General features: G+C 51.1%; 2 protein-coding genes and 1 long non-coding RNA gene across 7 annotated transcripts in view; 2 read left to right on the top strand and 1 right to left on the bottom strand.

Annotated features, from left to right (window-relative positions):
- Window positions 1-1,268: 1,268 nt before the first annotated feature.
- Window positions 1,269-3,845, bottom strand: LOC140498837 (uncharacterized). Its single transcript, XR_011965188.1, has 3 exons — window positions 3,773-3,845; window positions 2,279-2,344; window positions 1,269-1,895 (listed from the first exon to the last, which is right to left on the bottom strand). It is a non-coding gene; the product is annotated as an uncharacterized lncRNA (long non-coding RNA).
- SPECC1L (sperm antigen with calponin homology and coiled-coil domains 1 like) lies at window positions 3,405-40,092 on the top strand. Of its 5 annotated transcripts, none has more exons than XM_072599618.1 (17): window positions 3,405-3,492; window positions 9,640-9,796; window positions 11,313-11,460; window positions 12,998-14,655; window positions 16,487-16,694; window positions 24,896-24,969; window positions 25,126-25,301; window positions 26,750-26,913; window positions 27,165-27,259; window positions 28,125-28,215; window positions 28,921-29,004; window positions 29,557-29,698; window positions 29,993-30,095; window positions 38,074-38,190; window positions 38,297-38,356; window positions 38,916-38,968; window positions 39,494-40,092. In XM_072599618.1, the coding sequence occupies exons 2-17, from the start codon at window positions 9,677-9,679 to the stop codon at window positions 39,702-39,704; spliced, it is 3,504 nt and encodes a 1,167-aa protein (XP_072455719.1). In that variant the 5' UTR covers window positions 3,405-3,492; window positions 9,640-9,676; the 3' UTR covers window positions 39,705-40,092. The 5 variants fall into 5 exon arrangements, with proteins under 5 accessions (XP_072455719.1, XP_072455722.1, XP_072455721.1 ...); XM_072599621.1 differs by lacking the exon at window positions 3,405-3,492 and adding an exon at window positions 3,979-4,171; XM_072599617.1 differs by lacking the exon at window positions 3,405-3,492 and adding an exon at window positions 7,707-7,801.
- A 26,751-nt stretch (window positions 40,093-66,843) lies between these two features.
- Window positions 66,844-69,322, top strand: part of ADORA2A (adenosine A2a receptor) — a 15,349-nt gene continuing 12,870 nt past the window's right edge. The window contains exon 1 of the mRNA XM_072606745.1: window positions 66,844-66,957. The gene's annotated coding sequence lies outside the window, so the exon portion shown is untranslated. The remainder of the gene's footprint in view (window positions 66,958-69,322) is intronic.

The following is a 69,322-nucleotide window of genomic DNA, read 5'->3' on the forward strand; positions in this document are numbered from 1 at the left end:
CCCTCAAGGACTGGCATTCCTACCCTGGGGCAGAGTCTCTGGTGTCCAAAAGTTGGACCTGACACTGGACACACTCACTCCTCAGGTCTCTATCTGAGCTGGGTTTCCATCAGGTCCTGGGCAGCCAGAGAGGCCTGGGGTCCCAGATCAGCTGGTGGAAGGAGCTGGGAAAAGGGAGCACTAAAGAGACTCCACTGGGTTTCCCTTTGTGTACAGTACAGGTCCTATCTCTGACATACAGCAGTAATGGTTTAGTTGTATGGTTCCTGCCTGGAGAGTACGGAGGAAGGACAGGCATGTCAGTCAGTAAAGGAACATTAAGCGCTTCCCGTCTCTTCTCCAGCAGATCACTCTGTCACCCCCTCGCCCCATTCATCTTCAGACTCTCCCTCTCTGCCGGCTCCTTCCTTCTTCCCTGCAGACACGCCCATGTCTCTTCCATCACTCTTTGTGGTCAAATTCCTTGAAGAGCCACCTACAGTCTCTGCCTCTGCTCTAGCCTTTCCCTCTCTTCTTACGGTCTGACTGCCTGAGCTCCTCCTTGCCCTGAAGCTGCTGTCTCCAAAGACGCCAGTGGTCCTTCAGTGGCCAAACCCAACGGCCTCTTCTCAACCCTCATTCTTCGACTCCCCTTGCCTCTTATACTGTCTGTGTAATAATGATAATAAACCATAACAATGGTGATAGTAGCTAGCATTTCTGTAACACCTGCCATGTGTCAGGCACTGTCACAACTTTGGGAGGGAGGCACTGTTATTTCCCCATTTTACAACTGGCCTTTCAGACATGTCTAATAGATATCTTAACTCAGTGTGTCCCAAACAGAACTTACCTTTCTCCGTAAACCTTCCCTATTACGATAGAGGGCACCTCCATCCTCCCAGTCCCCCAGGCTCACACCTTTGGCCTCATCCTGGCCTCCCTACTTTTTACCCACCTGTACAAAAATATTTACAGCAGCTCCCTCTGTGGTGGCCAAGGACTGGAAATCAAGGGGATGCCCATTCACTGGGGAATGACTGAACAAGTTGTGGTAGATGAATGTAATGGAATACTATTGTGCTATGAGAAATGATGAACAGGAGGACCTCAGAAAAACCTGGAAAGACTTATGTGAACTTATGGGAAACAAAAGGAGTTCTGTTTCCACATGATTAAAACTCCTCCAAGCAGAGTGATAGCAGCTAATCAGAGCTGTGACCTAGCATGGTCAGGTAAAAGGTCAGAAACTTGGGCAGGTTTGACAAGCTGTTTTGGGGTGGGGGGGCTATCGGAGAAGAGAACGTGAAGTGACGTGGTCAGGAGGCCTCACCTAGCCAATAGATGGGAAGTGGGAGACTCCAATCTGGAACAGTGTAAAGTGGTTTGCATTAGTCTGAATAATTGTAGCACTCCCCTAGGAGCTACTGGTCTGGATGGAAAAATGAATAAAAGCTTTCCTGATTTCACAACAAGTACCGTTCTCTGAGGGAAGCACGTCTGGCAGCTGGGGGCCTCGTTTCTCACAATCTGATGCTGAGTGAGGGGAGTCCAACCAGGAGAACTTTGTATACGGTAACAGCCACATTGTAACAGTAATAGCAACATTGTAACAGTAACAGCCCCATTGTCCAATGACTGACTTAGCTAGATGAGGTCTTCTCAGCCACACAAGGATCTAGGACAGCTCCACAAGACTAAAGATGGAAAATGCAGTCCACACCAGAGAAAGGGCTCTGGAGTCCGAAGGCAGATGAAAGCAGATGACTTGCTCTCATTTTCTTTTGTTGTTTTACTTTGTTTCTTCTTTCTCATGGTTCCTCCCATTGCTTCTAAGTTTTCTTTACATCAGGACTAATGTGAAAATATGTTTAATATGAATGTATAAGTAGAGCCTATATCAGATTGCACACCGTCTTGGGGAAGGAGAGGGGAGGGAGGGAGAGAAAATTTAAAACTCAAAATCTTATGGAAGTGAGTGTTGAAAACTAAAAATAAATGAATCAAAAAAAAAAATCTCACTTTCTCCCCAACTCCTCCTAATTCTAGGCCCTTCCTTTTCTTCTGTAACAATTGAAAATTAAGGTAAATTGACAGTTTCCTCCCTTTCCCTTCCCTCATCTTCTCTTTCTCATCCTCTCCCTTTCCCTCCCCCCTTCCCCTCTCCTCCAATCCCCTCCCCTCTCTGCTCTGTTGCGGGATGCCCCTGTGATTGAGATAGCCTAGGTCTCCTACGTACCCCTGAAGTAGGACCCAGATGCCCTTCCCTTGTGGAGACCCAGTCTCTTGTCCTACATACCTTCCTCAGGGTGCTCCCTGCCACCAGCCTCTGCCTTCAGGACCTTCCTTTACCTTTAGAAGAGTCCTAAGGAGCAAAGGAGGAAACTGAGACTGGGAGGAGGGGGATGCTGTGGTGCCTTCAAGGGCCAGGGCTGAGCCTTGAATGGGGGGGGGGGGCCTGCTACTGGGGATGGCCCAGTGTGCCCAGGCCTCAGATGGTCGTCCCCAGACTAGTGTGGGCAGCTAGCAGCTGTTACATCTCCTGCTCGGCTTGCTGGGAGGGGCCCATGCCAAGTTGTCACACACAGATGTCTCAGAACACTTGCTGGCCGGTGAAACTTGGCCTCTTTCCCTTCTTCTAAATTTCCCTGGCTGTCCCAGGATAGCAAGCAGCTGGGACAAGGCCTGGGAGACACATGTATTTAATGCTGGTGGGGCGGGCTGTAGGCAGCTGGGAGGAGGCAGTGGGAAAGCCAGCTCAGCCTGACCACCTTGCCTTGGTCATCGGGCCTGACCCTTCGCCCCCGGGACTCTGCCTGACAATCAGCCCTGGAATCCATGGCCAGATCTTGCTGCCAGGTAAGGCCCAGGGTCCCTCTGGTAAGTCCGTAACTACACATTGTGTGTGCTCTTTTCCCCTCTGGGGGAATCACTTCCAGAAAGGCAGGGAGCTGCTCCTCCCTGGTTCTGGACCTCAGTGCCCACCACCCCACACTCCTGCAAGCTAGGTGGTCTGGGGCCTTGGGCCTGTGCTCAGGCCTAGCCTGGGGCTGCCTGGATGGAAAAGGAGCCTGGGGCCATGGAGACCCATTGTGATGGTGATGCGGTGCAGACTCTTGTAACCTTCTGGAATTCTTGAATCTCCCCACTTAATCTGTTGCCCTTGGCCTAGCCTGGCCTTCCCTAGTCTGTTACCTCTGGATGGCCCCAGTTTCACCCAGATCCCAGACCACTAGAGCACCTCTAGATCTTTCCCACAGCCCATCGGCCTCCAGGAAGGCGCCCTGACTCTGTCTAGCTGAGTCAATACCAGCCTTACAAATGCTTAGGCTCCTTCAGAGTCAACCCAATATGGCGGATCTTTAATAAACTTTGTTTTTCTCTGAGAAGGCGCGAGTCGAATTTGAGCAGGACCTGGAGTGCTGGTATTTCCAGGTCCCCCAGCGCCCCTGAACCTCAACAATGGCAGGCTGGATCAGGATGACCCGGGATTCATTGGTCCTGTTACTACAGGTGAGGTGCCCTGGGTCTCATGGGGTGGGGGTGGCAGATTTGGTGGGGAAGGGCTGCCAATGAGGGGGTGGGGAGGGGATGGCAGCACTGGCGACTGGTGGGCGATCAGACTGGAGAAAGAGCGGGGATCTGGCCTGGGGGGATGGGAGCGGGAGGGAAGGAGGGGATAAGGGAGGGGTCGGTCTCCTCCCCCGACTCCCCAGGCCATACGTTGGAATCATTGCAAGGATGAGTTCCCAGCCCTGCTCTCAGGACCAGCCCCAAAGACCCACATGCGTACCAGCAGGCTCCCCTCTCCACGGGTCGGGGAGGTGAGGCGCATGCGTATCAGAGCGGCTCCGTCAGGAAGGACCTGAGGCGCATGCGTACTGTTTAGGCCCCGCCCTCCTCGCTACGAGGCTGGGGGCCGCTGTGCGGCGGTGGCAGCCCTAGCACGTCACCTCGCGCATGCGCGCCCCCTGAGGCGCGTCCCCGCGTCCCCGCGCCTGCGCCCTGGCGTCCTCGCGGGCCCGGCGCGCGCCCCTCGCCTCGCGCCCTCCTTGGCCCGTGGCGTCGCGGGGTCCTGTCCCGGTCCGGGTCCAAGGGGAGGCCGCCGCCTGCGCCGCACCCCGACCCCGTGCCCTCTGCGGCGGCGGCCTGGAGGAGGAGGAAGAGGAGGAGGAGGAGGAGGAGGCCTGAGGTAAGGAGGAGCCTGGGGCGGCAATCCTGAGGGGAGGGGGAGGGGCCCCTCTCTGGCCGCCGCGCCTTTGCCCGAGGCCCCCTTGCCAGACCTTGCTGCCCGGAGCCCCCCACCCCCCTTCTTTCTTCTGGCCTTGGCGTTCAGTGCCCACTGCCCCCACCCTCGGGGCCCCCGGGGAAGAGCCAGGGCTGGGGCGAAGTCTGCGCCTTTGGCCTCTGGGGGGATCCGGCGCTTCCTCCAGACCACAGGACAGACAGTGGGGACGGACAGATGGACAGTGGGGACAGAGGGCAGGACAGAAGGACAGACAGTGAGAATGGACAGATGGACAGTGAGGACAGATGGATGGATAGTGAAGACAGAAGGACAGACAGTGAGAATGGACAGATGGGCAGTGAGAACAGAAGGACGAACGGATAGGCAATGAGGATGGACAGATGTGCAGTGAAGACAGACAGATGGACAGTGAGGACAGATGGATGGATAGTGAAGACAGAAGGACAGACAGTGGGGACGGACAGATGGACAGTGGGGACAGAGGGCAGGACAGAAGGACAGACAGTGAGAATGGACAGATGGACAGTGAGGACAGAAGGACGAATGTATAGGCAATGAGGATGGACAGATGGGCAGTGAAGACAGACAGATGGACAGTGAGGACAGATGGATGGATAGTGAAGACAGAAGGACAGACAGTGGGGACGGACAGATGGACAGTGGGGACAGAGGGCAGGACAGAAGGACAGACAGTGAGAATGGACAGATGGACAGTGAGGACAGAAGGACGAATGTATAGGCAATGAGGATGGACAGATGGGCAGTGAAGACAGACAGATGGACAGTGAGGACAGATGGATGGATAGTGAAGACAGAAGGACAGACAGTGAGAATGGACGGATGGGCAGTGAAGACAGGAGGAATCGATAGACAATGAGGATGACAGTGAGGATGGACAGATGAACAGTGAGGATGGACAGACGGAGAGTGAAGACAGACGGATAGTGAAGACAGATGGACAGATAGTGAAGATAGACCGTCAGGACAGAAGGATGGACAGTGAAGACGGAATATGGACAATAAGGATGGATGGATGGACAGTAAGGACGGACAGACAGAGAGGACTGCCCAGGAAGGGCATAGCCCCAGAAGGAGAATGGTCACTCAGAAGCAGTCATTGTCTTCTGAGGACCACACAGGTGGCCTTGGGGAACAGCCCCACCCTGCAGGGCAGTGGGGAGGTGGCGTCTACCTTGGATCCAATTTGGGGCAAGTGCCTTTTTCCTACAGTTTTTGCTGCCGATTGGGCGTGATGTGGCGTTGCCCAATTGATGCCCACCTGAGGCTCAAGGCCACCCCAGGCTTCTCTCGCTCTCACTGGTGGCACACCCTCTCCAGAGGCAGGGATCATGGGTAGCCCTCAGGAGGCTGCTGGGTCTGGGGAAGCTTAAGGATCGATCCTTGTGGAGCTTCTTGGCATTGGGATGACCTCCCCTAGAACTGGGCCCTTTTCTGACCTTCTTGGTTTGTGCTGAGGCCCCCCTGGGGGGTCTGGAGGTCCTCACCTCCCCCTGGGTGGGGGGCTCTCCCTTCTCTGGTCCTAGGCTTGATCACCTGCACTGACTCCTACTCATGGCCCTCTCCCCACATCCCTCTCTTGATTGTGATCAGTGGGGGCTGGATCCCTCCCTCTGTGGCCTGGTATGCACGTGACCACTCACTGGCCTTCTGGCCAGACTGACAGAGGCATGGGACGGGGGCTGTGCAGGAGAGTTCTGCACTTCGCCTTCCCTCCCTCCCTTCCTCTATTGCCCCGTGTAGGGGAGAGGATCGCTGTCCAGGCAGAAGCATGAGAAAGTGCTTGAGGCTAGGCTGGACCAGTAGTGGTAGTGGTGGTGCTGCTGCATGGGCACCCTCCCTCCTCCCTCCTTCTTGGTTGATGGGGTTGGGTTGGAGGGGATTGCGGAGGGGCCCATGAAGCGCTTCCTGCACACTTCTTGTGCCATGGATTGAGGATAGCTTATTACACATATGAGTTTGGGAGTGCATGTGTGTGTGTGTGTGTGTGTGTGTGGGGAGGGGTGGTGGTATGTGTGGTGTGTGTGGTGTGTGTGTGTGTGTCCTGTGATTTGTGGGAACTGGGTTCCTCTGCCCAGGGACCCAGAGCATCTGAGGGTTCTGCTTCAAGATTCCCCATTGGCAGTTCCCTGACTGCGTTGGATGTGTTTGCATAAAACCTTTTGACTTACACTTTTCCCTCTGAGGTGCACCTGTCTGTCCATGGATGGGCCAGGCCGTTTCATCCTTGACCTTTACTGTCCAGGTCCAGTGTTTCTCTGGATTGTTTGTGTGTGTGTGTGTGTGTGTGTGTGTGCGTGTGTGTGTGTGTGTGTGCGTGTGTGTGTGTGTGTGTGTGTGTGTGTGTGTGTGGAACCTCTCCTGCCATTTGGTGGCAGTTTTTGTCCAACACTGAGCCTTCCCCCATGGCTGGCATCCTGAGGCTTTGGCGGTCATATGTCATGTAGCTCATGTGCCCCTGACTGACCTGCTTGGTTGACCGTGGTTGTCTAGGCTACATGTCAGTGACCCTGCCCCTCGCTGCCTTCTTTCCCTAGGATGGGTTTCTTTTGTAATCTGTGTGTTCTGAGCCTGCTCTGAGATCTGGGCCTGCCTCTTTTGGTCAGGATTTCCCTCATGGTTCTTGTCTCTTTGGTTCCTGGAGAAGTCTCCTGTTAATGTTCTCAGCTCTAAAATGTGATTCTCTTGAATATAAGAGCCAAGAAATGAGGAGGTGGTTTTTGGAGGGGGCAGAAAATAGACCAAAAAGGAAACAAACAATGAGGACTTTTCCAAAATTGAGGCCTGGTGGGTGGCACTGGTGTGTGGTCTGTCCCTGCAGTGAGGGAGGGGCAGAGGCACAGGGGCTGTCTGCCCAGGGGCACACCTAGATTTAGTGCCATGGGTCTTTTGGATGGGTGCTTGCTGTGAGGCAGCCCATCAGGTGATGGCATGTTCAGTAAGAAAGGGCCTACTGTGTGCCCAGGAAGGTGTGCCCTGTGTAGACAGTGTGGGCAGCAGCCATGCTCCCAGAGCTGGGGGAACAGAGAAAGGCAGAACACAGTCCAACCCCATCTCTGGCCTCATGTTCTGCTCGCTGCCAGAAGGCAAAGGGTTTTTAAAATTTTCAGTTTAATTGTCCACATATTTGAGTTTAAAAAGCAGATCTTCCCAGCCTGCAGGTAAGCCCTTGAGCCTGTGCCTCTGATTGGCCGCAGGAGGTTGTGCTTCTAAACACAAAATAAGTGACCGTTGAGCAGGCCAGCTCAGGGATAAAAAAACAACAGGCTTGCGAAATGGCCTTTGAAAACCTTGGCAAAGGGTCCCTGCATTTTTTGATTGTATTTGAAATCCAATCATGAGCATTTTGGAGACTGATTTTTTTGGCAGCCTGGGCCTAGAGCAAGGGAGTTGGGGGGGAGCTGAGCGAAGGGGAAAGCCACTCCTCTGAGGCTGAAAGGGCTTCATGAGTCCAGGCTGACTTGGGGAGATTGGGAAGCTGGGCCACTGGATGAGCGGAGGGCCTCATAGAAGGGGTGTCCAAGTCCCCCAGCTCCGATGTCTGAGGGGACCCAGGTGAGGAGACCGAAGGTCTCACAGGGCCCTGGGGGGAGGTGATCAAGGGGTGTTGGCTTGTGTGAGGTTTAGCCTTCCTTCTCAGAGATGATTCCATGACTTGCTGTAGATTTTGATTTGAGGGAGGGAGGGCTGTGCAAGGTCACCAGCCTCACTTTCTCGTCCTGAGCCATCTGGAGCCAGTGGCCAGATATTGATCAGGATGACTGGAGATGGCCTAGGATGCATTGGGAGGCCCTGGCCCTTTTAGGCTAAGGTCTTTTCAGGTTCTCACTTTGAGTGAGATGCACCCAATTCAATGAATATCTTTATGTAGTTACTCAGAGGATGTCCCCTTTTAATAAAAAAAAAATATCCCATTGGGAGGGGAAGACTCTCAGGGCTTCTGCCCAAGGAGAAACAGTTACTATTGACATTCACTCTGAGCCTGGAGGGCCCAAAAAACTGTCCAGTCCAAGACCTCCAAGGGAATTGGGTTTAAGGCTTGGTCTCTGAAAAAGAGATCTGGCCAGTAAAGCCCAGGACAACTAGCTGGACCTTCCTTGGGCAGAGGGAGGAGCGCAGCAAGAAACTCTCTGGCACTTGCTGGTCCTCAGTCAGTAAGCATTTATGAAGCACCAACTGTGTGCCAGGCGTTGGGGATACAGAGAAAGAAAAGACAGGCCCTGTTCTTGCCATGGGCTGAACCTCAGATGCCACCCAGGGGGACAGCAGGAGCTGGGGTCACTGACCTCACAGGGCTTGGGACAGGGCTGTCGCCGCCTTCAGGCCCTGCAGGGGCCCCTTCTCACAACCACTCAGCAGGTGCTCTCTAGGCAGGCCCACATCAGGTGCTCTAATCAGTGCTAGGGGGTGAGCATCTCAAGCCTATGCTTTTCTGTCCCAGGGAGGGCATCTTTTGCCCCCTGTCCTTGGAACCTTCCTGACTAGAGCAGGTGGGCCCTACTCCTGACCTCTCCAGGCTGGGAGGGCCACCTTGGACTGGGGGGTGTCCTTCCAAGGTGACATTGGCACCATCTTGACTCTCCTGCCTTTGGCCTGTGGTTTCCAGAGCTGTTCTTCCCAGACTGAAAAGACCTCTACCCATTGGATTCATGCTGGGTAGACTGAATAAGGTACCCTTTGAACACATGCCTTCTGGAGATGTACCAGGAGGCCTCAGCGATGCCTTAATTGGGCCAGACCCAAAAGGACCCAGATCCTGCCCGTGACTGTGTGGCCTGATGTGTTGAGACCCTCCAGAGGGGGCACCCTTGAGAACCACTCATCAGGGGCTTGGACCTCTGCCATGCCTACCTCCAACAGTCCAACTAGTTGGTGATACCTGGACCACCAGATAACTAGGGGATGTTGGGCATGTGGCCCTGCAGAAAATAGAGACCAGGGTTTCCTTGGCTGACTTAGCCTTTCTTAAAATCAGTTGGTGAGTCAGGAACCCGTGCCAGGTGCTTACCCTGAAGGTGAAGCCTTTAGCATGTGCCAAGCTCTGTGCTAGGGCCAGGAGTGGGAGGGCCTCTCTAGGGATACTGAGTTGAGAAGAGAAGGCTTTACTGCTCCTCCTGGGGAGCCAGACGCTGTGTCAGGCCAGCCGCAGTGAAGAGACTTGCCCAGGAGGGTTTGTTGGGGTTGTCTCTGGGGAGTGGGGGTGGATCTGGGGCATCGTGAGCCTGCATTTCTAGTTAGTGATGCCCAGAGAATAGCTGGACATGGGTTTCTCATGGGAAACATTCCCCCATGTTTTCTGGGAGAAGCCTTTCCTGACGTCACAGGAAGCATCTAGTGAAGCTGTCGCCAGGGCCCCTCTTGTGGCATCCTATAACTGCTGCTTCTCCCCTCAGGTTTGCCCTTCCATGCATTGCCCCGAGGCAGCCCAGAATGAAGAAAGCGAGTAGGACCACGGTGTCAGCGCCCAGACCGCCGGGGACAGTTAAGAGCAAGCCGGACGGTCAGACAGGAGGCAAGCTTTCTAAACCCAGCACGGCCTTGTTAACCAAGGTACCAGGGTGTGGGGGGTGGGATTGGTGATGGGGGAGGACATGGTGGAGGTCTGACCTTGGACACTCACTGCATGTCCTTGCTGCTGCCTGCCTCAGTTTCCAAATAAGATCCTATTTGCCAAGTGCTTTACAGACTTTAAACTGCTGTAGAAGTGTTACCTGTTATTTTTGGTGTCTGAGTCTTTGGGTCTCATTTCCCTCATCTATAAAGTGGGTACCCTGTGGGCCAGGCCAGATGCTGGGCTTAGTGGTAGGGATGCACTGGTGAGGGGCTTATGGCCTGGGAAGGGACTGGAGCGCATTTAGGGTTAGGGAGGGCCTGGGAGGACTTCTTTGATGTCCAGCCTCTACCTTTTCCAGGCAGAGGGCCTAGGGGTCGGGGGGGGGGGTGTGAGGGGCAGCCAAGAGTCACTGGGTCCCCAAAAGGCTGAGGAGAGGACTCTGGGAGCTTTTTAGGTCCTGTCCTCAGTATCACAGCGTTGGCGGTGTTTTCATGGGGACTTCCTGGGCCCTCATTTCAGGGGCCACACCATCAGGGGTTAGCAGTTTTGTTTCTTTGAAAAAATTAAGTCAGAACAGCCCCTGGAACAGATGCTGAGGCACGCAAACCGCAGACCCTGTCCAGAAAGGACTGTCTTCCTCTGGCCTCTCCCAGAAGCCCGTCCCCTGGCCTCCCGTGTCCCTGCTCCATCGCCCTCCAGGACCAGACTCAATTAGCTGGGGCCACTATGCCCTTGGGCTCCCCAGAACCAGCCACTGGCGCCACCTCCCTGGAGCTTCCCTTCTGCCCTCCCCAGACTCCCTCTTCTCTTCCCCAGGGTGCCCCTCCTCTGCCTTTCTCATTCCCCTCAGGACGTTCCAAGGCTGTCTGTGCTCGCTGAGGCTCCTTCTGCCTCTCTAGCCTTCCATTTGCTTGGACACCTTGTGGCTGGTTCTGTTCCTGTGTATGTGACTGGTCCCCCTCATGCCTTCATGAATGAATGGGGGAAGCATTTATTCCGTCTTCTGTAGGCTGAGCCCTGTGCTTCCATCAGTGGGGTCTTCTGGGTGATGGCCTTTCTTCTCCCCTCCCTTAACTGTGGCCTTGACCAGAGCTGCTGTGGTGGTGGCTGCTGTTTTCTTGGGTACTGGGGCTTGTGTTGTTTCAGAATCTCAGGGACAGCCCTTAGTCAGATGGTTGCCCCTGGGCTGAGCTTGGCTCTGGCCTCAGGCCAAGCAGTGGGTCTGTGGGCCTGCTGTCCTCTGGTCTGGCCCCATCTGGAGCCCAGGCCCCACAGCCAGAGCCAGGGAACCTGCCCAGCACCCAGACCTTCCTGGCTGTGTGGCCTACAGCTGGGAGGCCCTGTTCTTGCTTGGGAGATTGGGTTATGGGGTGTTAGGGCTGGTTTCCAGATGTGGAAGTAGAGGTTGAGCAGCTGCAGGACTTGCCCCCTCACCCTGCATTGGCGCCACATGCCAAGGAGGGGCCTCTCCATGCCCACACATCACTGTTATTTGTTTGTTTTCTCTCACAGGCCAAAAGCAATGATGACCTCTTGGCCGGTGTGGCTGGAGGGGCCCCAGGGACGAACAACATGAAAGGGAAGAAGACGTGCCCGGCAGCCTCGGCCTCCAGCGTACTTGCTGTGAGCACCGGGGAGAGCAAGGCCAAGCCCAGCACAGGTCCTGAACGCATCTGCCCCTTCCCATCTTATGGCCTGTCCCTCTTCTTCCTTTGGCCCTGCTGGTGAAGGTGCCTGGTGTGTGGCCAATGGTGGGCTTCTCTGTCTACAGCTAGGCTTTGGTGGGGGGCACACAGAAGAGGAGTTCAGCCTTTGTCTTGGTGCTTGGAGAGGCAGGCCTACCCCCCACCCCCGCCAGAGCTTGGGCCCCCAGCCCACCCTTTTCAGCTGGCCACCTCGGCCTGTCTTATCTTCCTATTCAGGCCCTTGGCCCCACTGATATCCCTCTTGCATCTTTTACTCCCCCTCTAGTGCCTACCCTTCTGTTCAGTATCACAGCCTGCCTAAGCTGTGCCTTCCCCTGACTCCCAAGTGCCTTTGAGTTTACTTGTCTGGGGAAGCTTCTACCCCAAACACTGGGCTCCCCTGGCTTTTGTCTTTGCCTCCTTATCCATGGGCACTGAATGGGTGCTTAGTGAGTACTGACCAGAGCCTGCCCTGTGCCCCAGCTTGTGCTCTAGAAAGTTGTGGCATCCTCTGTCACCTGAGCCAGGCCCCAGGGGCTTGCTGCGACCCAGCACTCTCTGAGTCTTCCCATCTTCCCCTTGTTCCCTGGCCACTTGCCTGCTCTTCTCAGGCGAGGTGAGGACCCCCAGGAGGGGTCTGACCCTGGAGCCCCTGCCTGGGTCTCTACACTTCCCCCCCACCTCCACCCTGACACACCGAGGCCTCTTGTCTCAGGTTCCATCCTCTGCCTGCTTTGCACCCCTTCTTTATCCCTGGGGATTTATCCTTGTCGGCCGGTTCTGCCCTTTCTCCATGAAGGATGCTGGCCTTGTGACCTTCCTGGGGGCTTGGCAGAACCTGATGGATCTTTGGTCTGTAGTGGAGATGCAACTGTCTGTACTTTTAGAACCCTTGGTCCCTAGCCTCAGCACAGACAGCTGCATGCATTTTTGGATGTCTCTGATTATGGAATTCATTCTTTTGTCCAGCTCAGCTGAGAGTCTTCCTCTTCGTAGTCAGCAAGGCTACTTCAAGGCCCATTGACAACGTGCCCCTCCCCCAGCCCCAGCCCCAGAAGTGACCTTGAACTCTGTTGATGTAGAGACCTCTCTTGGAGGGTGTCTGTGGAGCCCAGAACTCCTCCCCTGCTCCAGGTGGGCTTGGGGTCTGGCTCCTTTTAAGGACCCTCTGGTAGGGAGTTCAGAGTTCATCTTGCCCAGTCCCTAACCCTAATTAGGGAGGAGGGAACCAAGCCTTGCCTGTGACTGTTCCTGGTACCCTGCGGCCTCCTCCCTGAAAGGTCCTCTGAGGCCAGGCTGTGCTCACCCCAGACCCACGAGTGCCCTTAAAGCCCAGCTTTGGAGGCTGCGTGACACAACAGATGAATTCCTTCTCCCTTTAGGGCTTTCTTAGTTTCCCCTATTGTCCTGTGGGGGAACAAGTCACACCCCAAAGGCCACATCAGTCCTTTGAGTTAGGGGACATCTGTACCATGACATGGGGTGAAGGCTTGTTTCTTCTGTATCCCATAGGGACAAGCTCCAAAAGAAACACATCTGCTGGGAGCAAAGAGTCCAGCTCTGCCCGTGAACGGCTGCGGGAGCGATCCCGTCTGAGCCTGAGCAAGAGGGTGCCCACCACCGGTCAGGGCCCCAGTGACCTGACACTGGCACCAACCAAGCGCTCCCGTAGCCGCGGAAGCGCTGAGACTGATGTGCGCATGAGCAAGTCCAAGTCAGACAACCAGATCAGTGACAAGGCAGCCCTGGAGGCCAAGGTACAGGACCTCCTGGGGCTGGCCAAAGCCAAGGACATGGAGATCCTCCGCCTGCAGAGTGAGCTGCGGGACATGCGGGGGCAGCTAGGACTGCGGGAGGAACCCCTGGAGGGTGCAGCCCATGTAGAGTCTACCTTACTGCAGCTCCAGGATCAGAATGCCACTGTCCACCAGAAACTTAACCAGCTGAAGAATGAAAACCGGATGCTTAAGGACCGCTTGAATGCCCTGGGCTTCTCATTGGAGCAGGGGCTCGACCAGCCCGAGAAGCTGTTTGGGGACCAGTCTTTGAGCCCTGACATGATGGTGCCAGCGGCAATGGCACCAGTGACCATGGCAAGCGGCAGCCCCAGTGATGGCGGCGGGGGCACGCTGGCATCATCGGCCGAGGGATCAGCCCAGGGCTCCCTGGAGGACCTGCTGAGCCCAGAGGAGCCGGTGTCCATGGGCCGCCCACAGAGCTCATCCCTGGACAATCTGGATAGCGAGTGCAGTGAGGTATACCAGCCGCTGACATCGAGCGATGATGCCTTGGATGTGCGAGGCTCCTCGCGCTCCCCATCAGCCTCATCCTCATGCTCAGAGGCTGAGGGTCTGCGGGGCCGTGGGCGGCAGCGGCGGGGAACACGGGAGCAGGGTGAGGCAGCTTCAGTGGCATGCCTTACAGAGCGTCTGCAGCAGATGGAGGAGAACCAGCACAGCACGTCTGAGGAGCTGCAGGCCACACTGCAGGAGCTGGCTGACCTGCAGCAGATCTCACAGGAGCTGGGTGGTGAGAATGAGCGCCTGGGTGAGGAGCGGCTGCTGCTGTTGCAGTCACTGTGCCAGCAAAGCGAGCGCCTTGAGCTCCTGGGCCGCCAGCTTGAGTACCTACGCTCGCTGCTTGATGAGCACCACATCGCCTATGTGCTTGACGAGGATGTTAAAAGCGGCCGCTACCTGGAGCTTGAGCAGCGTTTCCTTGAGCTGGCAGAGAGTGCACGCTTTGAGCGCGAGCAGTTGCTGGGTGTGCAGCAGCACCTCAGTGCTGCCCTGCAGATGGCAGAGCAGGACAACAAGGATGCGCAGGGGCTCATTGGTGCCCTCAAGGAGCGCAACCTCCACATGGAGCGTGCTCTGGAGGCCGAGCAGAAGAACAGCGCTTCTCTGGCCACTGCCCTTGAGCAGCACCAGACCACTGTGGCTGGAGACCAGGTGGAGCTGGGCCGCCTGCGTGCCCAGCTTGAGAGTGAAAAGCAGCGTGTGGCTGAGCTCTACTCCCTGCACAGCGCAGGGGACAAGTCGGACATCCACGACCTCCTGGATGGTGTGCGCCTGGAAAAGGACAAGGCTGAGGCCCTAGCTAGCAGCCTGCAGGAAGACCTGAATCATGCCCGGGCCGACGTCGCCCGTCTGCAGGATGCCATTGCCAAGGTAGGCAGCAGCCCAAGAGGAGATGGGACACAGGCGCAGTGACCAACCCACAAGATGGCCAAAGGGGGAAATAGTAATGATGGCAGAAGGGATTGAGCACCTACTGTATACCAGGCCCTTTGCTAGGAGCCCGGAATACAGAAGGAGGTAAAAGACAAACTAACTGTCTGATGTGGGAGACCATATGCAGAAAAATAGTTATGAAATGAGCTTTATATGGGATAAAGAAGAAATAATTAATGGAGGAAAGGCCCCAGCATTAAGAGGGATCGGGGTGGGGGGGAGGACTTCCTGTAAAAGGTGGGGTTTTAGTTGGGACTTAAAGGAAGCCAAGGTGGTCAGTCAGTAGTCAGAGTTGAGGAGGGAGAGTGTTCCGGGTGGAGGGACTGCCACATAGCACGCCTGGAACTGACAAATAGCATTTTGTATTTGATCCTGGAGATGATAGGGAGCCACTGGAGTTTATTGACTTACATGGTCAGATCTATGCTTTAGGGAGACCATTTTGGAGGCTGAATAGAGGATGGACTGGAGAGGGGTAGAGATTTGAGGCAAGCAGACACCACCACCCCCTAGCAGATTTTCGGCAGAGCAGGTGTGAGGTGATAAGAATCTGTACCAGGGTAGGGGCAGTGTCAGAGAAGAGAAAGGGATATATTGAGAAGATACTGCAGAGGTGGAGGTGAAATGGACCAGAGATGGGGCAGAGGTGAAGTGGACCAGAGATGGGACAGAGGCGAAATGGACCAGAGGCAGGGCAGAGGTGAAATGGACCAGAGGGCAGAGGTGAAATGGGCCCGAGGTGGGGCAGAGGTGAAATGGACCAGAGATGGGGCAGAGGTGAAATGGACCAGAGATGGGGCAGAGGTGAAATGGACCAGAGATGGGCAGAGGTGAAATGGACCAGAGATGGGGCAGAGGTGAAATGGACCAGAGATGGGCAGAGGTGAAATGGACCAGAGGTGGGGCAGAGGTGAAATGGACCAGAGATGGGCAGAGGTGAAATGGACCAGAGGCGGGGCAGAGGTGAAATGGACCAGAGGCGGGGCAGAGGTGAAATGGGCCCGAGGTGGGGCAGAGGTCCACAAGCGAAGTAGTAAAGAGAGAAGAGAGGAGGGCCCAGGATAGAACTCTGAGGGATGTCTATGGTTGGAGGGCATGGTCTGGGGTCTGGAACCTGCAGAGTCTTGGTGGTCTTCTGAACTCCTTATCTCTCCAGTGGTCTGGCAATCTTGCTGAGCTGATGATCGTTCTGCCCTGCCCCCACAGATCTCAGGCTGAGTGCTCAGCTCCCTCTTGGGCTTGGCAGTGCTCCCCAGGTGGACCTGTGGGGGTAGTGATGCTCTGCTCATGACTTTTCTGTCATCCTCATTTCCTGGCCCCTCAGAACTCTGCTTGCACACAGTGGTTGGGTGTAGAGTAACCTGCTGGAGGGTCTGCTGAGACCGCTAGGCTGCTCCAGCCAAGAGAGTTGCCAGCGCACCTTCTTTATGAGAGGGCAGGGCTGTAGGGGTGGGGCCTGCTGCTTAGCCCCACCTAGTGATCTCTTCACTTAATGATAAAGGTGGTAGGAATGGTCTGCTTTGGCAGGTGTGTCTCCTCTCTTGAAGGGCCTTCTTTCCAGCCTGATGAGCAGATCACTGGTGTCCAGACTTTCCTCTCCTGACACCTGTTTGTTCCCTTCAGGCTGCAACCTTGGGCTCTCATTAGCCTGTGGCCCTCTGGCCCTCAGAGTAGGGATGCCAGAAAGGAATCCCCTAGATCCTCCTTCTGCAGAGGGGTTGCTCTTATGGGCCTCAGGCCTCTTCCTCCCTGCTCTTCTTCATTGTAGGTCCAGGAGGAGTATGGAGGTTTCCAAGAAGAGGCCCAGAAGAAAATGGGAGAGCTGAACATGACCTTAGAGAAGCTGCGTGCGGAGCTGGAAGAGAAGGAGACGGAGCGAGGAGACATGAAGGAGACCATCTTTGAGCTGGAGGACGAGGTGGAGCAGCACAGGGCCGTGAAACTCCATGACAACCTTGTCATCTCCGACTTGGAAAGTGAGTACTCACATGCTTGCGGGAGTCCCAGAGGTTTGGTGGTCATGGAGATCATGGGAGTCACAGAGATCATAGGGTCATGTGGGTCATGGGGATCATAGGGTTGTGGGGTCATGGAGTCATAAGGATCATTCATAGGGTCACAGGCATTGTGGGGATTGCAGGGGTCATGGGCATCATAGAAATTATGGGGTTGTGGGGGTCATGGGGATTGTGAGAATCATGGGAGTCTTGGGGCAGGAGGGAACCTTGCCTGCTGCCTTGGCCCACCTTCCTCCTCCTCCTCCTCCTCCTTCTCCTCTTTCTCCTCCTCCTTGAGGGTTGGGGGCCAGCATTTGGAGAGTCTTGGGGATCCCCATTCCCAAGGGCCCAGCCCTGGAGTGTCAGCTTGGGTAGACTGAGAATGCATGCTGGTCTCCCCAGAAAACTCCAAAAATAATTGCAGCAACACCAGTAGTAGTAGCGGCAGCAGCATTTATTGAGCACCTACTGTGTGCCAGTTACTAGGCTAAGCACTCTATCATTATTATCTCTTGGATCTCCCAACACCCTTAGGAAGACTGCTGTTATTATATTCCCCCATTTTACAATTCAAGAAACTGAGGCACACTGTTTAAGTGACTTACCCAGGGTCACCCAGCCAGGATTTGAGCCCTGACCCAGTCATCTATGTCCTCTGGTGCCCCTTATGCCCTTCCTGCCTTTGGGGCCAGCACTGTGTACTCCTTGTGGCCCCAGGGATTGAGAGGGCCTTGAGAAATTGTGCTTGTCCTTGACTCCCTCCCCTGGGATGCAGGTGTCATCAGATGTCTGCCTCCACATTGCTTGTTAAGGCTGAGAGGGTGGACCTGAAGTGAAGAAACAGCCAGCCAGGTTGCATCTGGCTTGTGGGCATCGCATGGTGCTGTGGGAGGCTGGGAAGCTGGGCCCGTGTGCATGAGGCCTCAGGACCCCTAATGTTTGGTAGTAAATAAACATTAAAAGTGGGCTCTGTCGGTGCATGGACCAAACCCAGCTTAAGAAGGAAGTTGGGCCTTCTATGTTTAACCTTACTGTGACGCTTGGTTGGACTGCCTGAGTTCAGAGCGCCAGACTTTGGACTTTGGGCTAGCCCCAAACTGCTTCCTCCCTTGTTCTCTGGTACCATCTGTGCCACACTCACAGTCCATCCAAACTGATCTTGCTTTTCCTTCCCTGGGACACTCCATCTCTCATTTCCACGCTTTCCTAATGAGTTGTGAACATACTGTCACCTGCTTGACAGAAGGGAGCGCTTTCTTCTTTTGTTGTTTTTCTGTGTTGGCGCTTGATGAATGCTTGATTGATTGAGAGTTTACTTACACTAGGATGGGGAGGCCTGGTCCTCATTCTGGGTCCTGTGAACTTCGAAAAAACATTTTTATAACTGTATTTCCACATAATTAATTTTCTAAATATTCCTTTATTATCATATACATTTGATAACATTCTTAGAAAGGGCCTATAGTATTCTGTAGTCAGCAGGATTCGTGACACCCGAAAAGGCTAACACCCTCTAAGCGTTTCGTCAAGTATCTAGTATTGTTCTTCCATGGAAAGGATGGAGAGAGTCCAGTCAGATGGTTTTTGTACTATTTGGAGGTCTCCACTGGAGTGCCACAGGATCTGCTCAGCTATTTTGAGTCAGCTGTGGGATGATGGAGTGGAAAAAGGCTGATGTGATCTTTGGCTGTGTGAACCAGTGACTGAGCTTCTAGGATTTGGAAGATCTGGAATGTTGGGCCCTAAGGCTCTAGGAAGACCCCACAGCTTAGGAAGAACCTGGATATGCTGAGACTGCCTTGAGGAGAACAGCGGGGGCAGGTAAAAGAAGTGGTGATGTTAACCTGGAAGAGAGAAGACCCTCTCCCTGGGAGGCCTGAATGGAGGCTTGAAGCCAGGCAGAGGCTGCTCATGAGGAGCATTGTCTCTGAACTTGGAGCCCCTCTAGCGTAGGCTGGGGGTGTTGCAAACGCTTGGTATGGCTCCTGAGGTACAAATGGCCTAGGAATGTGCACCTTCGCTCCAGGCTCTCCAGCTGCTCTGAGGGCACCTGAGGGAGACCACAGCCCCACTGTTGTCTCAGCAGCCAGTGAATGACCCCTCGTGGGAGAAGGGCTGGGGGCTGGAGAGCACAGCTTGGGCCTGGGCCCAACTGATGGGGTGCAGTAACTGGGGTGACCAAACCCTGGTGTATGTGATGCCCATGGGGTACATGGGCAGTAGGGCCCAAGACAGGCCATCAGAGGGAGCACTGCTGGCAGCCTATGGAGAAAGGAGACTGGTGGGCAGGAGTACCAGGAAGCCATGGAGGGGCTTCAGAAGACAAGTGTCCTGGTCAGATTCCCAGGACTGTTCCTTTGGCTGTGTCAGCAGGAGGGGTAGGTGATGAGAAGAGTACAGGTGATGCTGTGGGGGTGAGAGCCTGGCATGGGAGCTGCCTCCCTGGGCAATTCTGAGCCAAGCACTGGCCAGGGCCTCAGAGGCCTTGTGAACATGCAGTAAGCTTCTATGAGCAAGGGAAGCTCTCACAGGGTAAGCCAGGAGAAGGAAGGCATCTGGCATCAAGGCGGGGTGGGAAAGGCTTCCCAGAGAAGGGGGGACTTTAGCTGACACTTGGTGGTGCAGGTGAGGAACAGCCAGGGCAAAGGCCCAGAGTTGGGAGATGGAGGGCTGCAGGGGAGGAACAATCAGGAGACTAGTGTCACTGACTTATGGATGTGGAGAGGGTGATATAAAGTGTTGGAAGACTGGGGGGGTGGAGGCTGTGGGGGCAGAGAACATGCATCGTTTTAGATGCCGTCTCAGGCTCCCTGCCCTGTCTTCCTGTGGAGCCACAGAGGCATGGCTGGCTCCCTGGGCACTGGGGGGTGGACAAGGCCAACAGGGGGCAGCTTTTCCCTCCGTTTGGGGGAATAGAAGGCCCTGCCCCCAAGACCAGGAGGAAGAAAAAGGCCTGCCCAGACACTCCTCTGGGCCTCGGTGATGTTGGGAGTGGTCCGAGCAATGACAGTCATGATGGCTGATGATTTCAGGATGCTCCCAGGCTCCAATTCTGCCTCTTCTATAAAAGTATGGACAGAATAAATGCAGTAGATATACAAAGAAGATTGGGAGGGAGAGCACAGACAGGTGGGATCAGGAGAAGCTTTATATAGAAGATAGAAACTGAACTGCATTTTGAAAAGAGAGGGACTTTGAGAGGTGAAAGTGAGAAGGAATGTGTGCCAGTGTAGTGTAGTGCCAGTAGTGTAGACAAAGGCCTGGAGATGGGAAATGAAGTCTGGAGTGAGAGGAGCCAAGAGAAGGCCAGCTTGGCTGGATTGCAGTGTGGGAAGGAGAATCTGTTGAGCCTGGGAAGATTGGTTGGGGTGAAGTGGAATGTTCTAAAAAGCTTAACAACAGGGTCACTTTTCCCCCAGAAGCAGCATGGCCTCAGTGGGGTTGATTAGAAAGCAGTGTGGTCAGATCTCTGTACTCAGAAACAGAGGGGCTGAGTGCATCAGGAAGGGACTAGAGAAGAGGGGATGGCAGGTGATGTGGCCTGTGACTGGAGAGAATCGGGACAGTTGGCAGGGAAGCGGCGTTTGGCAGTTGGTTGGACAGTGCTGAGATTCAGAACCCTTGGGGTGGCCCTCAGCAGAAGATGGGAGGATTCAGGGGAAAGAGAAGATTTTGTATTAGATGGGTAGAATTTGGTGATACAGGACTGAAGGTGGGGGAGAAGCCCATAGATCGGAGTGTCATCTGCAGAATGAGAGCACCAGGGGAGAAATCAGTGAGCATGACCTAGAGGAGGATTCAGCCTTGGAGACAGAAAAGGTTGGAAGGAGAGCCAGGAGAGAGCTGAGGAGGAGGAGGAGGGGGATGGTATGAAGAGTTCTGAGGGTAACAGGACAGAGAAGAGTGAAGGAGGCCCATGGTGGCAGCTACGTGAGGCCAAGATCTGGTGGTGCATGGTCATCAGCTGGGCCGGGATAAGTCTTAGGTTGAGGGACTGCAGGGCAAGGGTTTCAGTCTCCTGTGGGCACGTTCTGGGAAGCTTTACGACAGCCCCAGAATTCATTCCCTGCTCTGAAGGGGCAGCCAGTAGAGTGGAGGTGAGGAGAGGTCCCAGGGCCTGCCCTCTTATGACAGGGACACCAAGTGGCTCTAGCTGCATTGCAAAGGGAAGGTCGATGTGTGTCATTGTGGACATAGGTCCCTTCTGGACAGGATCTGGTCACTGCTCTCCTGCTTAAGCACTGGGCAGCTCTTTGCGGCCACACTGCCGAGGAGATGGTCAGCACTGCTCAGCTTCCCTGCCTTGTAGGCCAAACATTCCCCAAGTGGGTACCTCACTGATGGCTCTGTGTCGGTTCCTTGCTCTGTGGTCGGCCAGGACCTTCCCCAGTCAGCTCAGCAGTGTGTGTCTGTTGCTGACATCATCCTCCTCCCCGGAGACCTCCGTGCTAGCCCTGAGTTGCTGTGCTTGGCCCAAGGCACATCCCTGTCCAGTGGCCAGCATGGGAGCAGACTCCAAGGAGAGAAGAGTCTTCTCTGACTTGACCTGCTCACTGTGGAGGGTGGGCTGGGGATCTGGTCAGTGGCTAGTTGGAGAGAAGCAGAGAGAATGCTGAGGAAGAACCTGGAAAACTGACACAGAATGACTGTGGTCTGGCTACCAGGCAGCAGTGGGTGTAATGAATACCCCCTCCCCCCAGCACCCCTGAAATAGAGTGATTCTCTGTCAGCAGAAGGAGAGGACTGTCCCATTATGGGGCAGTCCTTCCTGAAGTGGTCATCCACCCTTGGACCACAGGCATGGTATGGCAGAGTTAGAAAATGATCAGGCTACCTCCAGTGTGGCTTATTAAAACAAGGGATTAACCCTGATGGATGGAGGGAAGAGTATTCCCATCAAGAGCTTTGTTTAGACAGCTAGAGGGTGCCCTTAAGTTAGGAAGACTGACTCTGGGACCCTGGGCAAATAACTTGACCTGCCTGCCTCAGTTTCCTCAGCTGTAAAATGGGCATCATAATAACACCTCTCTCCCAGGGTGGTTGTGAGGATCCATTGAGATGATAACTGTAAAGCACTCAGCGAACTTTACAGTGCTGTGTAAATGTGCACTGTTACAGTAACTTCCTAGAGGAGTTTGCCCGCTGGTGATCAGAGCTGTCAGCCAGGGGGCCCACACCACTCCCTGGTAAAATCAGGGGTAGATGATAGAAGCGCTCCAAAGGGAGTCACCCACAAGGGCCTTTATGAATGAAGCAGGAACAGAGACCCTGTCTGCCCTCCAGGACCGTGCAGGCCCTTTTCCGTGCTCTCCATTACAGTCCTTGAGACTCCACTCAGCAGGTGATAATAGGGGAGCCTTTGCTCCCTCCCGGGTAGTTGGAACACATCTGACAGCCCGCAACAGACCAAGTCGGGTAGAGAAGGCAAGATGCACTGGCCAAATGTCCACAGGGGCCATCAAAATTGTGCCAGAAAGCCGGCTTTGACTGTCAGTCAAGAAGGGTGTGTGCACTATCACAGAGATTCTGCACTGAGGCCCAGTGAGGACTGACCTGTTGGGGGTGAGGTCAATACATCCTTAATTGGTGAATCCCATGATTACCCATCCCTCAGGCCCAGACACAGACATGAATCTTTCTTCCAAAGAGTATGGGAACACTAGCTCAGGGGTCGACAGGCACTGCATCTTTAAAGAATTTGCTGAATATGTGCTCAGATGAGTGCTAGCTTGAGGTTAATGTGTGGTGCAGGTGTAACTTGAGAGGGTCCCCACTCAGCCAGCAAAGTGCAGATTGACCATGTCACCCCTCCCCACTCTGTAAACAGGGCTCCCTCTGGCCTCCAGGATCAAATGCAAAGGGCTCTGCTTGGCTTTCAGGGGCCTTCCAGCCTTTTTACACCTCACCCCCTTTATTGTTCTTTTCTGTCCAATGACACCAGCCTCCTGCTCTGTCTTTCTGCACTGTCCCCCAGGCCTGGAATGTTCTGTCTTGTCTGTTCCCACTACTGACCACCCTGACTTCCTTCAAGTCTCAACTAAAATCCCACCCTCTGTAGGATGCCTTCCCCAGCCCCTCTTCATTCCAGTGTTTTCCTTCCTATACATCTTTACTTGTCCGCTCGTTAGACTGTGAACCCCTGAAGGGCAGGGATCATCTTTTCCCCCTTTACATATCCCTAGGACTTAGTGCAGTACCTTTGGCACATTGAGAAGACACTTAACAAACGTTTACTAACTGAGTAGGCAGTCAGAAGTAAGCAGTATCAGGTCCTGCATTTTCTCTGGAATGACGAGGGACAGCCTTTCTTCAAAGACTCAGAATTCAGGAAGCAAATATTTTTTATGTGTGGCGTTGACTGGCTGTAGAGTCACAGACCTCCTTGTGGGAGGTGCTGTGGTCACCAGTGTTCTGTTGGCGTTTGCCCTTCTCGGGGGTGCTGTGGCTGCTGATGTTCTGTTGGCTTTGCCATGGAAGGATGTGGATGAGCTAGCTGGTTATTGTCCAGAGTCTGGATGCCAAGTAGGGAAAGGCTTGAAGTTCAGGCCTTTTGAAAGTTTACCCTGGAGAAGACTCCACAGACAGCCTTCCCATTCGCTGAGAGCAGTGGGGGATGCTGATGTCAGTCCCATGGGCTTCTCCTGGCACAGGCTAGATGAACTTTCACCAGGTCAGCCCATAGAGGGGAAGTTGTTTTCTTACGGCTTCTTCTTGCAATTCATTAAACACTTATTAAGTGCCTACTATGCCAGGCATTGTGCTAAGCATTGGGGATCTGTAAAAAAAAGAGGCACAAGACATTTCCTGCCCTCGAGCAACTCACAGTCTAACGAGGGAGAAAACAAGCAAATAAGTATGTACAAAGGAAATTATGTCCATAGTAAATAGAAAATAATGAGCAGAAAGAAGGCCCTGGAACTTAGGGGAGTTAGGGAGGGCCAGGTAGCAGGCGGGTTGTTAGTTGGGACTTGAAGCCAGGGAAGTCAGTAGTTTATTGGGTGACAGGGGAAGCCCAGGAAAAATGCCAGAGCCAAGAGATGTAGGATTTTGTTTGAGGAACAACCAGGAGGCTAGTGTACCGAGATGGAGAATATGGGAAAGTCAAATGTAAGGAGGTTGGAAGGGGAGGAGGGGGCTGGGGTAAGAGAACATTTTGTATGTGATCCTGGATGCAATAGGGAGCCACTGGAGATTATTGAGTTGGGATATCACATAGTTGGACTTGTGCTTTAGGGAAATCACTTTGGAGGCTGGACTGGAGGGGAGAGAAACTGAGGTAGGCAGATCCTCCAGTGGCTTTTAGTGTGGTCCAGCTGTGATGGGGGGTCTGCACCAAGTTGGCGACAGCACAAGAGAGAGGGGAGTGTATTGGAGAGATGCGGCAAAGATGGAATCAACCAGAGATGTAGCAGAGGCGAAATAGACCAGAGACTGCAGAGGTGAAATTGACAAGAGATGTTGCAGAGGTGAAACTGATGGGCCTTTGGCACCACATGGGGAGGGGAAGGATCTGTGATTTGCTGGAGAAATAACTCTTTAGAAGGTGTAGGTTTTATTCCTGGGTAATCCACAAGGACAGCAGCTCTTTTAGGAAAGTAAGAAGTAAAATCAGGAGGTTCCTTGACCTTGCTAGGTGTATGTTTGAGGCATGGCCTTGCAGTTTGATTTATTACAAGAGAAATGAGTGTGCCTGTGGAACCCTAAGCAAGTGCCAGAGTTCACACTCCAAACAAAAACTGGTTTATGAAGTTGCAACAGAGAGAGGAGGAAAAAATGGAAGTCTCAGCCTAAATGGGAGGAGAAATCATGAATAATTAAGATGGCAGAAGCCCTATTCTTTTCCTTTGGGAACTGCTGACAGTCTGTTCATCTACATGGGCCCCAGCTGCCCGAGTACTTTACCACTCTGATCCAGACTGGCTGGTGCCAGGCATGACTCCAACTTGGGGTGCAAACAACACGTGATGTCAACTCGGGGGTCTTCACCCTTGACACATTCAGGGTCTCACATGCTCTGGGTCCAGTCTTTCTGGAAAATATGGCCACTCAGAAGAACCAGCTCAGGGGACTCCTTCACAGTGTTCACAATTACCTGGCCTCTTCTGCCAGGGAGCTCAGCTGGGCAAGTGACCTGAGATCATAAACTTCTCTTGTGCCAGTCACTATCCTTGTCTCTGCAGACACAGTGAAGAAACTCCAGGACCAAAAGCATGACATGGACAGAGAAGTCAAGACGCTTCATCGAAGACTGCGGGTATGAATAAGCCTTTGCCTCTTCACAAAGTGGGGAGTTCGGGTGTTGGGCCCAGTCACTAACCCTCCACGATAATGATCACTGGGTGCTGGGGGGGAGGGGAGGTTCAGGGCCAGCTGGATTTTCCTCTCTGACCATGTCCCCTTTTCCCTCTAGGAAGAGTCAGCAGAATGGCGGCAGTTTCAGGCAGATCTACAGACAGCTGTGGTCATAGCCAACGACATCAAATCGGAGGCTCAGGAGGAGGTTGGGGACCTGAAGCGCCGCCTCCAGGAGGCCCAGGAAAAGAATGAGAAGCTCACCAAAGAGCTGGAGGAGATAAAGTCCAGAAAGTAGGTCCTGGTGGGCCATTCAGAGGGAAGGTGCTGGACTCAGCCTGCACAGGCCAACATTTGGCAAAATGGCACCTTGGTGATGGTGGCTGGGAGGACAAGAAAAGGCCCTTAGGGGGTCTCTTGGCTTCCATCCTTCCTCCTGTCTTTAACCCTGCCTGGGCAGCTGGCAGAGAGAAGCCCTTGAGACAGAAGCACCAATGAGAGATGTTGCCCCTTCCTCTTCTAGGGAACTCTGAGAGGCCCCCCTCCCTGTAGGCAAGCCCTGCGCTCAGGGAGCTTATAGTCTGATGGGGGAGGGGAGGAGGGAGAGAGAGCATTCCAGGCAGGGAGGTTACCAGGGAGTGGGAGCCTGGGATCTCTGAATGGAAGACGATGTGGTGGCGAGGCAGGTGAGGAAGAGCTTTGAAGGCCAGGCAGAGCCATCTGTGTTTGCTCCTGGAGGCCCAGGCAGCCACTGGAGCTTAAGTCAGACCTGGGCTTTAGATGGACTGAAATGGGGAGACTGAGGCAGCAGCTATTGAAGTAATCCAGGTGATTGGAGGCTGTAGCAGGGTAGGAGCAGTGCCAGAGGAGGGGAGTGTAACATGGTTGGCGGAGGGGGCAGAAACTAGGGTCTGCAGCAGAGTGGACAGTCAGAGAACAGACAGGACGGTACCAAGTTGACAGGATGCCTGTGGGCATGGCCGATGGGGCCATCCTTCTCTGCCCATTGGCACCATTTGTTCTCCTCATGAATCAGTTATCAGTACTCTGTGCCAGGCACTGTGCTGAGAAGTTCTGGGATAGACATGAGACAGAGAAAACCCTCAGTGAGCTTACAATGGAAAGGGGGGAGATGACACTTCCCACTCCCGCACTAGGAGGAAACAAAGAAAGGGCTGGAAATCATGAGCCCCTGTTCCTCCCTCCAAACCTTTGAGCAGAGGGGAGAGATGACTGAGGGTCCTGAGGAAGTGATGAGGTGATGGGGAGGGTGATGAGAGGAGATGACTTGGTGATGAAGCCAAAGCCATCTCCCTGGTGAGGAGGCCCCAAGGCAGGAAGACAGGGCACCACTGGAGCAGCTGATGGGGAAGGAGACTCCTTGGTTGGTTTTCCAGCAGGAGCCCCTCTAGGGCAGGACTGGGCCTTGTTGGACCATTTTATTTTCTTTCCCCACCAAGGCCAGCTGCAGGGTAGGTGGCTAGGAGGGTGCCGTCAGGGCGAAGGCCGGCTCCTCGGGCAGTCAGGCATCTGCCTGCCAGGCACGAGCAGAGCATCCAGCTCCTTTCAGGGGTCCCGGAGGCCATCAGCCCTCAGAGCTGGGCTGCCTGCCGCTGCCCTATGTTAGGAATGGCAGCTTTCTGAGGGCATGTTCCAGGCTGTCCAGGCACAGGGGAACCAGGCTCAGACCAGCTCGATGGCCTGGACCACTGTAGATGCTCCCCTGCCTCGGTTGTTTGCAGGCAAGAAGAGGAGCGGGGCCGTGTCTACAACTACATGAACACAGTGGAGAGAGACCTGGCTGCCTTACGCCAGGGCATGGGCCTGAACAGGAGGTCATCAGCATCCTCTGAGCCTACCCCAACAGTGAAGACCCTCATTAAGTCTTTTGACAGTGCGTCTCAAGGTGATAGTCGCTGGAGGTGGGGAAACATGAACATGAGAGGAGCCAAAAGAAGCCAGAGCTGGAGTGGGGTCTGGGGAGGGGCCTGGAGGCAGTAGGTGGCGGGGTGCTACTAAAGATGTCTTTGGGCTGGGTATCCCTGATACATGAGTGTCCCTGGCTCCCTTCCGCATGCTTGAGGAGGCTGGGCCAGGTCAGATCTTCTCTGGGCTTGTCACTTAGGCCCTGACATGTTTCTTTCTCATCCCTGACAGGACCTACTCCCACCCCAGCCACTGCAATGCCTCGAACCCCCCTGAGTCCAAGTCCCATGAAGACCCCCCCAGCAGCTGCTGTCTCCCCGATGCAGGTGTGGTAGACCCTTCCTCTGTCCAGCTTGCAGGCAGGGGCCCCAAGGTCATGCCTCCCCACCTTTCCTAGGGTTCAAATGGGGGTGCTTCTCTGTGCATCAGGGCTGGCAGGCTCTCTGATTTCTCAGGTCTGGTGATGGGCATGCCCTGGGAGACCTGTCTCCTGTGCTCTTGTTCTTGGGTACTCTTGGCAGGCGGTGCAGTTGGTTGGAGCAGTGGGCAGGCAGGGAGCGAGAGGGTGACCTGAGGCCTGTCCTTCAGCATTGTCTTCCCTGTGGGTCCGGGGAGCTGGCTGTGGGACACACAGAGTTTAGAGTCTAATGCTAGGTCTCTGGAGGGGGAACAGAAGGGGTTGCCAGGAGGGACCCTGCCCTTCCAGAGCGTGTAGCCTTGGCAATATCCAATGGGTGTGGAGGGAAGCCTTGAGAGAAAGGGAGCTAGCCACCTCCCCAGGTAGCCTCCTGTTAGGATGGCCAGTCTCAGTCTCCCTCTTTGCAGCTCCCCCATATCCCTGGCTTCTGCCCTCCAGGGCTAAGCAAAGTCAAAGCCAGCTGTCATGCCCTGCCCATCCTGGAGGCTTATTTTGCAGAACGGAACACTGAGACAATGAAAGTCCAGGGGACTGTCCTCACTGACTCTTTTGACCTGGGGGAGGTATCTGTTAGCTCCCTCAGAATTAAGTCTTCATGGTGAAATCCCAGTCCTTTCTCAGGAAGGGTGTACACGTATGTGATGTGTGCTTATGGGGAGGAACGTGTGAGCAGCCATGATTCTGTGTCCAGTGGGGGGAAGGGGGGAGAGGGCAGAGTATCCACCAAGCTGGGCCCGGTCACATGGTGAGTTGTGTCCATCTGGTCATTTCAGAGGCACTCCATGGGCGCCTCTTTGTCTACCACCAAGCCCCTGCCCACCCTGTCAGATAAGAGGCCAAACTACGGAGATCTCCCCTGCCAAGGTGAGCTTTCCCAGACAACATCCTGCCTCAGTTTCCTCAGCTGTCACATGGGCAGGATCACAGTACCTCCCTCCCAGAACCTGTGACGGCCCTGGTTGGTGCTCTATGTTGGAGGCGTGGCTGTACGTTGACCTGGCCTCTGACCTGATGGAATTGGCCTGCCTTGGGCTCTCCCATGTTCCCAGCTCTCAGCCCTCAGAGCCTCCAGCCACACGTCGTCATGGGGCATTGAGAGGCACCCTCCTCTGATTGGGGGTGGGTAAAAATAGGGAGACCCCCGCCCAAAGGCAGGAGCAATTGCTTCTGCCTGAAGACCATCCCCCAGACCTCCATTGTCCTTGCTCAGAAGTCAGGGCTCTGCCTCGAAGGCCATCTTGTCCAACATGTCCCACTCAGGCATGGCCCAGTGTGGGAGGATGGCCTCTCCTGGGTCAGCGCTTGCTCTTCCATGGTGTGGGACCTTTCCTTCCTTTTACTGTGGAGACCCAGGTCCTATGGGTAATGAGTGGCTGCCATTCTGGCCTCTTCCTGCAGGCAAGAGCAGGGGAGGCCGCTGGGAATGTGGGCAGGAAAATCAGGTGTGGGTGGAGGGTGCTGGTGATGGGCAAAAGTGTGGAGGTGGGAGAAGGGCAGGCCCCCAGGGCTCCTGCCTCTGCTTGTCCCTGAGCGGTGATCTCCAGCCTGCCGGCCTTGTCGTCCCTGCAGAGCGTTTGTTACGCACTGGGTCAGTCAGCAGGCCAGCGCCGTTACTGAGAGTCCCGGCCATGGAGGGCGCCAAGTCCATTGCAGGTAATGGGAACCTCAGTCACAGGGCCTCTGGAGAAGGGGCACCTACTTTGTCCTCTGTTAATCAGATCTCTTTTGATCCTCACCACAAGCCTGGGGGGGGCTCTTACAGTTGAGGAAACTGAGCAAGCAGAGAGCACATGTCTGAGGCCACATTTGAACCCCAGGTCTAGCCCTGTCCTGACATGTGTGTACCTCTCCAGTCCGGGGTTTCCACTTGTTCACTGATGGCCTCTGAGTCGGGGCACATCCTCCAGAACCTCAGGCTCTTCCTCTGGAAGGTTGAGTGATTTCTAAGTCCTTTCTCAACCCCCAAGGTGCTTCCCCATTAATTGCCTGAAATTGCAGGAGTCACCCATGGGGAGCTACGAGCACTGGCAACCATGAAGACTGGTCAGGACAAACGTCACCAAGGTGACGGCTGTGGCACAAGGCTGAGGACATTGGTCTGTGGGGTCACCATCCTCACAGAAGAGGAAGAGGGAAGGAGAGGGGGCAAAGGCCCAGCTGCCAGAAATTACATAGGGGACAATTGACTTTCTCTTTCCCGTTCAGCATCTTCTCGCCGAAGTAGTGAGGAAATCAAGCCGGATGGCCCCTCCACGGCCTCCCTGATGGCCATGGGTCCTTCGTCCCCTCAGCTCTCTCATCCTTCCCCCACAGCATCCGTTACCCCAACAGCCCGCAGCCGCATCAGGTACAGCCCCTGCCCTGGAGGCGGTTCCTGCCACTATCACCCCATCTCACCTGAGCAGCAAAGCCCCTTGGCCCTGTGGGCAACTCTGGACTTTGGAGTGTGCTCCCCCTTACACATGTGTGAGTCAGGAGGAGCTGGAGTGGGTGTCCCCTGAGAGTGGGTCCCACAGCAAGCGACCCCGCACAGGCTACCACTTGCTGCCTGTTGTAGTTAGGTTCAGTAGCTCCAGCTCTGTCCAGAGGTCCCAGAAGGTCCACACACTTTTGAATGACAGTTCCCTCTGTTCCTCACCAGGGAGGAGAGGAAGGACCCCCTGTCAGCCCTGGCCCGAGAATATGGAGGCTCCAAGAGGAACGCCCTGCTGAAATGGTGCCAGAAGAAAACTGAAGGCTACCAGGTGAGGGCCAACCCAGGGCATCAAGGCCTCTGTTCCGGGGAGCTGGAAGGACCTTGGGTCAGGTGCCACATGGAAGGGCCAAAGGTTGGAGCCAGGTTTTCATGGTGTTCTTGGGCTCTTTCTGCCTGTGCCCGACGATAGAGCCAGGGACAGTGAATGGGGAGGGAGCCATAGAGAGGCCAGCGCAGGCTGAATGTTAGCAGATGATCAGCTGAGCAGCTTTGATTGGCCAGGAGGCATTTCACGGCCCAGGAGTTCTGTCCCAGGGGATTGTCCTCGGTCCTGTCAGTGGAGTTTGACTGGCTCTGATTCTCCTGTAGTCTCCTCCCCACCACCATGACTCCGCTTACTTACAGAGTTACAGGGCTGCAGATTTCATTTGTTGGTTTGCGTAGAGGTTACCTGTCCAAAGGAGAGATGATCATGGGGCAGCCACCGTGGGAAGGACTGGGAACACGGGCGCAAGAATAGCCAGGGTGTGCTGGAGTGTGACCACTTACCTCAGACAAATGCTACCAGTGGGGCTTGATTGTGTCAGTCCTCTAGCCTTAAGAAAGTGATGGACAGAATGCTAATACTGGAGATTAAACTTCCAAGTGTGTTCTGTGTACACCTTTTTCTTCCAGAGAGCCGGTTGTTAAACATTTACCAGCAGCCCTTGGATGATAGTCTTTGTTAGGAGGTAATGGAGGCTAATTAAGAGGTCATACCGGTGACCCTGAACAAGTCATATCGCTGCTTTGGGCCTTAGTTTTCCTATCAGTTTGGACTCAGTGACCTCTGAGGTCCCTTCGAGGGCCTGGCAGTGACCCTCTAGAATGGATGGGTGGGGGAGGGAAGGGGCAGTGTGTTGTGGCCTGGCACTCTGCTCCTTCTTTAGGACACCCCTGTGCCTTGGGGGAGAAGCCCTGGTCAGTCTCCTGTTGGAATGAAAGGGCCTTGAAGGGTAGGACCAGACTAAGGAGCCTTGGGCAGGAGGCCCATGTAGAGGGTGTGAAATTAAATTAATTGAGACGAAGTGGGGGCACGGTCTACCATGGGCTTTAGGGAAATCGTGTTGCTATAGAGATGATGGTGGGATCAGCTGAGAAGGAAGGAGAAACAAGCCGTCCTTTATATGGCTCCAGCGGAGCGGGGAGGCTGCCCAGAGAGACTGATCACCTTTCCATGGTTATTATATTGGCTTAGCCCACACATGAATAATGAGTGTTACTCCAGTTATTTAAATCTGACTTTATGTGTATAAAAAGTGTTTTGTAATTCTGTTCATATCCTTCTTGGGTTTGTCCTGGCAGGTGTGCTCGCAGGTGTTTTGTGCTGTTTATGCTCATTCTAAATGAACTATCTCTTATTAGCTGTTCTCCCAGGGCCTTGTTGGCGATAGTAGAAATCTTGATGATTTAAGTGGGTTTATTTCATATCCTGTGACTTTGCTAAAAGTATTAACGTTTCATCTGGTTGTGTAGCTGAATCTCTAGGATTTTCCAAGTGTGTCCTCACGTCACCTGCAAAAAGAGGAGTTTTACATTCTCGTCCATTTTGATTCCTTCCATTTCTTTTTCTTTTTTATTGCCATTGTTTGTGGTTTTAGAACACAGTCAGATAATGCTGGTGAAAATGTGCGTTCTTGCTTCACTCCTGATCTATGGGGAGAGCCTTGTGCTTTTCCCCAGTAGAGATGACTCTAGCTGATGGGTTTATGTAGATGCTTCTTGTCATTTTAAGGAACACTGCCTTCATTGCTGTTCTCGTGTGTGTGTGTGTGTGTGTGTGTGTGTGCGTCTGTGTGTGCGTCTGTGTGTGTGTCTGTGTGTGTGCGTCTGTGTGTGCGTCTGTGTGTGTGTCTGTGTGTGTGCATCTGTGTGTGTGTCTATGTGTGTGTGTGTGCGTCTGTGTGTGCGTCTGTGTGTGTGTCTGTGTCTGTGTCTGTGTGTGTGTATCTGTGTGTGTGTCTGTGTGTGTGTGTGTCTGTGTGTGTGTGTCTGTGTGTGTATTTGTATGTGTGTGTCTGTGTGTGCGTGCGTCTGTGTCTCTGTGTGTGCACCTGTGTGTGTCTGTGTCTGTGTGTGTGCGTCTGTGTGCCTGTGTGTGTCTGTGTCTCTGTGTGTGCATCTGTGTATGTCTGTGTCTGTGTGTGTGCGTCTGTGTGCCTGTGTGTGTCTGTGTCTGTGTGTGTGTGCATCTGTGTGTGTATCTGTGTGTGCGTCTGTGTATGTGTCTGTGTGTGTGTGCATCTGTCTGTGTATGTGTCTGTGTGTGTGTGCATCTGTCTGTGTGTGTGTATCTGTGTGTGTGCGTCTGTCTGTGTATGTGTCTGTGTGTGTATCTGTGTGTGTCTATGTGCGTGTGTGTGCGTCTGTGTCTGTGTCTGTGTGCGTCTGTGTCTGTGTGCGTGCATGCATCTGTGTCTGTGTGTGTCTGTGTGTGCATCTGTGTGTGTCTATGTGTGTATTTGTATGTGTGCGTCTGTGTGTGTGTGTCTATCTGTGTGTGTGTCTATGTGTGTGTCTGTGTGTGTGCATCTGTGTCTGCGTGTGCGTGCGTCTGTGTGTGTGTGTCTGTGTGTGCGCGTCTGTGTGTGTCTGTGTGTGTATCTGTGTGTGTGTGCGTCTGTGTCTCTGTGTGTGTGTGTCTGTGTCTGCGTGTGCGTGCGTCTGTGTGTGTGTGCGTCTGTGTGTGCACGTCTGTGTGTCTGTGTGTGTATCTGTGTGTGTCTGTGTCTGTGTGCATCTGTCTGTGTGTGTATCTGCGTGTGTGCGTCTGTGTCTGTGTCTGTGCATCTGTGTCTGTGTGTGTCTGTGTGCGTGTCTGTGTGCATCTGTCTGTGTCTGTGTGTGTGCATCTGTCTGTGTGTATCTGCGTGTGTGCGTCTGTCTGTGTATGTGTCTGTGTGTGTGCATCTGTGTCTGTGTGTGTGCGTCTGTGTGTGTGTCTGTGTGTGTGCGTCTGTGTGTGTCTGTGTGTGTGCATCTGTCTGTGTCTGTGTGTGTGTGCATCTGTGTCTGTGTGTGTACGTCTGTGTGTGTGTCTGTGTCTGTGTGTCTGTGTCTGTGTGTGTGCATCTGTCTGTGTGTGTGTCTGCGTCTGTGTGTGTGTGTTCATCCTTCGTTGCTGAAGAAGACCACACCATCAGAGACATAGTGACACAACTTGCACTTGACTTTGTCTTGAGTGAGGGAGGGCTGTGCAGGTCACCAGCCTCCCTTCTCCTCCAGAGCCATCTGAACCCAGTGACCTGATACTCCTCGGGATGGCTGGAGATGACCCAGGATGAGGCAGTTGGGGTTCAGTGACTTGCCCAAGGTCACACAGCTAGCTGTTCTCTAGTACTTTAATGGGAAAGCGTGTTGTATTTTGTCAGACGCTTTTTCTGCATCTGTGGATGATCATATGCTTTCTGCTGCTTTTGCTGTTGCTATGGCCAGTTATGTTGATAGTTTTCCTACTACTGACCTGGCTCTGCATTCCTGGTATAAATCCCAGCTGGTCGGAGAGTGTGATCTTTGTGATATATCGCTGTAATCTCCTGGCTAGTATTTTATTTGTGATTTTTACATAATATCCATTAGAGAAATATGTCTGTAGTTTTCTTTGTCTGTTTTGGCTCTTCCTGGTTTAGGTATCACACCATAGTTGTGTCCTAAAAGGAGTTTGACAGGACTCCTCCTTTGCCCTTTATGCCAGATAATGCATTTAATATTGGCATTGGTTTCCTTCCCTTGAGGCTGGGCTGGAATTGTGCCCTTCAGTGCCCGTGTGCATTGAGCATTCATGGGCCGCTCTCTCCCTCTCCCTCTGACACTGTCTCCCTCAGAGCTGCCTCTTCCCTGTTCATGTCCAGGCCCCTCTTTCTTCTCATTGGAGATCTGGGTTCAAAACTCCCACTCTTCTGGTGTGGCATTGCAGATTTGAGATCAGAGGACCCTTAGCTGGGAAAAGATGGTCATTTCTGTCTGTATTCTGCCCCATCTCCCCCTGGAATGAGGCCTCCACACGCAGCAGCCTCAGATTTTGGGGCCTTTGGGGGTGGCTGCTGGATGCCCATCAGTACCCTCAGAGTGCCTTGGGGGCTGGGGGGTTAGTCTAATTGAATTTAAGCTGGTTGTCCCTCCGTGATCCTGATTTCCTCTTGGAGCTCCAGGGCCTGTCTACCCAAGGATCAGGATCTTGATGGCCTTTGGGTGAGGGGTGGTCCTTGAACACAGTCTGATCCTCTCCTTCCTCAGGGAGTTGGACCTTTGGTTGCCCAAGATGATCCACTGACTCTCCTCAGAAAAGCTCAACTGAATGTAGGGGAAAAGAAATAAGTGTTTTTAGAGCACCTACTGTGTACTAGGCACTGAATTAAGCACTCACAGCAACCCTGGGGGACAGGTGCTGTTAGGATCCCCATTTTACAGTTGAGAAAACTGGTCTGAGGCTGGATTAGAACTCAGGGCTCACTGACTCCAGGCCAAAACCCTGTGCCCCGTGGTGCCCTCTAACTGCCTCCAGTGGGGGTGGGGACATGGAGACTCCCCCTCTCTTCTGTTAAGTTCAGAATCCTGGCTCAGTTTCTTGGTGTTTCTTCTTCAGCCTGGTAGCGGCCTTTCTGCTTAAATTGGCTACTCCAATCCGTAGGGGTCCTTGTGTTCACATGCAGGGAAGTTATGACTTGAGTGGCGGTGGGAACAGAGCCACCCTCTTTGCCATTGTCTCTCCAGAAAGTGGGGCTTCTTGAAAAAGTAGGTTCTGTGGGGGCACAGGAATGATGCGCTCTAGGCCGGGGGGAGGGAGATGAAGACAAGACATGCCTCGAGCAAGCGACTCTCAGAGTGGCTACCTTGGCCAGCCCCTGAGGCAGTAACTGGTATGGCCAGCAAAATGCCTGTCCCTTAGGATGCCCCAGCAGGCCCTTGGTGGGGAACGGCATGGGAGGGGGCCTAACATCCTTTTCTTTGGGTTTTGCTGTTTGTCCCTAGGTCACACATGCTACCTAGGTGTGACCCTATTCCCCACCATAACAGGATCTTGTGAAGATCTGGCAGGAAGGGATTGTGGAAGTATCTGGTGTGGCCGGTCAGTCAAGTAGCATTGGCTGGCACCTTCTCTGTGTCAAGAGTGTGCTGGATCAATCTCAGGTCAAGAGAAGGAAGGGTGGGTTGCCCTCTGGGAGGGGCCTGTTGGGCCCCCTCCACTGCTGCCCAGCCAGACTTAGGACCCCATTCTAATGCCAGCTGGGGGTGCAGGAGTTTGGGGAGAGTCGGGTACGTGCCATGGGGGCTGGACTCTGGCTCCTTAAGACCTGCCGAGCTTGGCAGTGCTGAGGAGGGAGCCTGGCCTGGCCTGTGAGGGTGCTATTCCCTGGTAAGAAGGGATGGGGGTGGTGTTGGTTCGTTCCCCTCCCCTCTCCCCGTGTCACCCTTGCAGATTCCTTTTTTTTCTGGGTTTGCAGGTTAATTGTGTCAGTGGGTCAGCCCAGGCTCCCTCCTAGCTGACCTAACCCTAAATGCCCAGAATGCTGTGGACACAGGAGGTGCTGGCTATCCTCAGGCCTGCTGGGGGGACAGGGAGAGGTCCTAAAAGTGTAAGAGGTCCCGGTGAGGGAGCTGGCAGGGAGAGAACTCAGCCTCCCAGTGACCCAGAGCCAGGGCCAGACCACACTTCTCTAGGAGGACCCATCTTGGGATGGGCAGGAGCAACTTCCTTTGGGTGTTTGGACCCCGCTCTTTAGCCAGTGGGGGTTCCTCCTGCCTAGGTGTGTGGGGGCGGGAAGCAGCTTCCTCCAGGGTGGGCCAAAGGCGCTGTGAGACTGAGCACGTAGGCTTCCGAGCCAGGGGCCTGCAGGGGGCCTGCACGAAGGAGGCTGACTGGGGCAGGAAATGGAGAATTGTTTTTCCCTAGAAATGTGCTTGACCTTCGGGGACAGAAGGTGATGTTTGTTCTGTGGGCAGCTCCTTGACGACTCTGCCTTTGGCCATCCCTGGAATGGGCACAAGAGGCATCCTGGTGGGAGAGCTTGAATCGGCGGAGCTGGGGAGGGGAGCCAGTGTGAGGCCTAGGTGCGCAGAGCCTTGTGAGAGCAAGGGGCCCCCTTAGAAATCAGAGCCAGCTCCAAGCCCTCTGCATGGCTAACCCTTGTAGGGCCTCAGCACTTCATCTGACCCTCACCACACCTCTGGGGTGGGTACTGTTATCTCCATTTTACTGATAGGGTTACTGAGGCTCAGTGACCCTTCTAGGACGTCTCTGAGTTTGGATTGGAACTCACTGACCCTATGCTGTATGACCACATTTTCCCTGCTGTTGAGGAGTTTTTGTTGTAATGGGGAGAGGGTAAGATAGGCCCTAGGCAGCAAGTCTTGCCTCAGAGCCTCAGTTTTCCAATCTGTGGAAAGAGGGCAGTGATGACCCCTCCCTCAGTTGGTGGAGATGCTAAGGATCAAGTGAGATAGTTTGGGAAGAGAGACCCCAGAGTCCCCTGGGGTGAGGCTTGGGGGAGGGGGGCGGGTTAGAGCAAGGATCAAAGAGTTGCCTCCATGGTTATGATTGGTGCACTAAGACTGGACACCACGTTGGAATGGTTCTCATGGAGTGCTATCTCAGAGACTGGGGATGTGCTGAGGAGGGCAGATTGCCCTGTGATCACAGTCACTGGCCAGTCTGAGAGCTGCTTCTTGGGAGCAGTGCTGCCAGGCACAGCAGGACACTTGAGGGACCTAGGAGGCAGGCCAGCGCCTTCCCTTCGGGAGCCTGGGTCCCACTCTCTGCAGCCCTGGAAAGAGGGAATGAGCTGATGAGGGCAGCCCTCCTGGTATGTGCTGCTGCTGGAGGAAAGCTAAGGCTGTGCCTTAGCCATGTGTGCCATCTGCCCTGGCTGCCCCTGGCAGTGGTCAAGAGGATGACCAAGCCCCCATTAGTGGTACCCAAAAGATCATGGAAAATAGGAGAGGCAGGCTGGGGCGATTCCGAGGAGCCAAGAGGTCACCCCAGGCTGTCCTGGCAGGGCTGTTAAAATGGTGGACGGAAGAGAATGCTACGGAGTTGACCTGGGTTTTAGTCAGTATGATCTCATGGAGAAGATAGGGTGTCTACATGATCATGGAGTTATTAGGTGGATTCAGAGGCATAGTAATGAAGACTTCAGGGTCAGCTTGGCAAGATCTGGGCAAGGGCCTTGGCAGTCTGCTCCCAGCCCGTGCTGGGGGCCTGCTAGGGGCATTGGAGGAAGGTAAAGTCTCCTCCATCCTCAGGATGAGCAGAGAAGCCATCCCTGCATCATTAGTGACTTCAGACTCAATGGAGTAGTTTGGGAGGGGAGGGCACTTCCCTGACTGACCCTCATGGAGTAAATGATGTCTGTACCAGGCTCCTCCTGCCTTCCTTTCTCTGACAAGGCTTCTCAGACTCCTGAGTCCCATCTGCTTTCTGACAGCTTGATTTAAAAAGAGCCACTTCACAGACACAACATGGTGGAGAGTCCTGATTAAACAGCATTGTGTCTGAAAAAGACCTGGGAGTCCCAGTGGCCCACAAGCTCATGCCCTTAGGCTTCCTCAGGCCCGGGGCAGAGCTCCCTTGTTCTGTCTACCCCAGGCTAACAAGGATGTTGGTCCAACCAGAGAGGGTCCCAGGAAGGTGGACAGGACAGGTAGAGCCTTGGAGGGGAGGTTTTGGGGATCAAGGGGCAACTGAAGGGCTATCATCCCAGAGGTCCCCCAAGGGCAGGATCAGGCAGCCCGCAGAAGGTGTGGCTACCCACAGAAGGCATGGCTGCCCACAGAAGGCCGGCACCCTCCCAGAATGGCTCTGGGTATGGGAGTGGGGAATTAGAGGACACTTATCTCCTTCTAAACGAGTGTACTTTGCCCTCCTGTGGGCAGCTGTCTTGCCCCTTCTCCAGGGCCCAGGAGCCTGGGGAGGAGGCTGAGACCCTAGCTGGCGTCAGTGCCCAGGCCTGTGTCTCTGAACACCTCTGCCTGTGTCTCTTCCCCCCCAGAACATCGACATCACCAACTTCAGCAGTAGCTGGAATGATGGCCTGGCCTTCTGTGCCCTCCTGCACACCTACCTGCCGGCCCACATCCCCTACCAAGAGCTGACTGGCCAAGACAAGGTATGGAAGGAAGGCCCCCTCCCATCCTGCCCCCTGGCCCACCCTGGACCGGCCCCGTCTCTGGATTTCTCCTCCTTTGGTTGACCAGGATCGGTTTTATTTGCAGAGAAGGAATTTCTCCCTGGCCTTCCAAGCAGCTGAAAGTGTCGGCATTAAATCCACCCTGGTAAGTGTTGGGGGTGGGGGGGGGCGGGCAGGGCCAGAGCTCGGTTTCCAGCAATTGAAGGACAGGGCCTACAAGGGGAGTGGGCAGCATTTCCATGCAATTCTGGCCCCAGTTTAAAAATAGTCTTTCTCTCTGCTTGGGTTCAGCCCACCCATTGTCTTAATTCACAATAGAAGTGCTTCTGGAAACCTCTGAAACCTGGACTTGGGCTGAGGGAAGGCCACCCCAGCAACCTTCCCCCACCTCTGCTTCCTTGTTGGTAAAGTGGGGGCCATGGGATGAGGAGCTGCCTTGGAAGCGCGCTCTGTGTTTGTGTTTTCTGGGTGCCTCCAGACTCTGTCCTGTAGGCTAGAACTGGTCCGAGGGGCCGAACCCTTCCTCCCCACAGTGGTCTTCATACAGTAGGAAGACCCTTGTTTTAGAGTTGCACTGCCCTGGTGGGGGCCTCTCGATGGAACCATGGTTGCTGCATTTGGAAGCCTGGTCTGGGCCCCAGTCACAGTAGTCAGGCTGGGCTGGGTGTGAATCCTGCTGACACGTCTCGTCTCTTCAATGGCAGAACATCAGTGAGATGGTGCGGACCGAACGTCCAGACTGGCAGAGTGTCATGCAGTACGTGACGGCCATTTACAAGTACTTTGAAACTTGATGCCGCTGGCCCTGGGTCCCCGTAGAACATGCGGGTGCCTTTCACTGGCCCGCTCAGGGTATTTACTGGGCCCTGGCTGGACCAAGAGCCAGCTGTGCCTTTCACCTAGACCTTGCTGCAGACCCCAGGAAGGAGGGGGCGTGCCATGTGGGGCCTGAGCTCCCCTGCTTACCCGCCTTCCCCGCTTACCTTGGCGTGGCTGCCATGGAAATAAACGCGTGTTGTGAATGAACAACATTTTCCATGATGCTCGACCCCTGCCCTGCTCCTCCCTTGCCCTCAGCGGGCTCTGGCCCTGGCACCGGCCCGTCCTCTATTCCTACCAAAGTTCAGTAGCATTTTAATAATGATAAAGCTACCATGACCTGACTGGGAGGAAGGAAGAAAAGGGAAAAGGCAGCCCTCCTGGAGCTCTGAGTGGGATCACTGGAGATTTACCCCTCCTGGGCCTGAGCTCAAGAAAGTGCCTTTGTTCTCTCTCTTTGGAGGCTGAGCTACAGCTCGCTGCTGGCTCCCTTGAGGACCGGCCTCTCCCCAGGGATGTTGGTGGACCAGAGCCCACAGGCTGTATGCCTCCACCTGCCCACACCAGAGACATCTGAGCAAGAACCTCCCTTCTGGTGTGGCCCCCCACACTGCAGTCTGAGATCTCAGAGCCGTGACCTGTTCTCCACGAGGGAACCCCAGGCCAACACATGAATGTTATGCCCAGCAAGGAAAGGAAGGAAGCCTGTACCGAGAATGAGCGAGAGAGACTGACTGACTGTGTGTATGCGTGTGTGACAGATGGACGGTTCATGCTCTTGGTACCAGGACCTGAACCCAGATGATCTGATTCAGGCTCCCCTGGCTCCAGCTCTGAGTCCCTCAAACAAGTGCTGTGTTCCACTGACTGAGGAGCGTTCACCCTCCAGGGGTTACTCATGGAGCTTGGGGTTACCTGGAGACTGGGCCAGTCCAAAACGACCAGACCCTTCCCCACAGGGGCACTGCCACCATTCCTGGGCCACGGGAGCTTCTGATGGACTGTCCTTCTCATTTTGTTCTGTTAACTCTTTCTGAATGTATTAAACTGGTACACACTTTAGGGGTGGGCTGGTCGCCTTTCATTCCTGCATTCACTCACCCACTGCTCAGACATTTCAGGGCTTGCTCTGGGCATTCCCCTACCCTCACCCCCACCTCCATGAGTGGGGCCTGTTCTCATCCCTGGGTGCCCTGGGCCTCCCTTCAGACTAGCCTTCCCACACGTCACATGTTCCCAGTTTTTGTTGAACAGACAATGTTGAACCATGATAATTCTTTCTCTGTGTTTCCTTTCAGTCTCCATGTTCTGTCCCCTCCCTTCATGCCCTTTCTCACATCAGCTCAGTCATGAAAGCCCTTTCCAGGTGGGTTCTAGTCACTCTACCATACTTGTCGTGTCATCTCCCACCACTACACCTTTGCCCAAGCTCAGAAGTCTATCCCCACACCAGCCTTGCCCCCAGCAGCATCCACTGAGCCTCATCACCTCGCCTCTGTTGCTCCTTCACAACAATAATGGGAGATAGTTGTCTAGTTTTGAGGCTTCAGCTTCCCTATAGAAGCTCCATTTTATAGGTGAAGAAACCAAGGCTTTAAGAGGGGATGGGCTGAATTTGAATCCACTCCACGCCCAGGACTCTGAATTCTACAAAGCTGCCTGACCTAGCAGATTACCTGCAAGGAATGCCAGGTGGTTCCTGAGAGCTGTCTGTCAGTGCTGATGAATGGGGTCATCATTCTGGGCTTCAGGAGGCCAGTAATAAGCTAGGGCCCGCTTGGAGAAGGGAAGGCCTGTAGGGAGGGTTGGGGGATGAGAGCTGTCTGCTTTCATCAAAGGGCATGGCTGCCCAGAAGCGGAAGGGCTGCTAACCAAAGTTCTCTGGGAGAGCCTGGGTGACACCTTGTCAGGTGTACCATTAAGAGTTTGTCATGTGTAGGGGCCTTCTGTGACTGCTGAGACCCCTTCTAAATGGGAAATTCTGGGAATGCTTGATGACAGTGGCCCTTGTGTCCTTGCCTCACCTTCTCTGGGTCCTCCTTCGTCACGGCTGCCCTCTCTGGATGTGGTCTTCTTTAACCAGGCTATCTGCAGCTGACTGCAATCCTCCCTCCCTCAGCCCCGTGTGCACTGTTGGGATCCCATGAAGGTGTTTCATTAAGCCCAAGACAAGGCCTCATGTTTATCCCTCTTACATGTTATTTCTGGGCATATAAAGGAATGAGGGAGGCAGCCCTGGCCTTAAGGAGGTTATGTTCTGTTGGGGGAGGGGCAAACACACGCACATGCACACTTTGGGGGTCTTTTCTCAGTCCTCATTCTCTTGGACCTCTGCAGCCTTTGACCCATGGTCACTCTCCTCCTTGGTCCTCTCTATTTAGGTTTTTTGGGGAACCCCTCCATTTTTTTCCTTTCTTTGCTGGACTCGCCTTCAGATCAGGCCCTTTAACCATGAGTGTCCCTCAGGTCACTGTACGGAGCCCTCTGCTCTTCTCCCTCTCACCTACTTAACTGGTGATCTCATCAGCTCGCATGGGTTTCATTATTATCTCTGCTGATTCTCAGATCTGCCTTTCTTGCCCCAACCTCTCTACTGACCTCCAGTCTCGTATCTCCGTTTGTTGCTCAGACATTTCAAATTGGACGTCTAAGAGACAAACTCGGTGTTCCAAACAACTCATTTATCTTTCCCCAAAAACCCTGCCCCGTGAGGGGCACCTCCATCCTCGCCACTCAGGCTGACAAACTGGGGGTTATCCTAGACTCCTAGACCATCAATCTCCTCCCCCCTGCCCCAGTCCAATGTGGTGCCAAGACCTGTTGATTTCACCTCTTTGGCACCTCTGGGCCATTTCACCTCTGCTGCATCTCCTCAGTCTGCCTCCCCGCCCCGCCAAGCCTGGTGCAAGCCTCCCATCACCTCATGCCTGTGTTATGGCAGTCGCTACTTGGGGAGCTTCCTGCCTCAAGTCTCTACCTTCTTCAGTCCATCCTCCATCCAGTCACTAACGTGACCTCCCTAAAGCACAATTGTGACCTTGTTTACCCCCTACTCAGTAAACTCTAGTGGCTCCCTGTTACCTCTAGGACCAATCACAATACTCAGTTTGGCATTCAGAGCCTTTCATAACCCAGCCCCCTCCTCCTTTCCCTGTCTTCTTATACTTTACTCCTCAATACATGTTCTTCAATCCAATGACACAGGCTTCCTGGTTGTTCAATGAACAAGACCCTCCATCTTTCTCTGACTGTCCCCCTGCCTGGAATGCTCTCCCTCCTGTTTTGTGACCGCTAACTTTCCTGGCTTCCTTGAAGTCTCACCTCCCACAGGAAGCCTTCCTCAACCCCGCTGAGTTCCAGTGCCTTCCCTCTGTTCAGTATTTCCTGTCTCTTCAGTATAAAGCTTGTTTTGTATATATCCGTGTGCGTGTTGTCTCTGCCGTTGGGTCATGAGCTCCTGGAGGGCAGGGACGGCCTGTTGCCTTAGTACTTGGTACAATGCCTGGCACATAATAGGTGCTTAATAAATATTCATTGACTCACTTTCTGGAAAATCAGGACATTTATTCTTCCAGTCCCTCAACGTCTCTCCCATTCTCCATTATCTTTTTAAAAAAATTTTATTGTGAGTGAGAAAATCTAATATTTTTATACACAAAATGTATAAAACAACAGAAATGGGGTTTGTCCAGGAAGCCATGAAGCTCCTCAGTACAAGAGGAAATGTGATGTGGTAGCTTTAGCAGGGCCCTGGTTCTCTGATCTTGCAGGGAGTTCAGGCTATTTTAGAACCGAAGGTGCTGGGCACTTGGGCCAGGGGACTTGAGTCTGTTAAGGGCAGGGCCTGTGGGGCATTTCCTAGGTTCCTGGTACCTCCCTCTGCCCTGGCTTCCCCTCCTCCCCCAGAATGTGGCAGTATTTGCATAGTTTAGGGTTGAGAATATAAAAATATAAAGCTGGTTGGTTGCCTGCCATGCACCCCCATTCCCATTAAGGTTGTTCATGTAAAAAGTCCCCAAAGTGTAAGGCAATGACGTGGTGTAGTGAATAGAGAGTGCTGGGCCTGAAGTCAGGAAGACCTGAGTTCAAATGTGACCTCGGACATTCACTAGCTGTGTGACCTTAGGTAAGGCGCTTAACCCTATTTGCCTTAGTTTCCTCATTTGTAAAATGAGCCGGAGGAGGAAATGGCAAACCACTCTAGTATCTTTGCCAAGAAAACCCCCAGTGGACTCAGGAGTTGAATATGACTGAACAACAATGATTTTGTAAAGGGACCCAGAGTGTATTCCATTCACTGCCTTTAATCGAAAGGACAGCCTTGAAGCCAGAGTAAGAGTCTGAATGGAGGTGCTGCTCAGGTCTTCCCAATCCTGGCTGCCCTGCAGTGTATGGTCCCCCTAGAATTCTCTTCCAGTTTCCCCAGAAGTCCAGGGGCAGGCAAGAGAGATCGTCTCACCTGCCTTCACTGGCGATGACTCCTGCCAATCCTCCTCATCCCCTCTTCCTCTCTGGTACGAAGAGGCAGTGGGAAATAGCCAGGGAGGGAAGCTGGGCCTTTGCAGCCCGGAGCTTTCAGGGCCAAGTTGCCCAGGGAGGACAGCACCTGTGATTGCTGGGAGCAGATGCACAGGTAGTAGGGAAGCCACCATGGTGGGCCCTCATCAGAGAAGGCACTGGACTCCAAACGTTTGTATTGGTCTGAACAGCCCCAATTGGGCACACTGTACTTCAACCCTGACACTATGATGTTATTTGGGCCCTCTGAGCCCCATGGACAAACCGTGACAGCAGGAAGAGGAATTTTGCTTTCTTTTGTGTGGCCCCAGCAGGCAGAGCTGGGAGGAGATAATCTCAGCTGCCCCAAAGGACATGGTGGGAGAGGTGAGCGCCCATTGCAGGGGTTGAGGGGCCCCTGGGGTTGGGGTAGGGGTGGAGTGGGGAGTCTTGCTTAGTTCCCTGTGGTGGGGAACTGAGCTTGTTCGCTCTTAGGAGGGGTTGAACCACTTCCTCTCAGCCCCAGGATGTGGTGCTCCTGAGCTGAAAGTAAGCTGTGGAAGCAGAGGACAGGATCTAAGGGCAGGGCCACAGCAGAAGAACTTGGAGATAGAGGGGCGACTTTCCCGTCAAGGAGGGAAGGGAGGGAAGAGGGCCAACCACACCAGGTCTGGGGAAAACCCCACTTGCTTGGTACTTTTTTGAGGGCAGAGACTGGTCTCGTCCTTTTTCTCTTCCCACTGCTCAGCACAGCGCTTGGCACATGGCAGATGTTTAATGAATGTTTACTGATGAATTGATAAATTATTTGTGTGCATGTCTTCTCCTCCTGCCAAATCGTAAGCTGCGGAGCTGGGGCTGCTTAGCTCGGCCCCCAGGGTAGAAGCCAACTAAGATTGGTTAACAAAGAGAAGTATCCCAGTGTAGAGGGGGTGGATGGAGGTAGGGGAGGTCTGAGTTTGGATTTATCTGTGTGGACTTGGAAATGCCTCTGGACCCCACTCAGGTGGAGCTATCCATCCAGCTGGCTGCAGACTAGCTCAGGAGAGAGTGAGGGATATCAAGATTTGGGGGTCAGGTACAAAAAGATGATACTGAATCCATGAATGGTGATGCGATGCCCAAAAAGGATCACAAAGAAGAGAGCTTATGGAGGATCCAGCAAAGAAGAGGCAGGGAAGCTTGACTCCTCTAACCAGGACACTGTGCTGGAAGGGAGGGAAGGAAGAAATCCAGGAGAGCCTGGGGCCTCCTCCAGCCAGCATGTTGGCCACAGCCTTCCACCATACCAACATGGCTTTCCCCAGGGTGGTGTCTGGTGTGTCAGGGCAGATTGCATGCTGCCTGAGGTCTTGGGTTTTCTGTCCCAAGGTCACTGATGATGGTGGCATGATGTTTTCCCGCAAGTGGCAATTGCATTGTCATGAGTCTGTCATTCTCTCCTTGTGGCAGGCATACCAGCTTGCTGACTAGATTAGTTTTGATTGCAAAACCCATGCCAGCATCAGAATGCTCCCCTCCACTTCAGCCACTCCAGAAAAATGTGTATCAGAGGGAATGGGGATGAGAAGGCAGGGGTATGATAGAATAGAGAGCAGATTGGGGGAAAGGGTAATCAAAATGCACACTGTCTTGGAGTGGGCAGAGGAGAGAGATGGGGAGAAAATTTGGAACTCAAAGTCTTGTGGAAGTGAATATTGAAAACTAAAAAGAAACAAATAAAATAAAATGTGTGTCCAGCTCCAACTTCAGTAAGCTGGCCTTCATTTGCCAGCCTTGTTTCAGTCATTGCTGCTGTTTGGATGTGATACCTGTTGAATTCTCTTGCAACAAAAGCAGTTCGTCTTTCAGATCTATTGGATTTTGAGTTGTCTATAAGTGTGCACATGTTCCATGTGCCGATGCTGAGTGGAATCATCTTTGCAGATGTTTTTGTACATTTTGTACACTTTTTGTGTTTTAACCACAGAGTGGTATTCCCCACCTGCCGTGGTAATCAGGCCAGGGTTGGGTAAGCAGACATTTTTTAGGACACCTTTTCTAGCCTCCTTCCTCACACCAGGAGGTGAGAGACATTCAGGGTTAGGGTTAGGAAAACGTCATGTATCATCATTGGTGCCCTGTGCTCCTATCATGATGAACCCTGACCCATGAGGTCAAAGGAAAATTTTATGAAGACCTAGAGACCCTTATCATCAATGTGCCAAAAGAGGTAAAGCTTATAATTCTGGGTGACTTTAATGCTAGAGTAGGCTCAGACTGCCAGACTTGGCAGGGAGTCCTAGGGAGGAATGGAGTTGGAAACAGCAACAGCAATGGTCATTTACTGCTGAAGATTTGCATATTGCATGACCTTCTCATTACCAACACTGTTTTCCATTTACCTAAACACGATAAAGCTTCATGGATGCACCCTTGCAGCAAACACTGGCATTTAATAGACTATGTAATTATAAGAAGAAGAGACAGACAAGATGTGAGAGTGACAAAGGCAATGTGTGGTGCAGAGTGCTGAACTGATCATAGACATCCTCTCCAAGCTAAATGTTCTCATTTATCAAAAGTGCTGCCCCCAAGGCAAAATGACTACCAGAAGAATTAATGTCAACAAATTACAGCTCTTCTGTGAGCGTGAAGTTTGTTACTAACTTTGAGGGAAAGTTGAGCCAACACATAGTTCTCAACAGTGGAGCAGAGAAAGAGTGGGCAGCTTTCAGAGATTTGGTGTACAGCTCTGCATTTGGTCATCTGGGTCAGAACACACAAACACCAAGACTGGTTTGATGAAAATGATGGGGAAATTCAGAAGCTGCTGAATGAAAAATGAGAACTTCACAGGATTTACTAGCAGGATAGTTCAACCACCTCTAAGAAGGCAGAATTTAATTCCATCAAAAGCCAAGTACAAGCAAGACTTACAGAGATGCAGGATTCCTGGCTCAGTAAGAAGGCAGATGAAATTCAGTTTCATGCTGATAGTAACAATCCAAAGGGCTTTTAAGATTCCCTAAAAGCTATTTATGGACCAAAAACCTATGGTGCATCACAACTACTCACTGCTGATAGAGCCACATTGATTAGTGATAAGGACATGATTCTAAAGAGAACTTAACCCTTAACTAAACTAACTAAACTTCCAGCTGAAGAAGAAGTTTTGAGGGCCGTTAGGCTCTTTTCGTGTGTCACCTGGTGCTGCTTCTATTCCAGCTGAGATTTACAAAGTAGGGGGACCATTGCCCATACAAAATCTGAATGAAATTTTCCAGGCTATATGGCAAGAGGAGGTTATCCCCCAGGAGTTCAAGGATGCCTCCATTGTCCATCTCTATAAATGTAAAGGAGAGAGGCTGTCCTGTGACAATCACAGGGGAGTCTCTCTGTTACTCATTGCTGGCAAGATTCTTGCTAGAGTCCTCCTTAATAGGCTCATCCTTCACCTGGAAGATGGGTATGTACCTGAGAGTCAGTGTGGCTTCAGAAAAGGTCAAGGAACAGTAAATATGGTATTTGCTGCTTGACAACTCCAGAAGAAATGCCAGGAGCAGAACAGAGATCTGTACACAATGATTGTAGATCTGACCAAGGCCTTTGACACTGTTAGTCATGAGGGCTTATGGAAAATTATGTCAAAATTTGGTTGCCCAGAGAAGTTCATCAATATTGTACATCAATATCATGATGGCATGTTTGCCCGGGTTCTGGGAAGTGGACAATGCTCCTGTGCCTTCCCAGTCACCAATGGAGTGAAACAGGTCTGTGGGCTTCCTCCCATGCTTTTTAACATGTTGTTTTCAGCCATGTTGTCAAATGCTTTCAATGAGGATGAACATGCCATCAAGATCAGCTACTGTACTGATGGGAAAATTTTCAATTTGAAAAGTCTACAAGCCAAGACCAAAGTGGAAGGAGTGTTGGTGCATGATTTTCTGTTTGCAGATGATTGTGCACTCAATGCAGCCTCTGAAGCTGAGATGCAACAAAGTATGGATCAATTCTCTGCTGTCTGTGTTAATTTTGGCCTAATAATTAACACCAAGCAAACAGAGGTGCTCCATCAGGCACCACCACACTATCTATACGTGGAACCATCAGTTAACAACAAATGGAGAAGTTTTGAATGCTGTGGATACCTTCACTTACTTTGGTAGTGTCCTTTCCAGGGATGTACACATTGACAATGAGGTTGATGCACACATTGCCAGAGCTAGCTCTGTGTTTGGGAGGCTCTGAAGAAAAGTTTGGGAAAGAAGAGGTATTAGACTGACTACCAAACTGAAGGTCTACAGACCTGTTGTGCTGACCTCATTACTATAAGCTTGTGAAACATAGACAGTCTACCAGTGCCATGCCAGGAAACTGAATCACTTGCATTTGAACTGTCTTAGGAAGATTCTGAGGATCACTTGGCAGGATAAAGTACCAGACACTGAGGTCCTTCCTCAGACTAAACTGCCAAGCATTCAAACTATGCTTCAAAGAGTGCAACTCTGATGGGCTGGCCACATTGTTCAAATGCAAAATGTATGCTTGTCAAAAAAACTATTTTAATGAGAACTCACTTGGGGCAGATGATCACATGGTGGTCAGAAGAAGTGATACAAGGACACTCTCAAGGTTTCTCTCAAGGACTTTGGATTTGATTTTGGCACATGGGAGACACTGGCAGAGGACTGCTCAGCATGACGTGCCCACATCAGAAAGGGTGCTGTGCTCTATGAGCAAAGCAGAATTGAAACAGCTCAAAGGAAATGTAGGATATGCAAATTTGGAGTATCCACCCTGAATGTTCACACAGACTATCTGTGCCCAACCTGTGGTAGAGCATTCTGAGCTCGTATTGGTCTAATCAGCCACAGTCAGACACACAGAAAATTCACTTTATCATGGTGAGGTCATGTTGATCCTCCTCAAGAAAGAAGGACAACAACCAACCAACCCAAGGTCAGCAACAGCATGTCCACCACCCTTTCTGAGCCTGCCTTCATTCTTCTCAATGGCCCATGCCCAGGTCAGGAGATATAGCGCCCTGATACTTGGGGATTCAGTTTCCTCCTCTGTAATATGGGGAGGTCCTCTATGTCCTACCCCCACCACTCGTTCTGAGGTTCTGGGCTCTACCATCGCTCCCAGCTCTGACATTCTATGCTTCTCCCCTTGGGACATCAGGCCTGGAGTCCAAAAGACTCATCTTCCTGAGTTCAAGTCTAACTTCAGATACATAGCATTGATTGCCTCAGTCTTCTCATCTGTAAAGTGAACTGGAGAAATTATCCATTTTACATCTCATAATGTTCTCTTTTATTGGGTCATAAATTCTTTGCTTATCCATAGATCAGGCCTCTACTGGCCCACTGAAGTATTTTGGGCAGCCCTCAAAAAATGGAAAGAATGTGAAAGAAAGTAAGGATGGAACAAGTGTTTGGTTTGTGCCCTGCTTAACCTGCCTTCTGTTAGTCATATTGTGTCTATCATGGAACTTAATGGGTGGGTTGCCGCTGCGCACGCTCTCCTGTTTGTCATGTGACCAGTGGCAACCAGCCGTGTTGTTCTGTCTCTTGTCTGAGAGGAGTGAGAATCATGTTTTTACTGTGTTAGTAAATAGTAACTTTCTGTTTTACCCAGGAACCCTGAGGCTCTTTCCCTCCCAGTATGATTTTTTTTTTTTTATTAAAAGGGGTCGTCCCTTGAGTAACTACTTAAAGAAGCCTATTCATTGAATGAGTGTATCTCAATCAAAGTGAGAATCTGATAAGACCTTACCCTAAAATGGCCAGAGTCTCCCATTGCATCTTGGGCCATCTCCAGTGCTCCTGATGAATATCTGGCCACTGGCTCCAGATGACTCTGGAGGAGAGAGTGAGGCTGGTGACCATGCACAGCCCTTCTCCACTCCAATCAAAGTCAATTGCAAATAATGTCATCATCTTGATGTCATTCTCTTTGAGAATGAAGGACACACACACACACAACAACAACAACCTGTTCCTTACTGATGTTCAACAGGAAAAAAGTGAGTGCAGCCACACACCCATGCAGCTGACACCCATAAGCAACGAAAACACAAGGGCTTCTTCCCTTCCCTCACTGTGTGGCTGCCCTCTAATTTACATGAGTGTCTGGTGCTCTCTTCAAGGTCTGACACTCAGTTCAGTATTTCTTTGTATGTGAGCAGTTGCTGTGGAGATATTTTGGTTCTAAGATTAGAGTTTTTCAGGTGACTTTGTAAAATGGCTGACAGAAAGAAACAGAAGATCGAATCAGAGCGTAGAGGGTTTAATCCAGAGTGAACAAATAGATACTTGTTTACTTACACAAGAGAGAAACTATTATGCCTTATTTGTGGAGAAGTAATAGCCATTGCAAAGGAATACAATCTTCGTCGCCATTTTGAATCAAAACATCCTGATTTAAGCAAATTGGACACCAATAAAAACAAATTAAAGCATCCAAATTGTTGAAAAATCTCAGTGGGAAACAATGGTTTTTCAAGAAAGTAAACTCAGAAAATGAGGCAGCTATTAATGTTAGTTTTCAGATTTCTAAAGAAATCAATTTCACACATGATTCCAGAGTACAATAAACTGACTGACAAATCCCATTAACTAAATATAAGCGTAAGAAAACCTGAAAAATGTATTAAAACTTGTACTGCTTAGCAAAGTAATTTTTTAACATTAATGTGATTTTATGATAAATAAAAATCTTAAGTAGTAAGTGTAATTAATTTAAATTTCCCTTTTTAAATATGGTTTATTTGCAAAATAATTTAATCATTAATTATACCATTACTTAGGAAGTGAGATGCTAAAAACCTGTCTGAGCCTGCACAAATTTAGCCTATTTTAATTGTGGCCCCTACCACAAATACCAAGTTGTGCAGTCCTGCCATAGAGCTAATAGACAAATCTTTCTATTTTTGTCTAATTTGCCTATGTTGTCACCCTTTTTGTCTCAATTATGTACCCATTTGATCTTCTCTTGGTATATGGTGTAAGATGTTGGTCTATACCTAGTTTCTGCCAAACTGTTTTCCAGTTTCCCAACAGTTTTTGTAAGATAAAGTTATTTAGGCATTCTATTTCTTCTTCTATTAATCTGAGAAATTTAAATTTTTATAAATCTTCATCTATTTCACTTAGATTTTTAGATTTATTGGCATATAATTGGACAAAAATTCCTAATAATTGCTTTAATTTCAACTTCATTGGTGGCAAATTCATCCTTTTATTTTTGATGCTGGTAATTTGGTTTTCTTTTTTTAATCAAATTAACCAATAGGTTTTTAAAATTTTATTATTATATTTTTTTAAACAAAACCAACGCCTAATTTTATTTACTAGTTCAATGACTTTCTTACTTTCAATTTTGTCAGTCTTGCCTTTGATTTTCAGGGTTTGCAATTCGATGTTTAACTGGGGTTTTAAATTTGTTCTTTTTTCAGTGTTTTTTTTTTTAGTTGCATGCCTCATTTATCAATCTATTCTTTTTCTATTTTGTTGATGTATTTAGAGATACACATTTTCCCCCTAAGTACTTTTTTTTTTAGCTGCATCCCATAAATTTTAGTAGGTTGTCTCATTTTGTCATTCTCTTTAATGACATTATTTGTTTCTATGATTTGTTTTTTGACTCATTCATTCTTTTAAATTTGATTCAGTTTCAAATTAAATTTTCATCTATGTTTACAGAGCCCTTGTTGGATATAATTTTATTGTATTATGATCTGAAAAGGATGCATTTAATATTTCTGCTTTTCTGCATTTTGTTGTGAAGTTTTGTTTTTTTCAGAAACATAACCATTATAATAAACAATGTCATCCACCTCCCAGCATAAAACAGCAGCCTATTTTTGGAGATGGCCAAAAACATCACTCCCCCTGAGGTCAGGGGCTGCCTTATACAAGGAAGAGGCAGATGGGTGGTTGTGAAGTTTTTATGTCCTACTACATGATCAGTTTTTGTGTAGGTGTCATGTACCTCTGAGAAAAGGTATATTCCTTTCTATCCCCATTCAGTTTTCTTCAGGGGCCTACCATATCTAACTTTTCTAAACTTCTATTCATCTCCGTAGCTTCTTTCTTGTTTATTTTTTTTTGGGTGAAATTTATCTAGTTTGGAGAGGGAAATGTTTTACTAGTAAAGTTTTATTATATATTTTCACCTGAAACTCACTTAACTTTTCCTTTAAAAATATGGATGTTATGCCATTTGATGCATATGGGCTTAACATTAATAGTACTTTGTTGTCTATAGCACTTTTTTTTTTTTTTAGCAAAATGTAGTTTCCTTGCTTATCTCTTTTAATTAAATTATTTTTACTTTTGCTTTATCTGAGATCATGGTTGCTACTTCTGCTTTTTTTTTAACTTCAGCTGAAGCATAACAGATTCTGCTCAAAGCCCTTATTTCAACTCTGTGTGTAGGTTTCTGTTTCAAGTGTCTCTCCTTTAAACGAAATATTGTTGGATTCTGGTTTCTAGTCCGTTATGCTACCCACTTCTGTTTTATGGGTTAATTTATTCCATTCACATTCACAGTTATAATTACTAACTGTGTATTTCCCTCCATCCTGTTTTCCCACCTGTTTATCCTTCTCTCTCTCTCTCTCTCTCTCTCTCTCTCTCTCTCTCTCTCTCTCTCTCTCTCTCTCTCTCTCTCTCTCTCTTCCCCTTTATCCTGTCCCTCCTCAAAAGTATTTTGCTTCTCTCCAATACCTCCTACAGTCCTACCTTTCATTCTATCAGTACTATGCCCTTTTCTTATCCCCCTCCCCTCCTACTTCCCTGTACGCTAAGATAGATTTCTATACTCAACTGAATGTGTATGTTATTCCCTCTTTGAGCCAATTCCAATGACAGACATTGCCTGCCACTCTCTGTCCCCCTCACCCCCATCTTCTCCTCCACTGTAACAGCTCTTCCTTTTGTGCCTTGTGAGATAATTTACCCCATTTTTCCTCCCCCTTCCCCTTTCTCCCAGGGCTTTCCTGTTTATCACCTTTTAATTTAATTTTTCAAAATATCGTCCCAATATAGTCCAATCTCTCTTGTGCCCTAGGTCTATTTATACTCCTTCTAACTAGCTTAATAATGAGAAAGTTCTTAGGAGCTACAAGTATCATCTTCCCACATAGGAATGTAGACAGTTTAACTTTATTGAATCCCTTATTATTTTTTCCTGTTTACCTTTTCATGCTTCTCTTGAGTCTTGTATTTGAAAGTCAGTTTTTCTATTCAGCTCTGGTCTTTTCATCAGGAATGCTTGGAAGTCCTCTGTTTCAATAAATATCTGGTTTTTTTTCCTGAAGGATCCTTGGGTAGGTGGTTCTTGGTAATCTGACTCCCTTGCCTTCTGGGAGATCATGTTCCAAACTCTGCGATCTCTGAATGTTGCTGTTGTTCTGACCCATTCGCTTCTGTCGTGTCTGACCTCTGGGACTCCATAGAGTTTTCCTAGCATAGATACTGGACTGGTTTCCATTTTCTTCTCCAGCACATTTTACAGTTGAAAAAGCTAAGGCAAACAGGGTGAAGTTATTTACACTTAACTGGTTGTTGTCCTTCATTGTCAAAGAGGACCAAAGTGACATCACTATGATAAAGTGAAGTTTCAGTGTGTCCAACTGTGGCTGATCAGAATGCTCTACCACAGGTTGGACGCAGATAGTCTATGTGAATATTTGGGGTGGTTACTTCAAATTCATACATCCTATGTCTACTTTGTGCTGTCTCAATTCTGCTTTGCTCATAGAGTACAACACCCTTTCTGATGTGGGCACATCATGCTGAGCAGTCCTCTGCCAGTGTCTCCTATGTGGCACAGTCAAATCCAAAGTCCTTGAGAGAGACCTTGAGAGTGCCCTTGCATCACTTCTTCTGACCACCATGTGATCATCTGCCCCTGTTGAGGGTGTAAGCTCAGTTTCATGTGGACAGTCTTGGGCAGGTAAAGGTGAGGACTTCTAAAACCTCAGAGTTCTCATGAGGCCCCCCAGGGAACAGCTGGGAATTGAGGCGTGAGACCTGGGCTATCTCGTGCATTTCTGCCTCTTCCGCGTGGGAAACTTGCTGGGGAGAGCATCCCACCCTTGAGATTAACCCATGGTCTGAGCACACCTGTTGTTGTCTAGCTAAAGGCTGAGAGCAGGCACGGTATTCAGGTGCAAACTATGCGGCGGGAGAGCTTAAGTAGGGTCAGGAAAGCCTGAAGGCGCTCTTCATGCTGAGGGGCCCTTAGAGGGCAGAAGGTCCCTCCCCTCTCCCACTCCCATTCTCTTGCTGTACGATCTTTGCCTCCTTGGGAGGAGGAGGATTCCTCTCTCCTGAGGAAGAATTCACCCTGCACATGTAACCAAGACCCTGAATAAAGCCTAACCCTTGTTTGACTCTGGAAAGTCTCTTCTCTCAATACATTTATCCAGTTTGGCCACCAAAGACCTGTGACAGGTAAGGTAAGACTCGGGTAGCCCTTCAGCCTCAAGGCAGAACATGCCCCAAGTGAGTTCTCATTAAAATAGTTTTTTTGACAAGCATACATTTTGCATTTGAACAATGTGGCCAGCCCATCAGAGTTTCACTCTCTGAAGCATAGTTTGAATGCTTGGCAGTTTAGTCTGAGGAAGGAGCTCAGGAAGGACCAGTGTCTGGTACCTTATCCTGCCAGGTGATCTTCAGAATCTTCCTAAGACAGTTCAAAGGGAAGCAATTCAGTTTCCTGGCATGGTGCTCATAGACTGTCCGTGTTTCACAGGCATACAACAAAAAGGTCAGCACAACGGTTCTGTAGACCTTCAGTTTGGTAGTCAGTCTAATACCTCTTCTCTCCCAAACTTTTCTTCAGAGCCTCCCAAACCCTCAGCTAGCTCTGGCAATGTATGCATCAGAGCTGCATTGAGTAATGGGCAATCAATTGCAAACAAAAAGTCATGCATCAACTCTCCTTCAGGTTTACTCTTCGCATGTAACTGAATAAGGGGTTCCAAGAGGCAGAAGTGGGCAGGAAACAGAGCACTCCTGCCATGGGGGAGGCAATGGTTGAGAGGTGGGAGACAAGGTTTTGTATGGGGACCATCAAGGAGGCCTATTTTCCTGTAACTAGTGTGGGAAGGTAAGAGAGAGTGCTTATAGATGGTTTTACTACCAAACAAAGTAGAATCAACTAGAAATATATTACCCATAATATAGATAGAGATAGAAAGAAAATAGAAAAATTCCATTTAAAATCCCTGTGGACAATATAAAATACTTGGAAGTCTACCTGCCAAGACAAATCCAGGAATTATATGAATACTCTTAAACACTTTTCACCCTAATAAACTCAGATCTAAACAATTGGATCTAAACATTGGGTAAACCAAGCCAATATAATAAAAATTACCATTCTATCAAAATTAATTTACTTATTTAGTGGTACTAAACTACCCAAAACTACCAAACTACCAAAAATTATTTTATAGATCTAGGAAAAAATAGACCCCATCTTTTGGGATAAGAACTCTTTGTTTCACAAAAACTACTGGGAAAACTAGAAAACAGTTGGACAGAAACTAGGTATAGACCATCATCTCCCACCATATACCAATATAAGATCAAAATGGGTACATGATTGAGACATGAAGGGTGACACCATGAGCAAAATAGATGAAAATGGAAAGCTTTACTTATCAGGTTTATGAATAAGGGAAGAGTTTATGACCAGAGACATAAAGGGTTGCAGGGTGTAAATTGGAAAATTGTGATTGCATGAAATTAAAAAGCATTTGCAGAAACAAAATTAATGCAGCCAAAATGAGAAGGAAAACAGGAAACCAGGGGGAAAATATTTGACAAAAAAAATTTTGACAAAATCTGACAATTTTGATAATGGCCTTATTTCTCAAATATATAGGAAACTCAGTCAACTTTGTAAACATAAGAGTCATTCTCCAGTTGCTAGCTGATAAGCAGTCAAACGATATGAACCATTTTCAGAAGAGATCAGAGGTATCTAGAGTCATATGAAAAAATGCTCTAAATCACTATTGATTGGAGAAATCCAAATTCAAGCAACTCTGAGGTACCACCTCACACCTACTGGATTGGCTAATATGACAGAAAAGGAAAATGACAAATGTTGGAGAGGATTGTAATGTTAATGGAATGGGAAGATCTTTCCTGCCCAGTAATAGACCTATGTGACCTGCTTTGAGCAGAGGCTCAGCTGACTGCTTTGATGGAACCTGAGACACACGGAGCCTAAGTCACATGGCATGGTGGGAGGAGCTTGACAAAAAGGTGGAGTAGGAAGAGATAGTGAGGCAGAGCAGCTAGAGTGAGTGAAAGGGGGAGGAATTTTGCTTAGAGGAGGGAAGGTTTGGGGATGTTAGTGCTCCCTGGATTGGTGATGTGTATAAATGTCTTTGTTACCATGGTGAATTTGGCTTTCTGGTATCTGAATAAATATCTTGGTTTCATCTTTAGGAAGAGAGTTATTTATGTTTTGCAAACCCTGGAAATATGCATGCACATTCATAGTGGCTACTATGAGTATCGCATTGGCATTACAGGAATTGGGGAAAATTGGGACACTAATGCACTGTTGGTGAAGTTGTGAACTGCCCCAACATTTCTGGAGAATAATTTGTTTTTTTAAAAAAATATTTAATTTATTTTCAGTTTTCAACATTCACTTCCATAAGTTTTAAATTTCCCCCCCCCTCTCCCCAAGACAGCTCCACACATACATTCCTATTAAACACATTTTCACATTAGTTATGTTGCACAGAAGAATTATAATGAATGGGAGAAACCATGAGAAAGAAAACAAAACAAAACCAAAGAGAAAAGAGTCTGCTTCACTCTGCAATCCAAACTCAATAGTTCTTTCTCTTGATGTAAATGGCATTTTCCATCATGAGTCCTTTGGAAAAGTTAGGTCAGCAACCTAACATTGCTGAGAAGAACTAAGTCTACCAAAATCAGTCTTGCATGCTGTGGCTATTACTGTGTACAGTGTTTTCCTGGTTCTGCTCATTTCATTCAGTATCAGTTCATGTAAGTCTCTTCAGGTTTTCCTGAAATCTGCCTGCTCATCATTTCTTATAGCACAATAGTATTCCATTACATTCATCTACCACAACTTGTTCAGCCATTCCCTAACTGATGAGCATCCCCTTGATTTCCAGTTCTTAGCCACCACAAAAAGAGCTGTTATAAATATTTTTGTACATGTGGGACCCTTTCCCATTTTTATGATCTCTTTGGGATGCAGCCCTAGAAGTGGTATTGCTGGGTCAAAGGGTATGCACAGTTTTATAGCCCTTTGGGTATAGTTCCAAATTGCTCTAATTTGGAACTATGCACAAAGGGCTCTCCAACTGTGTATGGAGTGTTCAGGGTGGACTAGCACCTGTGGTATGAGAGCTGCTCATCCACCTTTGGTGTCCACTTGTCTCCCAGCACTCACCTGTGCCTCCAAGAAGCTGACGTGCACTCAGTGACCACACCCCAGGCAAAACTGTCTGGGCAGATGGGCTAAACCAAGTTGAGGGTAACTGAAGAATGTCTACCCCAAGCATTTAAGGACTACCCCTGACACAATGGACAGATGAGAACAATTTGTTTCAGCAGTCATGAATAACCCTAAATGTGAGCTAAAGCAGGCACTGCGGGGTTCTCAGAGCTTGGTGAGGCATCAAAGGTCATTCGCTGCATCTTGGGCCATCACCAGTTGTTTTGAATTTGGTCTTGTCACTGTATTTTGATGACTCAGGAAGATAGAGTGAAACCAACAACTTCCTGCAACTCTGCCTCACTTAAATCCAATGCATGCACAAATCACCCACTTTTACTTGCACAAGGTAAGTGCTCACATGAAGGTCAGAAGAAGTGATGTCATGATACTTTCAAAGTCTCTATGAACTTTGGAATCAATTGTGAGACATGGGAGACACTGGCCTAGGACTGTCCAGCATGGTGTGCCCACATCAAAGAAGCCATGCTCTCTGAGCAAATCAAAATTGCAACAGCTCAAAATAAACATGAGATGTGCATATTTAGAGACATTGTCACTTCAAACATTCCTTTAGATATTGTGCCCGACCTGTGGTGGAATGTTCTGAGCTCATATTCGTCTGACCAGCCACAGCCGGATACACCTTACCTTTGTCCCAACAGAGTGATGCCATTTTGGTCCCCTTCAAGTATGAAGGATGAACAAGAACAGCCCCTACTAAGTCTGTATCCTAAAGAAATTAATGGAATAGTATCAATTTGTACAAAAATCTTTATATATACAGCTCTTTTTGTGGTGGCAAAGAATTGGAAATCAAAGGGGTACCTATCACAATTGGGGAATAGCTGAACAACTTGTGGTATGTGATTGTGTTGCAATATAATTGTGATATAACAAATGACAAGCAGGATGCTCTCTGAAAAACTTGAGATTTACATGAACTGATGCAAAGTGAAGTGAGCAGAACCAGGGGAACATTGTTTCCTGCAGCAGCAACATTGTAACAACGATCAACTGTGAAAGACTTAGCAACCAATCAAGATGATCATTCAAGACAATCCCAAAGAACCCAGGATAAAAAAGTCTCTCTACCTCCAGAGAGCAGTGGATATCCAGATGGATGAATTCTGAATGCAGATTGAAGCATACTTCTTTTAACTTTATTTTTTTGTGTTTTATTCCTTTTTGTCCGAGTTTTCTTTTGCAACATGGCTAGTATGGAAATATATTTTTCATGATGTCACGTGTATAACGGATGTGTTGCTTGCCTTCTGAATGGGTTAGGGAGTAGTTGTGGGGAAGGAGAGAAGTTGGAACTTAAAATTTATTTTTAAAAAGGATGCTAAAAATAAATAAGCAATGATCTTTTAAAAAAATTGAAAATTGCTAACAAGCACTCCCAGATGCAAATTGAAACTTGACTTGCAACTCCCAGTTGCAAATTTGCAAGTTGCAAATTGACAAAGATGACAAAAGATGGGATTAATCAATGTTGACAAATTGCAGAAAAGTAGGCACATTAATACATTGTTGATGGATCGACGCTTTTGAAAACAATTTGAAATCATGTAAATAATGTAATTAAAATGTCCTTGTTCTTTGAACTAGAAAGTTCATTTCTGGGTCTATATCCCAAGGAAACCATTGATAAGAAAAAAAAGTCCTCATATATACCAAAATATTTATAGCAGCATTTTTTGTGATTGCAAAGAATTAGAAGCAAAATAGATACCCATCGATTGGTGAATGACTAGATAAATTACGGAGTGGGAATGGGGTGGACTGCCTGGTAAGAAATGATGTTTGTAATTAATACAGAGAACCATGGAAAGATCTCTGTGAACTGATGCAGAGGGAAATCAGCACAGCCATGAAAACAACATACATACTGACTACACTAATGTCAGTGGAAACCCCGCCACCTAACCAATCAACCAAACAGGAGTGAAAGTTGCAAAATTACACAGAAGCAGTTTTGCCCCCAGGAAGAACGAGATACCTTTCCACATTCCTCTGCAGAGGTGAGGGCTTCATGAAGGGGGAACATTGTAAATATTTTCAGACTTTTTACATGTATTGATTGGTTTTGACATGATCCTGGGTCCATACACAAGAAACCAGGGCAGGATAAGTGCTTCCTGGAGGCAGACAACAGACGGAATGGAGCTGAACCAGCCAGGCAGGTGCCTCTTAAGCCATCCTGCGACCCCTAAGTTCAGAATAGAGCCCAAGGTCCTGCCAAGGGAAGGGCCCTTGGGGCAGCACCACCAGGATCCTTGGTTCCTGGAAGGTAGGAATGCCAACCCCAGGCCCTTAGGAGTCAGTCCCAGTCTTCATGTTTTAAAACTTGCTCTAATTAGGATGTAGGCCATATGCAAGACTCTTATTTCCCCTAAGGTTCCGGGGAGACCCCTGAAGAGTTGGAGGAGATTCTCTAATGTTTTTGACTTGAGCCCCCACCAGTGGGCTCCCTCTCCCACCCCTAGGATTATCCATTGAGAATGATTTTAAGTAGCTTTTAGAGGGTGTTTACTGAAGTGTTAAAGTAACAACAGTTGCTACCAAACATCCTCCTGTAAGTAGTTTGGGGGTGAGTAGGTATCCACTGGGGAGCATATGAGGCAAAGGGATGAGTCCCACATTGTGGTCCTTGGACATCTTTTGTCTCCTTTGTGGGGGTCTCAAGACATTCCCCTTAGACATGGTGTAGCTTCACTGCTGGCATCGTCATCTCTGTCCACTCTGTCCAGTACCAGTAGCCCCATCAACTGATCCAAGGATGCTGCTAGGATCCTAGTGGGGAAAGTCAGCTCTAAGAGCTCTGGATGCTTGGAAGCTACAGGATCTGGGTAGGGGTGGGGGCTGACACCTCCCCTGCAGTCTGTGTGCAGTGATTATGCAGGCACAGCACCTGAGCTCCCACTGCTGACAGGACCCCCTGACCGCGGGGCCTCCCAAAACCTTGCTATCTGCCTGGTCCCTCCAGTTCCAAGGAACTTTCTCACTTAAGGCCTCTGGTGGAGATGGATACAAATCCAGTGAACAGCTGGGTCATCTTGCCCTTCTGTACAATACACAGGACAGTTGTGACCAACATGGATACAGACCTTTGAGAGGCTTTAAGTCTGATCTTGGGCCTGTGGGATTCTTCCTCAGTTTATCTTCTGAAAGATGCATGTCTGGGAGGGGGAAGGTGATTCCAACCCCCAGAACAGAGGGAGAAATATCATCTTTGGAGGCTGTTAGAGAGCACCACCATAGTTAGAGGGTCACAAAGACCTGAGTTCAAAACCTGCCTCAGACATTTCCCATCTGGGTGACCTTTTGTAAGTCACTTGACTTCTGTCTACTTCAGTTTTCACACTTGTAAAATGGGGATGGTCACAGCACCTGTGTCCCAAGATTGCTTGAGGACTAAGTGGAAGCTCGGTATAAAGGCTAGGCATGCTTATTCCCATTTACACACAATGCCTCTGAGGTCTTCCCAAGTTCTCTCCAAATAAATGCACATTCATTGAAAATTTGACATAAAATTTAGCCATATAATTACACAACATGCACATTAGCCTGGATCCCTTCTCCCAGCCTGCCTCTGGTTTTCCAGGTGCCCATGGTCTTTACTGGTGAGGAGCTGACCAGCCTCTGCTCACCTGGAGCCCTCACTTCCCTTCCTACTGGGAGCTGTCCAGCCATGGAATGGGCTGTTCCAGCCTGCTGAGGTAGTGAGTTCCTTGTTACTAGGAGTGTCCAAGCAGAGCTTGGACAAGTCCCTGTCATCAAGATTGCCCTTAAGAGGCAACTGAACTGCATGACCTCTAAGCCCCTCTGGCCTCAAGCTTCTCCCATTTTGGGAACCTGATCTCCAAAGTAGGACTGACCCCTTAGCTCCAGGCCCTTTCCCAGAGGGAGGCAGACTGAGAAAGGCTCTTCTGCTGAGTAGTGACCACTTGCCCCATCCGCCTTGGGGTATGCTTAGATGTGTGTTCGTCCTTCTTTGCCGAAGAAGACCATGCCATCAGAGAAACAATGACTTGCACTTGACTTTGTTTGGAGTGAGGAAGGGCTTTGCAGGTAACCAGCCTCACTTCTCCAGAGCCATCCGAATCCAGTGACCAGATACTCATCAGGATGACTGGAGATGACCCAGGATAAGGCAATTGGGGTTAAGTGACTTGCCCAAGGTCACACAGCTAGTGAGTGTCAAGTGTCTGAGGTGAGATTTGAACTCAGGTCCTCCTGATTCCTGCACTGGTGCTTTATCCACTGCACCCTCATTATCATATTGACCTCATTAAAGGGGCTATGCCCAGGCTACTTCTTAAACAGGCCTATTCAAGGAATGGGCGTTGCTTCAACCTAAGTGATAACCTGTAAAGACCTTGGCCGAAAGGGCCCAAGGTCTCCCAGTGCATGCTGGGCCATCTCCAGTCATCTTGGGGAATATCTGGTCACTGGATTCAGATGGCTCTGGAGGAGAAGTGAGGCTGGTGACCTGCACAGCCCACCCTCACTCAAAACAAAGTCAAGTGCAAGTCATGTCATTATTTCTCTGATGGCATGGTTTTCTTTGGCAACGAAGGACGAACACGATGCTTAGACACACACAAAGATGCAGAAGCTTGGGGAAAGCCAGATTCCAGCCAGGTGTGGGGGAGAGAGAGGTCCTTCTTCCCCCAGCCCCAGTCCCAATATTTCTTGTAATGATTTTAGGTAACTATGGACTTACCCAATACCACATGAAATGGGCATCTCATAGACAGTTGAATACAAAACCAAAGGTTGGCCCTGAAACTCTGATGGACAGCTAGCTTTCCATTTAGAGTATATCAGACATCCCCCAGATGCAGTAGCCCTGCCCTGACTGGCTGGGCTTTCTTGGTCTTTGTCTCTCTGTCTCTGTCTCTCTCTGTTTCTGTCTCTGTCTCTCTGTCTCTGTCTCTGTCTCTATCTCTCTATCTCTGTCTCTTTGTCTCTCTCTCTGTCTCTGTCTCTCCAACTCTATCTCTCTTCTCCCTTTTCCTCCCATACCACTTCCTCCCCCATTGAAAGAAAAATCAGTCTCATAACAAATTCACAAAACACATCCCCCCACCCCCACCTCATTGGATATGTTCAAAACTAAATGTCTCATTCTGGGAGAACTCGAGTCTATCAACTCTGGTGGGAGGCAGGGAGCACCCTTCATCAGGTGATTAGGCAACAAGAAATGTTTATTGAGCACCTACTGTGTGCCAGGCACCATGATACAATGACAAGCAAAAGCATGATCCCTTCCCTCAGGGGGCTGCTGGTCTAAAAGAGAAAGAAGTCAATGTGCAAACATGCTGGGTTGAGGAAAGGCTTCCTGCAGAGTTCCCTATGTCCCTTATTGAGCCGAGTCTCAGCGGGGGAAGTTAGGAGTCTGAGACATTCCAGGGAAGGGCTCAACCAGTACAAAGTCACAGTCCAGAAAGGGAGCCCGGTAGTCACCCTCCCCACCCATCCCCATCATCCCAGCTACCAGCAGGCCAGGACTCCAGCACAGGAGGCTCCAAGGGTCAAGGAATAGACTCTGGCAGTGGCTTAGAGCTGCTGGAGCCTCCTCATGCCACAAGGAGGGGAATGAGCTGGCAGAAGTCAGCAGTGGCAGAGCTAAGGAGTGAGCGAAGAACCTGGGGCACTGTGTTGGGTGCCACAGTCTAAGAAGGATGCTCTGGAAAGGATCCAGACGATTCGCATGTGTCTGATGCTTGTGTGACCAGGACACAAGGAATACTTCCTCCTCTTGACAGCTGTCCCAGATGGTGGGCACCCCCTCCTTGGAGACCACTGAGGAGGACTGGGAGGGGAGTGGAGATTCCCTGCATGCTTTGACTAGCCTCAGGGCACACGATGTTGGGGTCTTCCCTGCTAGAAGAAGCCTTGAGTTCCTCCCTGTGCAGTCCTGAGAGGCAGGCAGGAGAGAGGGAGACCAATAGCTGCCAACAAGCATCTTAAGTGCCTCCAGTGTTTCAGGGAAGAGCTAAGCACTGGAGATACAAAAAAGGACAGTCCCTGCCCTTGAGGAGCTTCCAATCTGACAAGAGAGACCATGTGCAGACTACGTACAAACAAAATATAGACAGGATAAACTGGAGATGATTCACAGCAGGAAAGTGCTAGCATTAAGGGGATTGGGAAAGGCTTCCTGTAGAAGGTGGGATTTAAGCTTCAGCTTGAAGGAAGCCAGGAGATGGGGGATACTACAGGAGGCCAGAGTCTTTGGATGGCAGAGAACACAGGTAGGGATGAGAACCTTACATGGACAGGGGTGTAGATCCATGGCATCCCACACAGGAGAGAGCCTGGAGGTCAGAGACCAGGAGGCCAAGCAGGAAGCCAGGATACCAGTGCAGGCAGAAGCGGTATTGGTGTCTATCTGCTTGGCAAAGGTCATTTAAGGTGGCTCTGCACCTGGTATCAGAGAAGTTGGTGTTCAGAAGTGGGGAGCTGTTGTTCTAGGGTGGATTGAGGAGATTGTGTCCTAATTTTGGACACAAAGTGTTTGGAGGCAGGCCCCAGGGAGGCAGATGGCAATAGGAGAGAGGTCAGGGCTGGAAATACAGCCCTGTTCAGAGATTTGGAAGGGAATAAGCAGTGGCAGGTAGCTGGTCACTTGAAAGTTAGGTGGATTAGGCCTGGCCTGGGTCCTGAGATGAGGATGTCAGATAGGGTGTGACCAGTGGGTGTTCCTGCAGTGAGGAAGCCTATGACCCGTGTTAGAGGGGCACCATCAAAAAAGATTCAGCTTCCCTGGGTTGAACTTTTGTCTCCCTGTGGAAGAGAGTCCAGGTTAAATTTGGGGGGGCGGGGCGCAGTGTGATCCTGACCTCTGTTGACTGCAGGAGGCAGGAAAGGGGGTGTCATTTCCCATTTCTGGCCTTCAGTCTCCTCCTCATCTTAAAAGTGGGAACATGCCCTGTCCAACTTCCAAGGGCTCTTATGAGATTCCAAGGTACTACAGGAATGAAAGGCATGGTCAAGAGTCTCACTGTGCATCAAGCAAGTCACACCCCTCAGTGGTGGCTGTCCTCAGGGTTCAGTCTTGAGCCTTCTGCTCTTCTCCCCCTAATTTATCTCTGTAGGATCTCCTCAGATAACATGGAGTCAGTTACCATCTTTATACAAGAAATTCTCAAAGCTGCTCTAGCCCCAGCCTCTCTCTGTGATCTCCCCTCTTCCATGTTCAACTGTCTCTCAGACATCTCAACTGGATGTCCAGCACACATCTTAAACTCAACAAGTACAAAATTGAATGCATTAACTCCCCCCTACCTACCTTACCTATGACCTTTGAAAGCATCCCCATCCTCCCAGTCCCTCAGGCTCCCAACATAGGAGTCATCCCAGACTCCTCACTATCTCTCACCTCTGAAATATGATATGGTGCCAAGGCCTGTCGTTTCACCTCTGCTTAATCTCTGGTCCATATCACCTCTGCTGCATCTCTGGTCCTTTTCACCTCAGCACCGCTCCTTTCTCTCCCCTGACCCTGCCCCAACCCTGGTGTAACCTCTTATCTCCTCATTCCTTGACTATTGCCGTAGCTGCTCATGGGTCTTCCTGCCTCAGGTCTCTCCTCACTCCAGTTCATCCTCCAACCAGCTACCATAGTGATTTTCCCAAATCTAAGGATTAACCATGTCACTCCCCTACTCAATAAACTCCAGTGGCTCCTTATTGCCCCTAAGATCAGATAGAAAACCACACACTACTCATCCAGGCTGTCCCCAATGTCTGGAAAGCTCACTCCTCATTTTCCCCTGAGAATCCCTAGCTTCCTTCAAACTTCAGGACCTCATTCTGTAAAGTGAAACTTTCCTGATTCTCCAGTTTTTGGTGCCTTGCCTCCCCAATCTGCCTGGATTTATTTTGTCTCTAATTATATAGGCATATGGGTGGACCAGTGAATCGAGTGTTGGGCTAGAATCAAGAAGATCTGAGTTCAAATGTAACCTCAGACACTTATTACCTGTGTGACCCTGGGCTTAACCCTGTTTAACACTTAACCCTATTTTGCCTTAGTTTCCTTTTTTGTAAAATGAGCTGGAGAAGGAAAGGGCTAATCATTTCAGTATCTGTGCCAAGAAAACCCCAAATGGGGTCATGAAAGTCAGACATGACTGAAAAACAACATACAGACAGATGCTGTTACCAGGGAAAGAATGGCAGCTATGTGGGGGTAAGAACTGTTTTCCTTTTGTCACTGTATCCTCAACATACTTGAGTACAGAGTAAGTTCTTAATATATAATTATTGACTGATGGGTAGGTAGAATTGATGGAGGAATGAATGGCTAGATGGAGGGAGAAGGAAGTGAATTTCTCAATAGGAAGGAAGGGAAGGGTGGCATCTTTCTGGTTAGATGGATGGATAGGATAGGTGGGTGGATGAAGGGATGGATCCACAGATTGGTGGATGGATGGTGGAAAGAGGGAAGAAAGGAGGGAGATATAGAGGATGGCTGGCTATATGGATGGTTGGATGGATACGTAGAAGATGGATGAATGGATGGAGGAAAGGATGAATACTTAGAGAGACGGCTGGAGAAAGGGATGAAGAGAGAGGGAGGGCTGGCTGGATTAATGGGTGGCTGGATGCATGACCAGATGTAGGGAGAGAGGGAGGGAGAGAGGGTGCATTTATAAAGCGTTAGACCAGGAGTGAGAAGCAGACACTTTCTAGCTGTGACTGTGAGCAAGTCACTTCATCTCTGTCCACCTCATTTTCCTCATCTGTAAAATGGAGATAAAGATAGCAGAATTGTGAGGATCAAATGAAGGAGCGCATATGAACTGCTTTGCACATGTTAAAGCGCCACGTAAAGGTTAGTAACTGACGGTGTCATTTCTGGGAGTCCCGGGGCAGCAGATCGGGCTGCAGCCAGGATGGAGGAACAGTCCTCCAGAACCTGGTCCCGGGTCTGCCAACTGGGCCTGGGTGGAGGAGGGCCCAGGGGCTTGGAGCTCCGGGCCAAACCCACGTGGGTCCCGAGGCAGCTGCCAATGTGCCTTGGCGACTTCCCTCCTTCCGGCTCTCGGACTGCAAGGAGGTGGGAAGCCTTCTCTTTCCCCTACTATCTCATCCGCAGGGTCCTTGTTGGTCGGTGTGAGCCCAGTCCGTGGGTGTTCCAGACCTGGCTGAGGAGGCGGGGAGAGGGAGGCTTGGTAAGGGAGGGCACCGACTGGGGCCGCCCTCTCTGCTCTGTCTCGGATCGGGGCAGCCCCTCTCGTTCAGGTCCTGGAGAAGGAGAAGAGCGAAACTCCCATGATGTCCAGTCCCTAATTCCAGGAGCACCCTCGCCAGTGTGCCCTGCCCCCTTCCCTGCCGCCCTCCCAAGTGCGGCCTAATGTATCTCCAGGGGAAGAGGCAGTGAACGAATGAGTGAACGAATGAATGAATGGGCAAATGAGGCAGTTCGGCCCCGCCCTGGCGTGGCGCTGCTGCTGGGCTGGGCAATCGAGCGCCCAGGATCCCCTACAGTCCAGCGCAGCTCCAACCAGTCCCTTCCTCTGTGCCTCAGTTTACCCCTTTGTTCAGCGAGGATGCGAATCTCTTCCCACCGGCTCTACTGGTGCTGGGCAAGGGAGGAGGTGAGCCCTCGGAGGAAGCGTCCCGGGCCCGTCCAGACTTCGCTGCCGGGTCCTCCGGACGCCCGGTGGGGGAGCCGGAGAGCAGCTTTTAGAGCCTGGAGACCTGAGCTCGAAGCCCGGGCGGGATAAGGGGGGGAGGGGGCTCCTAGGGCGGGGCCCGGGGCGGGGCGAGGTGGAGCTCGGACCGGGGTCTGCAGGGGGCGCCCGAGGGCAGCGCGGGCTCCGCACCGGGTGCGGCAGCTGTGGCCACGGCTGCCGGGGACCAGGAGAAGGAAGCGGGCGCGGGCGGAGGCGGCTGCGGGGGCGGAGGAGGAGACCCCCGGCTCAGGTCAGTGCCCGAAGGGGCCGGGGCTGGGGCTGGGCCACCAGGGCAGAGGGTCCGGGACCCATCGCCCGCCCCGTCCAGCAGGCTCGGAGAACAGACACCAGACGGACAGACTGATGGACGGGGATGGCTGCTGGATGGGGTGGGTGGGATGACTCGGAGGGGATCCCCATCCTATCCCGCGCCCCCTGCTCTGCCCCCCGGGACCACCCGTGGACGGACTTCTCGGCGTCCCCTAGGCTGTCCCCCAGTAGCGGAATAGGGGGCGGCGGGACTGAGTGAAGAACTCTGGACCAACGAGACCCGCCGGAGTGGTCCGGGGGCTGGAGGACTCCCCCGACGACTTAGGCTTGGAGGCTTGAGGGGAGCGGTCTGGCCGCTTGGGGCGAGAGGCTTGCTAGCCGTCTCAGCCCAAAGCCAAGAGAACTAGGGAGCTGGGAGTTGGGGGGTGGGGGCAGGTGCGTTGGACCAGAGGTTCCTAACCGCTCGATCTCCCGGCAGAGGGTTCTGACTTCTCCCCTGGAGCTAGCCCTGGGAATCCTGGAAACGGCCAGTGTCACTCCTGCCTGGGCATCTCTGTGCCTCCTTCTCCCCGCGGTCCCCCTTCTTTCTTCCCCCGCCCCTTACCTTCTAGGAGCTTCTGGGGGGGCGCCCTGGGATGAAGCTTCCCACACTGGGGCTCCAAGAGGCAGGGGCGGGTGGGTGGGCATGGAGTGGGACTATGGGGGCTCGGAGCTAATGGTGGTAGCGGCGGTTCTGGAGAGGGAAGGGGCTCCACCTAATTCCCCCGAGGGGGTGGGGGTAGCCTGGCTTGCAAAGACTCCCAACGGAGATGGGCAAGGGCAGGCAAGCATCCTGACCTTTCAAGCCCTGGACCCCCTCCCCCAACGAATTTCATGGGATCTATCTAGTGGATCCACATTATCCCCTTTTTCCTAAGAAGGAAACTGAGGCCCATTCAGAGCTATGAGGAGATAACCCTGGGGGAGTTGAACCTAGCCCTGGGAACTGCAGGGTGTGTGTATGTATGGGAGGTGATCTGCTGAGAGGGAAGAGCTGAGGTCTCTGAAGACCCTGGCAGTCACTAGGACCTAGGACCCTTGCCTCTGGCTCATCTGGGAGAAGCAGGGGTCAGGGAGAACAGACAGAGAGCACCCTTCTACCCCCACCCCCTTTCCCACTTCTTTAGTATCCTCTCCCAGCCCTCCCCCACTCCCCAGCCTCTCTGGACTTCAATGCAATTCTGCTCAACAAAAGCAGCAGGTATTTTAGGGGCATGAGAGGGAGGAAGCAGAGACACTTTCTAGGCTGGAGCTATGTTCACCTTCCTCCTGGAGGCCTGGAGAGTTGGGAGGCTCACTCCCTTCTCCAATCTCAGCCTCAGTCTCCTCCTCTTTAGCTTGTTGGGGTATGACTGGCTGGTCCCCAATCCCTTCCTGCCAAGCTAGTTTGTCTAGGCAGCTCAGACCTTGAAGGGTCTGTTTCCTCACTAATCTACTCAGTGACAATGAAAGGGGGATAGCCAAGCCTCCAAGCTCCCAGCTAGACATGGAGTGGCCAAGGGGGGGTGCCCTCCTGTTTACTTAGGCCTTCCCCTCCCTCTTTCTTCCCCTCCCCCAATTCATTTTCAGACAACAGAATGAAGAAAGCTGGGAGTGAGGAGTTGGTCTGGGCCTGGGCTTCCCCCTCTCCTGGACTGACCAAGACATCCCAGGCAGCCCCTTCCAGATGTTCCCAGAGGCTGTGAGCCCTCCTGCTCCAACGTTTAGGAGGGGCGTCCCAGGCTCCCATGATGGACAAATAGATGGACAGGACAGACAGAACGAGTCAGTTCCCTTGGGAAGAGGGGAGCTCTTTGTCCAGATATGGGAGCAGGAAGTTGGATTCTAAGGGGGCCAGGACAGGATTCAGGCAGAAGAGGGAGGTGGGTGGCCAGGATCCAGCAGAATTCAGGGCAGAGGCCTTTCTTCACCAGAGTCCAGCCATAGCCCCTGACAGCAGCCCAGGAACTGCCAGGGAAGACCTGAGAAGGATTTGGGGCCTGACCACTCAGTCCGTGGTCCGTGGGGCAGCTCGGAGTGGAGTGGTAAGAACCTAGGGAGGAGAGTGTAGGGGGACCTCAGAGGCATAGGAAGCAGTGGGAACAAAGGCTGGAAAGGAGGAAGAGGCCCCAATCAGAGTCAGCCAGCCCAGAGGGAGAATGCAGAAGATGGAGAGAGGCAGGGGAGGGAGTTTGGAGGTGGAAGGGGAAGGAAAGCAGGCTCAGCTGTGGTGTGCAGTGGGGTAGGGTGGCAAGGGTCCAACCAACAGCCAGTAGTGTAGGCCTGGAGTTTGGAAGAGTGGTCAAGGCTAGAGATGGAGATCTGCT

This window comes from Notamacropus eugenii, chromosome 4, assembly GCF_028372415.1.
Source record: "Notamacropus eugenii isolate mMacEug1 chromosome 4, mMacEug1.pri_v2, whole genome shotgun sequence".
In the NCBI taxonomy this organism is placed as follows: Eukaryota; Metazoa; Chordata; class Mammalia; order Diprotodontia; family Macropodidae; genus Notamacropus; species Notamacropus eugenii.

What these genes read in the sequence shown, in the direction of transcription:
- SPECC1L (XM_072599617.1), top strand. Translation starts at nt 7,737, where the DNA reads ATGAGCGGAGGGCCTCATAGAAGGGGTGTCCAAGTCCCCCAGCTCCGA. An exon ending in GAGGAGATAAAGTCCAGAAA is followed by an intron (nt 25,302 to 26,749) that starts GTAGGTCCTGGT and finishes GGTTGTTTGCAG; the next exon opens with GCAAGAAGAGGAGCGGGGCC. An exon ending in AGAAAACTGAAGGCTACCAG is followed by an intron (nt 30,096 to 38,073) that starts GTGAGGGCCAAC and finishes CTTCCCCCCCAG; the next exon opens with AACATCGACATCACCAACTT.